Source organism: Scyliorhinus canicula, chromosome 3 (genome assembly GCF_902713615.1).
Source record: "Scyliorhinus canicula chromosome 3, sScyCan1.1, whole genome shotgun sequence".
Taxonomy (NCBI): Eukaryota; Metazoa; Chordata; class Chondrichthyes; order Carcharhiniformes; family Scyliorhinidae; genus Scyliorhinus; species Scyliorhinus canicula.
The window spans coordinates 9,875,111-9,943,391 of NC_052148.1; the positions used below are offsets into that span (position 1 = coordinate 9,875,111).

At 48.7% G+C, this 68,281-nt stretch overlaps 1 protein-coding gene across 1 annotated transcript; it reads right to left on the reverse strand.

Moving 5' to 3' along the window:
• Nucleotides 1-6,992: 6,992 nt before the first annotated feature.
• On the reverse strand, nt 6,993-58,233 carry LOC119963606 (heat shock 70 kDa protein 12B-like). The gene is made up of 11 exons (XM_038792939.1): nt 58,200-58,233; nt 54,601-54,701; nt 50,571-50,695; nt 39,327-39,513; nt 29,196-29,300; nt 25,437-25,553; nt 22,998-23,169; nt 17,446-17,532; nt 15,785-15,889; nt 10,155-10,413; nt 6,993-7,119 (listed from the first exon to the last, which is right to left on the reverse strand). The coding sequence occupies exons 1-11, from the start codon at nt 58,231-58,233 to the stop codon at nt 6,993-6,995; spliced, it is 1,419 nt and encodes a 472-aa protein (XP_038648867.1).
• Between the last annotated feature and the right edge of the window lie 10,048 nt (nt 58,234-68,281).

Genomic DNA, 68,281 nt, shown 5'->3' on the forward strand with positions numbered 1-68,281 from the left:
TGTCCCCTTGTTCAAGAAGGGGAGTAGAGACAACCCTGGTAATTATAGACCTGTGAGCCTTACTTCAGTTGTGGGTAAAGTGTTGGAAAAGGTTATAAGAGATAGGGTTTATAATCATCTTGAAAAGAACAAGTTGATTAGCGATACACAACACGGTTTTGTGAAGGGTAGGTCATGCCTCACAAACCTTATTGAGTTTTTTGAGAAGGTGACGAAACAGGTGGATGAGGGTAAAGCGGTTGATGTGGTGTATATGGATTTCAGTAAGGCGTTTGATAAGGTTCCCCACGGTAGGCTATTGCAGAAAATACGGAAGTATGGGATTGAAGGTGATTTAGCGGTTTGGATCAGTAACTGGCTAGCTGAAAGAAGACAGAGGGTGGTGGTTGATGCCAAATGTTCATCCTGGAGTTCAGTTACTAGTGGTGTACCGCAAAGATCTGTTTTGGGGCCACTGCTGTTTGTCATTTTTATAAATGACCTGGAAGAGGGTGAAGAAGGATGGGTTAGTAAATTTGCAGATGACACGAAGGTCGGTGGAGTTGTGGATAGTGCTGAAGGATGTTATAGGTTACAGAGGGACATAGATAAGCTGCAGAGCTGGGCTGAGAGGTGGCAGATGGAGTTTAATGCGGAAAAGTGTGAGGTGGTTCACTTTGGAAGGAGTAACAGGAATGAAGAGTACTGGGCTAATGGCAAGATTCTTGGTAGTGTAGATGAACAGAGAGATCTCGGCATCCAGGTACATAAATCCCTGAAAGTTGCCACCCAGGTTAATAGGGCTGTTAAGAAGGCATATGGTGTGCTAGCCTTTATAAGCAGGGGGATTGAGTTTCGGAACCACAAGGTCATGCTGCAGCTGTACATAACTCTGGTGCGGCCGCACCTGGAGTACTGCGTACAGTTCTGGTCACCACATTATAGGAAGGATGTGGAAGCTTTGGAAAGGGTTCAGAGGAGATTTACTAGGATGTTGCCCGGTATGGAGGGAAGATCTTACAAGGAAAGGCTCAGGGACTTGAGGTTGTTTTCGTTAGAGAGGAAAAGGCTGAGAGGTGACTTAATAGAGACATATAAGATAGTCAGAGGGTTAGATAGGGTGGACAGTGGGATTCTTTTTTCTCGGATGGTGATGACCAACACGAGGGGACATAGCCTTAAATTGAGGGGTGATAGATATAGGACAGATGTCAGAGGCAGTTTCTTTACTCAGAGAGTAGTAGGGGTGTGGAACGCCCTGCCTGCAACAGTAGTAGACTCGCCAACTTTAAGGGCATTTAAGTGGTCACTGGATAGACATATGGATGAAAATGGAATAGTGTAGGTCAGATAGGCTTCAGATGGTTTCACAAGTCGGCGCAACATCGAGGGCCGAAGGGCCCGTACTGCGCTGTAATGTTCTATGTTCTAAATTGTGTTCAGTTTTGGTCTCCTTACTTGAGAAAGGACGTACTGGCGCTGGAGGGTGTGCAGAGGAGATTCACTAGGTTAATCCCAGAGCTGAAGGGGTTGGATTATGAGGAGAGGTTGAGTAGACTGGGACTGTACTCGTTGGAATTTAGAAGGATGAGGGGGGATCTTATAGAAACATTTAAAATTATGAAGGGAATAGATAGGATAGATGCGGGCAGGTTGTTTCCACTGGCGGGTGACAGCAGAACTAGGGGACATAGCCTCAAAATAAGGGGAAGTAGATTTAGGACTGAGTTTAGGAGGAACTTCTTCACCCAAAGGGTTGTGAATCTATGGAATTCCTTGCCCAGTGAAGCAGTTGAGGCTCCTTCATTACATGTTTTTAAGGTAAAGATAGATAGTATTGTGAAGAATAAAGGGATTAAGGGTTATGGTGTTCGGGCCGGAAAGTGGAGCTGAGTCCACAAAAGATCAGCCATGATCTAATTGAATGGCGGAGCAGGCTCGAGGGGCCAGATGGCCTACTCCTGCTCCGAGTTCTTATGTTCTTATGTTCTTATAAATCAAACAGCAATGTCAAAACAAGGCGTTACTCTGAGTGAACACTTATGTGAATAGGGAGTGAGAGGGGTTATTCTATATAAACACTGATGTGAGGGACAGTGAGAGGGGTTACTCTATATCAGGAGTTCTCAACCTTTTTTAACCCATGGACCCCTTTTCCTCTTAATTTTTTTTTGTGGACCCCCATAGCCATTCCACAGAAAAAAAAGCTTTTTAAATGCGTGGTAAACTAATCCTTATATTTTGTCCGATGACTAAAGTCCATCTACCTTACCGCGAGGGTTGGAAATGGATTAGCGGTATTTTCGTACGTTGCCAAACTTATTCTAATATGAAAAGTTATGAAAAAAACTTTTTACTGACTAAATTGAATTAAATTACTCTAAAAATAACCAATTCATATCAAATATACACAGTTTCTAGTGATTAGTGTTATAAATCATTCACAAACCTCCGTTTGTTCTAGGTAACTTTAAATTTACGACACTGTCAAATGTAAAGTTTCTTTCTTCTACTTGATTGCCATAAAAAATTCATAGCTACATGAATATTTCTACTTTTAGTATTTTAATATGGCGTAGATTACTGTAAAAATTTAATTCTCAGTAATAACAATTGTTCTGAAGTAGAATTGCTCTATGAACCACTAACATAGCACCGTGGACCCCCAATTCGGTATTTTTTTTGTGTGGACCCCCAGTAATGTTACATGGACCCCCAGGGTCCATGTGGACCCCGGTTGCGAACCTCTGCTCCATATAAACACTAATGTGAGGGAGAGGGGTTACTCTATATAAACACTGATGTGAGGGACAGTGAGAGGGGTTACTCTATATAAACACTGATGTGAGGGAGAGTGAGAGGGGTTACTCTATATAAACACTGATGTGAGGGAGAGTGAGAGGGGTTACTCTATAAAGACACTGATGTGAGGGAGAGTGAGAGGGGTTACTCTATATAAACACTGATGTGAGGGAGAGTGAGAGGGGTTACTCTATATAAACATTGATGTGAGGGAGAGTGAGAGGGGTTACTCTATATAAACATTGATGTGAGGGAGAGTGAGAGAGGTTACTCTATATAAACACTGATGTGAGGGAGAGGGGTTACTCTATATAAACATTGATGTGAGGGAGAGTGAGAGGGGTTGCTCTATATAAACACTGATGTGAATAGGGAGTGAGAGGGGTTACTCTACATAAACACTGATGTGAGGGAGAATAAGAGGGGTTACTCTATATAAACACTGATGTGAGTGAGAGGGGTTACTCTATATAAACACTGATGTGAGGGAGAGTGAGAGGGGGTTACTCTATATAAACACTGATGTGAGTGTGAGTGAGAGGGGTTACTCTATATAAACAATGATGTGAGGGAGAGGGGTTACTCTATATAAACATTGATGTGAGGGAGAGTAAGAGGGGTTACTCTATATAAACACTGATGTGAGTGAGAGGGGTCACTCTATATAAACACTGATGTGAGGGAGAGTGAGAGGGGGTTACTCTATATAAACACTGATGTGAGTGTGAGTGAGAGGGGTTACTCTATATAAACACTGATGTGAGGGAGAGTGAGGGGTTACTCTATATAAACACTGATGTGAGGGAGAGTTAGAGAGGTTACTCTATATAAACACTGATGTGAGGGAGAGTGAGAGGGGTTACTCTATATAAACACTGATGTGAGGGAGAGTGAGAGGGGTTACTCTATATAAACACTGATGTGAGGGAGAGTGAGGGGGGTTACTCTATATAAACACTGATGTGAGGGAGAGTGAAAGGGGTTACTCTATATAAACAATGATGTGAGGGAGAGGGGTTACTCTATATAAACATTGATGTGAGGGAGAGTAAGAGAGGTTACTCTATATAAACACTGGTGTGAGGGAGAGGGGTTGCTCTATATAAACACTGATGTGAGGGAGAGTAAGAGGGGTTACTCTATATAAACACTGATGTGAGGGAGAGTGAGAGGGGGTTACTCTATATAAACACTGATGTGAGGGAGAGTGAGAGGGGGTTACTCTATATAAACACTGATGTGAGTGACACTGAGAGTGGTTACTCTATATAAACACTGATGTGAGGGAGAGGGGTTGCTCTATATAAACACTGATGTGAGGGAGAGTAAGAGGGGTTACTCTATATAAACACTGATGTGAGGGAGAGTGAGAGGGGGTTACTCTATATAAACACTGATGTGAGGGAGAGTGAGAGGGGGTTACTCTATATAAACACTGATGTGAGGGAGAGTGAGAGGGGTTACTCTATATAAACACTGATGTGAGGGAGAGTGAGGGTTACTCTATATAAACACTGATGTGAGTGAGAGTGAGAGAGGTTACTCTATATAAACACTGATGTGAGGGAGAGTGAGAGGGGGTTACTCTATATAAACACTGATGTGAGGGAGAGTGAGAGGGGTTACTCTATATAAACACTGATGTGAGTGAGAGGGGTTACTCTATATAAACACTGATGTGAGGGAGAGTGAGAGGGGGTTACTCTATATAAACACTGATGTGAGTGTGAGTGAGAGGGGTTACTCTATATAAACACTGATGTGAGGGAGAGTGAGAGGGGTTACTCTATATAAACACTGATGTGAGTGAGAGTGAGAGAGGTTACTCTATATAAACACTGATGTGAGGGAGAGTGAGAGGGGCTACTCTATATAAACACTGATGTGAGTGTGAGTGAGAGGGGTTACTCTATATAAACACTGATGTGAGGGAGAGGGGTTACTCTATATAAACACTGATGTGAGGGAGAGTGAGAGGGGCTACTCTATATAAACACTGATGTGAGGGAGAGTGAGAGGGGTTACTCTATATAAACACTGATGTTAGTGACAGTGAGAGGGGTTACTCTATATAAACATTGATGTGAGGGAGAGTAAGAGGGGTTACTCTATATAAACACTGATGTGAGGGAGAGGGGTTACTCTATATAAACATTGATGTGAGGGAGAATAAGAGGGGTTACTCTATATAAACATTGATGTGAGGGAGAGTGAGAGAGGTTACTCTATATAAACACTGATGTGAGGGAGAGGGGTTACTCTATATAAACATTGATGTGAGGGAGAGTGAGGCGGGTTGCTCTATATAAACTGATGTGAATAGGGAGTGAGAGGCGTTACTCTATATAAACACTGATGTGAGGGAGAATAAGAGGGGTTACTCTATATAAACACTGATGTGAGTGAGAGGGGTTACTCTATATAAACACTGATGTGAGGGAGAGTGAGAGGGGGTTACTCTATATAAACACTGATGTGAGTGTGAGTGAGAGGGGTTACTCTATATAAACACTGATGTGAGTGAGAGGGGTTACTCTATATAAACACTGATGTGAGGGACAGTGAGCGGGGTTGCTCTATATAAACACTGATGTGAGTGACAGTGAGAGGGGTTACTCTATATAAACACTGATGTGAGGGAGAGTGAGGGGGTTACTCTATATAAACACTGATGTGAGGGAGAGTTAGAGAGGTTACTCTATATAAACACTGATGTGAGGGAGAGTGAGAGGGGTTACTCTATATAAACACTGATGTGAGGGAGAGTGAGGGGGGTTACTCTATATAAACACTGATGTGAGGGAGAGGGGTTACTCTATATAAACATTGATGTGAGGGAGAGTGAGAGAGGTTACTCTATATAAACACTGATGTGAGGGAGAGTGAAAGGGGTTACTCTATATAAACACTGATGTGAGGGAGAGGGGTTACTCTATATAAACATTGATGTGAGGGAGAGTAAGAGGGGTTACTCTATATAAACACTGATGTGAGGGAGAGGGGTTGCTCTATATAAACACTGATGTGAGTGACAGTGAGAGGGGTTACTCTATAGAAACACTGATCTGAGTGACAGTGAGAGGGGTTACTCTATATAAACATTGATGTGAGGGAGAGTAAGAGGGGTTACTCTGTATAAACACTGATGTGAGGGAGAGGGGTTACTCTATATAAACACTGATGTGAGGGAGAGTGAGAGGGGTTACTCTATATAAACACTGATGTGAGGGAGAGGGGTTACTCTATATAAACACTGATGTGAGTGAGAGTGAGAGAGGTTACTCTATATAAACACTGATGTGAGGGAGAGGGGTTACTCTATATAAACACTGATGTGAGGGAGAGTGAGAGGGGCTACTCTATATAAACACTGATGTGAGGGAGAGGGGTTACTCTATATAAACACTGATGTGAGGGAGAGGGGTTACTCTATATAAACATTGATGTGAGGGAGAGTGAGAGAGGTTACTCTATATAAACACTGATGTTAGGGAGAGGGGTTACTCTATATAAACACTGATGTGAGGGAGAGTGAGAGAGGTTACTCTATATAAACACTGATGTGAGGGAGAGGGGTTACTCTATATAAACACTGATGTGAGGGAGAGTGAGAGAGGTTACTCTATATAAACACTGATGTGAGGGAGAGGGGTTACTCTATATAAACACTGATGTGAGGGAGAGTGAGAGAGGTTACTCTATATAAACACTGATGTGAGGGAGAGGGGTTACTCTATATAAACACTGATGTGAGGGAGAGTGAGAGAGGTTACTCTATATAAACACTGATGTGAGGGAGAGGGGTTACTCTATATAAACATTGATGTGAGGGAGAGTGAGAGAGGTTACTCTATATAAACACTGATGTGAGGGAGAGTGAGAGGGGTTACTCTATATAAACACTGATGTGAGGGAGAGTTAGAGAGGTGAGGGAGAGGTGTTACTCTCTATATAAACACTGATGTGAGGGAGAGGGGTTACTCTATATAAACATTGACGTGAGGGAGAGTAAGAGGGGTTACTCTATATAAACATTGATGTGAGGGAGAGTGAGGGGGGTTACTCGATATAAGCACTGATGAGAGTGAGAGAGGTTACTCTATATAAACATTGATGTGAGTGAGAGTGAGAGAGTTTACTCTATATAAACACTGATGTGAGGGAGAGTGAGCTATGACTCAGTGTAAACATTGATGTAGAATATGAGGCAGTTACATTGCCTCTCCGTACTCACCGATGTGTAGCACAACCTGTTTGACAGTTGGCTGAAAGAGATCAGTGATGGCGTCCGGAGTCAGTCGCAGCATTCCCTGGGAGGACCACTTCACCAACGTACTGCTGTGGAAATGAAGAGAGACACAGCTTCTCAGATTGGGGATTATGGCATTGGAAATACACATCGGAGTCCAACATGTGGGGGGTCTTGACGTTCCTGAAGAGTGGGTTCCGATCGCTGTGGTCCTGAGGCCAATGTCCTCTCCAGGCTGTGAGCAGGGCCAGGATTCCCCACAGAAAATGCCTGGCTCACAGCTCATTAAAATTGAAACACTCTGCTGAAGAAATGGTTCTTTCCTGCGTTGTCATTGTTCGCCTGAGCAGCCGCACCCTCTGTAAAGAGGCTTCTGACGAAGGGATAGATATAAAAATGGGGAATGGCTGTGACATCTATCTCCTCGTTCTACATTTAGACTGGCATAGGGAATTCCTCCAAGGAATGTACAAAGGGGACAAAATGTCTGCCCTTCCTGAGGAGCTGTCCGGCTGGGAATGGCCAATCGCAGCTCTGAGCAAAGATCGGTTAGGCTAGAATTGATTTCTTTGGAATAGAGGTATGTGGGGCTGCAGGTCGAGTGGCGAGGAGGGACCTATTTCCGTTGGCAAAGGAAATGTATAACCAGGGGGATTGGCAAAAGGGTTAGAGGGGAGTTGGTAACTTGTTTTCACCCTGTTCGGTGATTAAGATCGCACACTCTCGGGGGCAGCACGGTGGCGCAGTGGTTAGCACTGCTGCCTCATGGCACCGAGGTTCCAGATTCGATCTCGGCTCTGGGTCACTGTCCGTGTGGAGTTTGCAAATTCTCGCCGTGTCTGTGTGGGTCTCACCCCCACAACCCAAAGATGTGCAGGGTAGGCGGATTGGCCACGCTAAATTGCCCCTTAATTGGAAAAAAATCAATTGGACACTCTAAATTTATATTTAAAAATGATTGGACACCCTCTGCGGGATTCTCCGATGGCGGAATACTCCGCCTCGCCGGCCGTGGACCCATGCCCCCGGGTTTCCCGACGGCGTGGGGTGGCCACAATGGGAAACCTTATTGGCTGGCTGAGGGAATGGGGAATCCCGCTGCTGGAAGGGACGCCACGCTGGAAAATGGGGCTGCCGGGTCGGAGAATCCTGCTGCCGGTGGGGACACGCACGTTGGAAAATGGGGCTGCCGGGTCGGAGAATCCTGCTGCCGTGGGGGCACGGCACGCTGGAAAATGGGGCTGCCGGGTCGGAGAATCCTGCTGCCGGTGGGGACGCAGCACGCTGGAAAATGGGGCTGCCGGGTCGGAGAATCCCGTTGCCGGTGGGGACACGCACGTTGGAAAATGGGGCTGCCGGGTCGGAGAATCCCGTTGCCGGTGGCCAGGCCTGGCCAATCAGAGCTCATTCATCTGCTGGATGTTTACAGCATGGAAACAGACCCTTCGGCCCAGCTTGTCCATGCCTCCCAGTTTCTATCACTAAGCTAGTCCCACTTGCCTGCATTTGGCCCATATCCCTCTATACCCACCCTGCCCATGTAACTGTCTAGCTGCTTGTAGATGGTGGACAGGCTTTGAGGGGTCAGAAGGTGAGTTACTCGTTGTAGGATTCCTAACCTTTTACCTGTTCTGGTAGCCACAGTATTAATATGGCTAGTCCAGTTCAGTTACTGATCAGTGGCAACCGCCTGGTTGTGATTGTGGGGGATTCAGCGATGGTAATGCCATTGAATGTCAAGGGGGCGATGGTTAGATCCTCTCCTGTAGGAGATGGTTATTGCCTGGCACTTGTGTGGCGTGAATGTAACTTGTCACTTGTCAGCCTGAGCCTGGATATTGTCCAGGTCTTGCTGCATTTGGACATGGACTGCTTCATTATCTGAGGAGTCGTGAATGGTGCTGAACATTGTGCAGTCATCCGCAAACATCCCCTGACCTTACGATGGAAGGGAGGTCATTGATGAAGCAGCTGAAGGTGGCTGGGCCGAGGACACTACCCTGAGGAACTCCTGCAGTGATGTCCTGGAGCTGAGATGATTGACCTCCAACCACCACAACCATCTTCCTTTGTGCCGGGTATGACTCCAACCAGCGGAGAGTTTTCCCCCTGATTCCCATTGACTCCAGTTTAGCTCGGGCTCCTTGATGCCAAATTCGGTCAAATGCTGCCTTGATGTCAAAGGGCAGTCACTCTCACATCACCTCTGGCATTCAGCTCTTTTGTCCATGTTTGAACCAAGGCTGTAATGAGGTCAGGAGCTGAGTGACCCTGGCAGAACCCAAACTGAGTGTCCGTGAGCAGGTTATTGCTGAGTACGTGCCGCTTGACAGCACTGTTGATGACCCCTTCCATCACTTTGCTGATGATGGAGAGATATGGAGATAGGGCGGTAATTGGCTGGGTTGGATTTGTCCTGTTTCTTGTGTACAGGACACACCTGGGCAATTTCCCACATTGCCGGGTAGTGTGTTATGAAGTTTGTTTTTCAAGGAAGAAAAGGGATGTTGTTAATGGGATGTGAATTATGTTGTAAAGGGACACAAATGAAGGGCGTTGTTTAATTAAGAACCTAGAGCATTTATAAATAGAGACTGCACACTGTCTACCAGCATGCTTCAGGCCTTCCATGACTAGTGGGTGCCACAAGGCTTGGGGTGCATCATACTCCCGGTAATGACATTTTGGTTTAACTAGTTCAGTTTCATTGTGACATTTTGTTTTAGTTGCGGTTTCCCACAGGGGCTGGTACAGACAGAGATCAGGAGGAATTTCTTCTCTCAGAGGGGAGTGAATCTGTGGAGTTCTTTACCGCAGAGAGCTGTAGAGGCCGGGTCGTTAAGTATGTTCAAGGCCGAGATTTTTAATCAGTGAGGGAATCGAGGGTTGTGGGGATGAGGCGGGAAAGTGGAGTTGAGGATTATCACATCAAATCGGCCATGATCTCACTGAAAGATGTAGGAGACTCGAAGGGCCGAATGGACGATTTCTGCTCTTACCTCTTATCGTGTTATGGTCTCCCCCTCTCATTTTTGAATAAATCTATTATCAAGTAAAGTATTTGTGTCCAGCGTCACACCTCACCAACAGACTTGGGGATCAGTATAAATGTGATATTTGTTACCTGTTCTTTTTCAGTGCAGTCTCCACACTCTGGCCTTTACACTTCCTGTAGTAGTCGATGAAGGAGAACGGTAAGGAGATATTCAGAGGATTCACTCTCTTGGGGGAAGCAGTCCGTTTTCGTGCCTCAAAAGCTATCATCAGATCCACCCAGGCTGCTGGCCGCTTCACCTTGAAACGCTCAATGTAATCAGTGCCAAAGATCTGGCACAGCATCTTCTCAAAGGCAAGGTCCACTCCAACAGCTCCATATGGTCCTCCTGCAGGAAGGGACATTATAGTTTGAGGAAGTTTCACACCGGGAGGTGAGTAAAGACTATAAGGGCCCGAATCGAACGGAAAGGTTTATTAGTGGCGGGTTCTGCTGGGCGTTTCACCACAGCTCCGTCGTCGAGTCCCCCAGCGCTCTCTAATCACACTCAGAGCGCGGTTTAACTAAATGGGAACTACGTTGTATAGCCAGCGCGTTTAGCCGCGTAGCACCGTGAAACACAACAGCTATCTGACGTGCCTCTGCTCGATACGGGGCCTCAGCAGAGAGCTTCGGCCCATTTTTGCGAGTGGGGCTCCTCAATGCCGGGAGAGATCGGGAAGCCAGGTTTTGACCTCTCAAGCCCCCGACATGACCCCCGAGCCCCAAATCACTGTGAGGGGATCCCCGGACCCACCCCCCCCCCCCTCCCCCCCCCCCCCTCCCCCCCACCCCCAGATACTCGTAGGGCTCCCACTGCCATGCAAACAGCGCCGCTTGGCAGTGCCAGGCTGGCACCAGATGGCATTGCCAGGGTGATATGCGGAAGGTGCCAGCTGTGCCTGGGCACCACCCTGCCTAAGGGGCATGCCCGGGGGGGGGGGGGGGGGGGGCTTCCAGTCCCCTGGGAGACCCCCACCAGTGCTGTCAATCCGATCCCTGTTTGTGGGGACCGATGGTGAACGGAGCTCGCCCGAGGTCTCCGGGGCGAAGGAGATAGATCCCATCGCCTTGGTTACCTCCGGGAACAGCATATTGAAATGAGACAACTGTCTGCCTCTAATATGCTGATTTGCCACAAAGTGATTCTGCTCACAATGGGCGGGATTCACAACGTCTCACAAGGTCACGTTAGATCTGGCGAGGTGTGGTGAGCTGGGTAGATCCCAGGAGTAGGATCTCCCATCATTTACCAGCCACATTGGACCATGCCCGCTGCTCTTTGGGAGGAGAGTGGCCGGTAGATCGTGCCCATTGTCACTTCTTTTGGGCTTTGGAGAGTTTCTCCCTGGTCAAGCCCAGACTTGGAATTATTTTCATCTCTGGGGAGCTGAACCCGCTGGCCATACTGGCTCCTCAGAGATTGGGCCACCATTTCGAAAGGGTGCCCCGATCTCTAAGTGAGCATGCGGGTACCCCACCCATGGGCAATGTCACCCCCTCCCCCCCACCCAAATGGGCATTACCCAACAACCCCCCCAAGTGATGACACCCCACTGTGGATTCGCAGAGGGAACTCCCCTTTACAGGTCTCGGATCACCTACCGCCACCACCAGCCCCACTTGCCAGGACCACCACCCTTCACCTACACCAACCTTCGGAGGCCCCTCTCAGGCCCTGACCCTTGACCGTGCCACCCTGGCAGTGCTCTCGCTGGCTTTGCAGTACCAGCTGAGATTCATGGCAGCGCCTGTCCCTGACCACCCAGGGGTCTCTGATGGCCCAGGAGGGCCCCGGCTGCCGTGGGTGGACCAGTACTGCCCGGCACCCGGCTGTGGACGCCCTGGGGAGGCCGGTAGATGCCGGGATTTTACCAGGTCAGGTCAGCACACCCAAGTGGGTTTTAAACCTACTTAAGCGTGCGAGGGACTGAAGCCTGATCATGACGGCTCGTGAGACCTGGATAGATCTCGTGAGGCGTAAAAGCTGCCGGGAAGCCCGCAGGAGGCCTCTCCCAGTATCCATTGGCCATGTCGCGCTCCCGGTCGGGGCTGGTAGATCGCACCCGAGATGTCAGCTGTGGATCACTTTCTCCCCGTGGAATCAGAATGTCACAAGTTCATAGAATCAGAGAATTTACAGTGCAGAAGGAGGCAATTCGGCCCATCGAGTCTGCACCTGCCCTTGGAAAGAGCACCCTACCTAAGCCCACATCCCCAGTAACTCCACTTAACTTTCCTTGGACACTAAGCGTAATTTATCATGGCCAATTCACCTAATTGGACTGTGGGAGGAAACTGGAGCACCTGGAGGAAACCCACGCAGACACGGGGAGAACGTGCAGACTCCGCACAGACAGTCAACTGTGGCCGGAGTTGAACCCAGGACCCTGGAGCTGTGAAGCAGCAGTGATAACCACTGTGCTACCGTGCTGCCCGGGTTGTAAGTAGAGAATACAGGATGGTTTTCTGCACCATAAGACATAGGAGCAGAATTAGGCCACTCGGCCCATCGAGTCTGCTCCGCCATTCAATCATGGCTGATATTTACTCATCCCCATTCTCCTGCCTTCTCCCCATAACCCCTGATCCCCTTATTAATCAAGAACCTATCTATCTCGGTCTTAAAGACACTCAGTGAATTGGCCTCCACAGCCTTCTGCGGCAAAGAGTTCCACAGATTCACCACCCTCTGGCTGAAGAAATTCCTCCTCATCTCTGTTTTAAAGGATCGTCCCTTTAGTCTGAGATTGTGTCCTCTACTACTAGTTTTTCCTACAAGTGGAAACATCCTCTCCACGTCCACTCTACCCAGGCCTCGCAGTATCCTGTAAGTTTCAATAAGATCCCCCCTCATCCTTCTAAACTCCAACGAGTGCAGACCCAGAGTCCTCAACCATTCCTCATACGCCAAGCTCTTCATTCCAATACATTGAGAAACCAACTGGAGAACACTTCATACTGAACTGGGAACAGTGCAATGAGAAAGGAACAATTGGTAATGTAGTTGTACAAGGCCCTATGCCATTTGCCCCTGATTTCCATGGGCTCCCATCGCCTTTCAACGAGATTCCTGCATGTCTATACGAGGGGAGGCCATGATGCACTATCCATTACGACGAGACGAGAGTAGAGAGTAATCGAGGCTTTATTACGCAGAGATGTGGAGCCTCCCGCAGCTGCTGCTGAAATGGCTGCAGCTCGGAGAGCCCACACATTTATACTCCGCTTACTGGGCGGAGCCAGCAGGCAGGGATCTACCCCCGTACCTGTAGTACAGGGGCCTTACCGTAATACCCTCGTATGCAGTATACAATACAACAGTGATGACTACCGTAGGCCAGTGGGGATCTGACTGATTAAATTGCTCTTGCGAAGAGTTGGTTTGTGATTTCTTCGCTGTGATTCCGAGTTCAGGATTTCAGTGCCTCTGTAGGTTTATCAAACGGCCACCAGATGGTGCCAGAGCTTCCTGCTCCTCCAGCCCGACAGGAAGGAAGGCTCGGCCTTGTTTCCTGTCATTGGGCCTATGCCAGATCCCTGCAGCCTTGCAGCTAGATTAAGACAAAAAGAAAACACACCCGACAAGTATTTTTGTCTGTGTTTTCAAAGACAATTCTCTCTCTGATGCAAATGTCTTTCACATCCTTCCAGGAAGGGGCAGGGCATGTGGTACTGGCTGAGCAATGCAGAGGTCAAGAGTTCAAATCCCACAATGGCAATTCACTGCTTCATCCAGCACAAAAGGAGGCCATTTGGCCCGTTGCACCTCTGCTGACCCAGAGATACCGTGCCTCTGGCTCTCTGGCCAGTCGTGTGCAAATTAAATGAAGTGATTTGAGGACCAGCACCAGAATACATACTTTATTGTCGTGAAAACTCAACTGGTTCACCAATGCCCTTCAGATACATCCCTGCCTGGCCTGGCCGATAGGTGCCTGCAGACACTTTCTGATCTGGCTTAACAAGGCGCAGAGTTGCTGTAATATTTTCACAAGGGCCCAGTACATGCTCTGGGCAAGTAAAAATAGGCAGTGAATCTGCTGTTCATAGAATCCCTACAGTGCAGAAGGAGGTCATTTGGCCCATCGAGTCTGCACCGACCTTCTGAAGGAGCCCTCTACATCCCCGTCCACTCCCGTAACCTAACCTGCACATCCCTGGACACTAAGGGCAATTTAGCACGGCCAATCCACCTAACCTTCACATCCCTGGACTGTGGGAGGAAACCGGAGCGCCCGGAGGAAACCCACGCAGACACGGGGAGAACGTGCAGACTGCGCACAGACAGTGACCCAAGCCGGGAATCGAACCCGGGTGTTGTGAGGCAGCAGTGCAACCCACTGGGCTACCGTGCCGTCCTATGTTGTCCACGTTGTAAAGGAGGAGTTATAGCCCCTTGAGATTTTCCCGTGAGATAGGATGTCGACGAACCTTCAACATCGTGGGCCGGATTCTCCGCAAATGCGGAGAATCGTAAAGGCTGCCGATTCTCCCCCCCGGGCGGGGCTAGGAGCGCGGCCCCGTGCGTCACGGCGGCGCGGCCTTGACGACGGTCGTCAAGGCTGCACGTCAAGCGTCACGCCGGCTGACGCGGCCGATGACGTCGACCGCGCATGCGCAGGTTGGACAACGCCAACCCGCGCATGCGCAGTTGCCGTCTTTTCCCTCAGCTGCCCCGCAACACATAGCGGCTTGATCTTGCGGGGCGGCGGAGGGAAAAGAGTGCGTCCGTTACGGACGCACGGCCTGCGATCGGTGGGCACCGATCGCGGGCCTATGCCCCCCTTGGCACGGCCGTGGTACTGCCATGCCAATCAGGCCCCCAGATGCCCCAAACGGGGATCTGGCACCCGTTTCACGACGGCAGCGAGCAGGTGTGTTTGCTGTCGTGTTGAAAAGAGCATGAAGGCCCGGCCGCTCGGCCCATCGGCCTTGGAGAATCGCCGCTCGCCGGATTCGTGGTGTGGGCCGGGAGTGGGGGGGGGGGGAGAGAATAGCGGGAGGGCGTGTAAAATGTCGGGAGGCCCTCCCGCTATTCTCCCACCCGGCATGGGGGGCGGAGAATCGCGCCCCGTATTTTTGAAGAAGGAGTAGTCCTATAGCCAATAAACAGGTTAAATGCCCGTCCAAGAATCCTCCGAATTGGGCCAGCCTTGTTTGCCCACTGGGTAGGCCTCGCCCCTCGGAGTCACAAAGCCATAACTTTGGAGTTCCACTCCGGAGCCTTGAGTCTATAATCCAGGCTGATGCTTGCAGTGTCGTACTGAGGGAGCACTGCGCTCAGAGAGCTGCCCTGCCTCCCCAGTCACAGGGATGTGCAAGATCCCATTGGAACAGCTGAGGAATTGTCCCAAGCCAGAAATCGCTGAAACAGGTGATCTGCTTCTGACTGTGTTGCTGTTTGTGGGATCTTGCTGTGTGGAATTTTCCTACCATGTTATCCAGCCTCTCTCTCTCTGTAGCCCGCTTCCCCTCCTCTAACATATTACTGCAGTGACGACACCAAGTACTTCACTGACTGTGAGCAGGGCATCCTGAGGCTGTGAAAGGCGCTACAGAAATGCAACTACTTTCCCCCCCAGCCATTAATTCAGCATCAAAATCATTTCGAACTAAAAAGGTGAATACTCCAGGCAGTATGGAGCTGGCCCATTAGCTGCTGTCAGGGTCTCTCGGTTCACACGGCCTAGTCACCAGCCTGGTTTCAGAGCCTTCACCTGATGCTTTGTAGAGTTCCTTCAGGGTCCCCTGAGGCTGCTCGATCTGATGAACCGTGAGATCCACCGTGCCCCCTCCACAGTCAGCCACAACGTAACGGTCGCCTGGAAAAAGAGGCAGAGAGTCAGGGCAAAGGTCATGTGCATCAGTTAATGATCAAACAGGGAGGTGCTAGGGAGAGACAGAAAGAGAACGAGGCACAGAAAGAGATAGAAAGAGGGAGAACAGGTTACAGGATGAGAGAGAGATGGAGAGAAAGAGAGGGAACGGGGATAGGATGTCGCCCCCTCAGCTTATGAATCGTTACTCCTCCATGTTGAACACCACTTGGAGGAAGCACTCAGGGTGGGGAACTTCAATGTCCATCACCAAGAGTGGCTGGGTAGTACCACCACAGACCGGGCTGGCCGGGTCCTCAAGGATATAGCTGTTAGACTGGGACTGCAGCAGGTGGTGAGGGAACCAACAAGAGGGAAAAACATGCTTGACCTCACCCTCACCAACCTGCCGGCTGCAGATACATCTGTCCATGACAGTATTTTGACCCAGCGACAGTGAAGGAACGGCGATATATTTTCAAGTCAGGGTGGTGAGTGACTTGGAGGGGAACCTCCAGGTGGTGGGGTTCCCAGGTACCTGCTGCCCTTGTCCTTCTAGATGGTAGTGGTCGTGGGTTTAATACTGTGGCTACCAGAGCAAGTCAGAGGCGAGGAAATGTACAGCGAATAACTCATCTCCTGACCCCCCAAAGCCTGTCCACCATCTCCAAGACACACGTCATGTGTGTAATGGAATACTCTCCACTTGCCTGGGTGAGGGAAGCTCCAACAACACTCAAGGTGTTCGACACCATCCAGGACAAAGCAGTCCATTCATTGCTCCCCAATCCACAAACATTCAAACCCTTCACCACCAGCGAACAGTGGCAGCCGTGTGGACCATCTACAAGATGCATTGCAGTAACTCACCAAGGTTCCTTCGGCAGCACCTTCCAAACCCACGGCCACGACCATCTAGAAGGACAAGAGCAGCAGATACCTGGGAACCCCACCACCTGGAGGTTCCCCTCCAAGTCACTCACCACCCTGACTGGGAAATATATCGCTGTTCCTTCACTGTCACTAGGGCAACATCCTGGAACTCCCTCCCTAACAGCATAGTGGGTGTACCTACACCACATGGACTGTAGTGGTTTAAGAAGGCAGCTCACCACCACCTTCTGAAGGGCAACTAGGGATGGGCAATAAATGCATAAATGCTGGTATAGCCAGCGAGGCCCACACCACATAATTGAATTAAAAAAAGAGCGAATGGGATACAAGACTAGAGAGAGAGAGAGAATGGGTTACAGAATGAGAGAGAGAGGGGAGGGGGGAGGAAAATAGAGATGAAACAGCTCATTAACCTGTTACCCCTCCAGCGGGTATCAGCCTAGCATTGAGTGTCTCATTACCAGCCCCACAGCCCCCCTCTCTCACTCTGTGTGGGGCAAAGGGCCCCTCATTCTGGAGGCAGCATGACTCCAACACTGGCTTAGCCAATCAGCAAACCCTATTGGTGAGGACCCTGCAGTGATTCTCAGAGGGAGTGTCAGGGAGAGGGGTCAGTCGCAGGGTTCATCCTGGAGGACCGGAGAAAAGCGAGGGTCGTTGGTCAGTACCTGTCTTCATCTCGGCCCACAGATCACCAACTCCACTCTCCATCAGGAACGTTCGACTCACTCTCGATCGTCGGAGCTGCTCCCGAGCTGCAAAAGCCAGAGAAGCAGTCAAAACATTCCCAGAGACTGAAATACCGGGAATCGGGAGAGGCAGCATCTCAGAAACAGTACGGTAAATACCTCCCTCAACACTGTCCCTATCAAACACTCCCAGGACAGGTACAACACAGGGTTAGATACAGAGTACAGCTCCCTCAACACTGTCCCCATCAAACACTCCCAGGACAGGTACAGCACGGGGTTAGACACAGAGTAAAGCTCCCTCTACACTGTCCCCATCAAACACTCCCAGGGCAGGTACAGCACAGAGTTAGATACAGAGTAAAGCTCCCTCTACACTGTCCCCATCAAACACTCCCAGGACAGGTACAGCACGGGGTTAGATACAGAGTAAAGCTCCCTCTACACTGTCCCCATCAAACACTCCCAGGACAGGTACAGCACGGGGTTAGATACAGAGTAAAGCTCCCTCAACACTGTCCCTATCAAACACTCCCAGGACAGGTACAGCACGGGTTAGATACAGAGTAAAGCTCCCTCTACACTGTCCCCATCAAACACTCCCAGGACAGGTACAGCACAGGGTTAGATACAGAGTAAAGCTCCCTCTGCACTGTCCCTATCAAACACTCCCAGGACAGGTACAGCACGGGTTAGATACAGAGTAAAGCTCCCTCTACACTGTCCCCATCAAACACTCCCAGGACAGGTACAGCACGGGGTTAGATACAGAGTAAAGCTCCCTCTACACTGTCCCCATCAAACACTCCCAGGACAGGTACAGCACGGGGTTAGATACAGAGTAAAGCTCCCTCTACACTGTCCCCATCAAACACTCCCAGGACAGGTACAGCACGGGGTTAGATACAGAGTAAATCTCCCTCTCCACTGTCCCCATCAAACACTCCCAGGGCAGGTACAGCACGGGGTTAGATACAGAGTAAAGCTCCCTCTACACTGTCCCTATCAAACACTCCCAGGACAGGTACAGCACGGGGTTAGATACAGAGTAAAGCTCCCTCGACACCGTCCCCATCAAACATTCCCAGGACAGGTACAACACGGGGTTAGATACAGAGTAAAGCTCCCTCAACACTGTCCCTATCAAACACTCCCAGGACAGATACAACACGGGGTTAGATACAGAGTAAATCTCCCTCTACACTGTCCCCATCAAACACTCCCAGGGCAGGGACAGCATGGGGTTAGATACAGAGTAAAGCTCCCTCTACACTGTCCCCATCAAACACTCCCAGGACAGGTACAGCACGGGGTTAGATACAGAGTAAAGCTCCCTCTACACTGTCCCCAGGGGCAGCAGGGTAGCATGGTGGTTAGCATAAATGCTTCACAGCTCCAGGGTCCCAGGTTCGATTCCCGGCTGGGTCACTGTCTGTGTGGAGTCTGCACGTCCTCCCCCTGTGTGCGTGGGTTTCCTCCGGGTGCTCCGGTTTCCTCCCACAGTCCAAAGATGTGCGGGTTAGGTGGATTGGCCATGCTAAATTGCCCGTAGTGTCCTATAAAAGTAAGGTTGGGGGGGGGGGGGGTTGTTGGGTTACGGGTATAGTGTGGATACGTGGGTTTGAGTAGGGTGATCATGGCTCGGCACAACATTGAGGGCCGAAGGGCCTGTTCTGTGCTGTACTGTTCTATGTTCTATGTTCTATGTACTCTGTCCCCATCAAACACTCCCAGGGCAGGTACAGCACGGGGTTAGATACAGAGTAAAGCTCCCTCTATATTGTCCTCATCAAACACTCCCAGGACAGGTACAGCACGGGGTTAGATACAGAGTAAAGCCCCCTCTACACTGTATCCATCAAACACTCCCAGGACAGGTACAGCATGGGGTTAGGTACAGAGTAAAGCTCCCTCTATACTGTCCCCATCAAACACTCCCAGGACAGGTACAGCATGGGGTTAGGTACAGAGTAAAGCTCCCTCTACACTGTCCCCACCAAACACTCCCAGGACAGGTACAGCACGGGGTTAGGTACAGAGTAAAGCTCCCTCTATACTGTCCCCATCAAACACTCCCAAGACAGGTACAGCATGGGGTTAGATACAGAGTAAAGCTCCCTCTACCCTGTCCCATCAAACACTCCCGGGACAGGTACAGCACGGGGTTAGATACAGAGTAAAGCTCCCTCTACACTGTCCCCATCAAACACTCCCAGGACAGGTACAGCATGGGGTTAGATACAGAGTAAAGCTCCCTCTACACTGACCCCATCAAACACTCCCAGGGCAGGTACAGCACGGGGTGAGATACAGAGTAAAGCTCCCTCTACATTGTCCCCATCAAACACTCCCAGGGCAGGTACAGCACGTGTTAGATACAGAGTAAAGCTCCCTCTGCACTGTCCCCATCAAACACTCCCAGGACAGGTACAGCACGGGGTTAGATACAGAGTAAAGCTACCTCTACACTGTCCCCATCAAACACTCCCAGGACAGGTACAGCACGGGGTTAGGTACAGAGTAAAGCTCCCTCTATACTGTCCCCATCAAACACTCCCAGGACAGGTACAGCATGGGGTTAGGTACAGAGTAAAGCTCCCTCTATACTGTCCCCATCAAACACTCCCAGGGCAGGTACAGCACAGGGTGAGATACAGAGTAAAGCTCCCTCTACACTGTCCCCATCAAACACTCCCAGGGCAGGTACAGCATGGGGTGAGATACCTACACAGTCCCAGTTGAGGTGATGGCGAGAATGAGTGTTGGTCAGGAATGGAAACTGTCTGCAGGTGGTGGAGTTGGGAGACATTTAGGGATATGGGTCGATGAATTTATGACCTATTGTGTGGGCAGTTGCTCAATGAGTGTACAGTGAGGGTGAAGAGTAGGTTGTCTTTATGGAAGAGTGTGAGGTATTTATTCCAGAGGAAATAGTGTGGCGTCTTCTCCAGTTCTGTGATGAATGCGGGTTGTTTTGGGCGGTGATGTGTGTTGACGTGATGTGCCGGGGGAACAGGCTGCGTGGGAGAAAAATTTCATCAGCCCACCTCCTCGAATCAGGAAGTCCGTTATTTTAGTTTTCCTGACAACATATCCTGAGGGAAATAGCCAATCAGTTGACACTTCTAATTTTGGTCCACGTCTCTCAGGGCCACCCGTTAACCTCTGCCTGACTCTCACTGGCCCCAAACTGAATTTTTGTTCAATTCATTTTTAAGCAGATGGTGGATTTTGCAGGATAACCAGCTGTTATTGCTCCAGCCCCTGATTGCCCTTATCTTATTGACAGTTGGTGAAAATTGTCCCAAACAGGCAGAACCTTAATTGGTGGGGTCAATGAAACACCGGATTCCAGGGAACAACACAAAATAAAGGTGTGCTGAGATAGCTCTGTAGTCCTGAGGGAGTGCTGCACTGTCAGAGGGTCAGTACTGAGGGAGTGCTGCACTGTCAGAGGGTCAGTACTGAGGGAGTGCTGCACTGTCAGAGGGTCGGTACTGAGGGAGTGCTGCACTGTCAGAGGGTCAGTACTGAGGGAGTGCTGCACTGTCAGAGGGTCAGTACTGAGGGAGTGCTGCACTGTCAGAGGGACAGTACTGAGGGAGTGCTGCACTGTCAGAGCGTCAGTACTGAGGGAATGCTGCACTGTCAGAGGGTCAGTACTGAGGGAGTGCCGCACTGTCATAGCGTCAGTACTGAGGGAGCTCTGCATTGTTTGATCTGCCTTAACTTTCGATTATTTTCTTGAATCCATAATTTAGATCCTTCACTTAAAGATGGCTTTGATTCTCTTGCTCTTTGACTGTAAAATACAGAACAAAGACAGTTGTGTTCTGTAGGTCAATCATGATGTAATTGAGCACCCTGATGCTGTCCTGGGTGGTGTGGAGCTTCCTGAGTGTTGTTGGAGCTGCACTCACCCAGGCAAGTGGAGAATATTCCATTACACACCTGGCTTGTGCCTTGTAGATGGTGGACAGGCTTTGGGAGGTCAGGAGGTGCGTTACTCGCCGTAGGATTCCTAGTCTTTGACCTGCCCTGGTAGCCACAGTATTAATATGGCGAGCCCAGTTCAGTTTCTGATCAATGGTAACCCCCAGGATGTTAATAGTGGGTGATTCAGTGATGGTAATGCCATTGAATGTCAAGGGGCGATGGTTAGATCCTCTCTTGTAGGAGATGGCCATTGCCTGGCACTTGTGTGGTGTGAATGTAACTTGCCACTCGTCAGCCCCAAGCCTGGATATTGTCCAGGCCTTGCTGCATTTGGACATGGCCTGCTTCATTATCTGAGGAGTTGTGAATGGTGCTGAACATTGTGCAGTCATCCGCAAACATCCCAACTTCTGACCTTATGATGGAAGGGAGGTCATTGATGAAGCAGCTGAAGGTGGCTGGGCCTAGGACACGATCCTGAGACACTACTCCTGCAGTGATGTCCTGGAGCTGAGATGATTGACCTCCAACCACCACAACCATCTTCCTTTGTGCCGGGTATGACTCCAACCAGCGGAGAGTTTCCCCCTGATTCCCATTGACTCCAGTGTTGCTCGGGCTCCTTGATACCACACTCGGTCAAATGCTGCCTTAATGTCAAAGGGCAGTCACTCTCACTGCACCTTGCTCTCTCTCTCTCTCTGTTTCTCTCTCTCTCCCACTTTATCTCTCTGTCTTTCTCTCTTTTTCTCCGTCTTTTCCTGTCTTCCTGTGTAAGAGGCACAAAGAGATGAATGGCCTCACATCCTAGGAGTAACTGAAGCACTTGTCGTGGTGTGGACTATTTACCAATATTGTATTTAGTCCTAGCTAAGCTGGTCATGGAACCTAGTGGGATACAGATGATGCAATGAATAGGAGGAGCCAGGTCTGTATTTAGTTTTGCAGGCTGCTCAAATTTTTTTAGTTGGGCAGCAGTTTTCCATAGGATTGGCGTCTGACAAGACGGGTGTGTACTGGATCTGTCCTTGAAAGAATCTTTCTCTGAAAGCTTTGACAAAGAGACGTCCAGACTCCAAATGTCAGCTCCATTATTTCTCCACAGAAGCTGTCAGACCTGCTGACATTGTCCAGCATTTTCTGTTGGCTGTTCAGATTCCGGAATCTGCAGTTGTTTGCTTTTATCCCTGCCTGAAAGCATCTGCACAGATAAGAAAGTAAACCTGTTTTGTGAGCTTTATTCACAAGTGGCATTTGGACTGTATTGGGTTCTTTAATTGGAATGAGTGGCCGCTGCGCTTCCCGTTTTTCCTTTTATCCAAGAGCTGTTTAACTGGGAATTGTAAAGATATTTTTTTGTTGGTTAATTCTGTGTTTAGTTTAATTAATTAATTAATTAATTAATTAATGTAATGTAATTAATGTTTAGTTTAACATAAAGGATACGTATTGGTCAGAGTCATCACTCCTGGGGGATAAGTGTATTTTCTTCACCGTTTTACAAATTGACGATTTGTTTGGGGTTCCCGTCTGGGATCCTGACAAAAGTTGAGGTCGGGTCTGGGATCGTAACAGTTCACCAAACAGTTTCTGACCTTGCCGGAAGCTGGAAACGATGGGATTTTCTGGCCCATATCCATTGGTCACCTCGGTGCTGCTGAGCTCAATCAGTTGGTGGAGTCGGAGCTTCCTGCAGTAAATTGATGCAGCCTCCGGTTCCAGAGCAATAAGCAGTTGCTCTGGGTATTCACGAGAAGCCAACTCAGCCTGGGCACAGATAGATAGAGTGTGAGGGAGAGAGAGGAAGATAGGGGGAGAGAGAGGGACAGAGACAGTGGGAGAGAAGGAAAGACAGGGAGAGAAAGGAGAGGGCGATAGAGAAAGGAACAGATGAACAGGCAGAGATAGTAGGAGAGGGAGAAAGTGAGAGCAAGGCACACAGAGAGAGAGAGAGAGAAACAGATAAATAGCGACAGAGAGGGAGACAGGGTAGAGAAAGTCAGAGAGGGCACAGAGAGATAGAGAGTGGCAGCAAGAGAGGTTCAGGGAGAGAGAGAGAGAGAGAGCGATGGACAGAGCAGAGAGGCAGAAAGAGAAAAACAAGGACATAGGAAGGGCCAGAGCAAGAGAGAGAGACAGGGACAGTGGAAGAGAGCGAGAGACAGAAGAGAGAGAGACAGGTAGGAGGGAGAGAGAGACACAGATGGAGAGGGAGAGATGGTAGAAACAGAGACCGGGAGATAGACAGTGGGAGAAAGAAGGAGGGAGACAGAGAGAGAGGAACGCAGAGAAACAGAGACACAGAGAAAAAAGAGCATGAATCTGAGCACATTGCCAATTCAGTTACTGAGTAGGACAGATACATTATCCAGTAAATATCTAGAATATACCCTGTCAACTGGTTTTCCATGATAAATTCCCAGCTCCATATGATCAAATCTAACCTCTAACCAAATGGACACTACAGCACCACCTCAATGTTAAAGTATATCACTTTAACATAGGAACAGATTAGAGTTGGGGAATAAATGCTGGCATATCCAGCAACACCCATGGCCCATGAAAGAATGAAAAAAAACCTCTCTGTCTCTCTCTAGCTCCATGATTTTACTCTCTCTATTATAATTTTTACACTCTCTGGATTCTCCGCAGTGCCGCATTCCTGCCCCGACCTGCCGGTGGGATTCTCCGTTATACCGGCCGGTCAGTGGGGTTTCCCATTGTGGGGCAGCCCCCACGCTGTCGGGAAACCCCCAGGGCTGCCGGCAAAATGGAGAATCCCGCGGCGGAGAATCCCGCCCCTTGTCTCTGATCCTTTAATAACCTCTCTCTCTCTCTGACCTCTCTCTTTTTTATTTTTATAAATTTAGAGTACCCAATTCATTTTTTCCAATTAATGGGCAATTTACGTGGCCAATCCACTTACCCTGCACATCTTTGGGTTGTGGGGGCGAAACCCACACAAACACAGGGAGAATGTGCAAACTCCTCACGGACAGTGACCCAGAGCCGGGATCGAACCTGGGACCTCGGCGTCTCTGACCTCTCTCAATGGCCTTTCTCTAATATCACTCTTTGTAACTCTCTCTCAGATCACTTTCTCAAAGGTCTCCCTCTAATATCACTCTTTAGTCATTGTCTCTCTCAATGATCCCTCTCCAATTTCACTCTATGATAACTCTCTCTCTAATATAATAACAATCTTTATTGTCACAAGTTGGCTTACATTAACACTGGAATGAAGTTACTGTGAAAAGCCCCTTGTCGCCACATTCCGGCGCCTCTTCAGGCACACCGAGGGAGAATTCAGAATGTCCAATTCATCTAACAAGCACGTCTTTCGGGACTTGTGGGAGGAAACCGGAGCACCGGGAGGAAACCCACGCAGACACGGGGAGAACGTGCAGACTCCGCACAGACAGTGACCATAGCGGGAATCGAACCTGGGACCCTGGAGCTGTGAAACAACAGTGCTAACCACTGTGCTACCAGCACTCTTTGATAACTCTCTCCCTCTCTTACTCTCTCTCGATCCCTCTCTATTATCACTCTTTAGTAACTCTCTCTCTCTGATAACCTTCTCTGTTATCACTGTCTGATAATGCTCCCTCTCTCTGAACGCAGCCTCTCTGATCTCTCTCCGTGAATTAAACAATAGAACATAGAACATAGAACAGTACAGCACAGAACAGGCCCTTCGGCCCTCAATGTTGTGCCGAGCCATGATCACCCTACTCAAACCCACGTATCCACCCTATACCCGTAACCCAACAACCCCCCCTTAACCTTACTTTTATTAGGACACTACGGGCAATTTAGCATGGCCAATCCACCTAACCCGCACATCTTTGGACTGTGGGAGGAAACCGGAGCACCCGGAGGAAACCCACGCACACAGGGGGAGGACGTGCAGACTCCACACAGACAGTGACCCAGCCGGGAATCGAACCTGGGACCCTGGAGCTGTGAAGCATTTATGCTAACCACCATGCTACCCTGCTGCCCCTGACTACTGACTTGCTGTCACTCCTTACCTGATACGCAGCCTCCCTCATGAATTGTTTTGCTGGTTGTTTCCATATTGCTGGTACGGTGATTACCCAACGCACATCGTTAGTGTCCAGTGCGATCAAGAATTGATCATTCAGCTCCTGCCAACGTACAAACATAAAACTGCTCTAGAATAGGAAGAGAAAAGAAGCTCCACACAGCATAAAGAACCAACTTGTATTGGCCTGGATCAAACCCACACGTCCGCATATGTGAACTGGGAAAATCATGTGGGGAATGGATCCCAAGAAAGGGAATTTGTGGAATGTCTAATAGATGGTTTTTTGGAGCAGCTTGTGACAGAGCCTACTAGGGAACAGGCAATTCTGGATTTGGTGATGTGTAATGAGGCAGACTACATTAGGGAACTTAAGGTGAAGGAACCCTGAGGGACCAGTGACCACAATATGATAGAATTTACCCTGCAGTTTGAGAGGGAGAAGCTGGAGTCAGAGGTAACGGTATTACAATTAAATAAGGGTATCTACAAAGACACGAGGGAGGAGCTGGCCAGAGTTGATTGGAAAAGGAGCCGAGCAGGGAAGACAGTGGAACAGCAATGACAGGAGTTTTTGGGGGTTATTCGGGAGGCACAACAGAAATTCATCCCAAGGAGGAGGAAACATACTGAGGGGAGGACAAGGCATCCATGGCTGATGAGGGATGTCAAGGACAGGATAAAGGCTAAGGAAAAAGCATACAAAGTGGCGAGGATTAGTGGGAAGCCAGAGGATTGGGAATCATTTAAAAGCGAGCAGAGGATAACTAAAAAAGCAATAAGGGGGGAGAAGATGAAGTATGAGTGCAAGCTAGCTAGTAATATAAAGGAAGATAGGAAGAGTTTCTTTCAATATATAAAAGGTAAGAGAGAGGCAAAAATAGACATTGGATCACTGGAAAATGTGGCTGGAGAAGTAATAATAGGAAAGAAAGAAATGGCAGACGAACTGAATAGTTACTTTGCATCAGTCTTCACGGTGGAAGACACCAGTGGGATGCCAGAGCTCCAGGAGAATCAGGGAGCAGGGGTGAGTGCAGTGACCATTACTAAGGAGAAGGTTCTGGGGAAACTGAAAGGTCTGAAGGTGGATAAGTCACCTGGACCGGATGGACTACATCCCAGGGTCCTAAAAGAGATAGCTGAGGAGATTGTGGAGGCATTGGTGATGATCTTTCAGGAATCACTGGAGGCAGGAAGGGTCCCAGAGGACTGGAAAGTGGCTAATGTAACATCGCTGTTTAAAATGGGAGGGAGGCAGAAAACGAGAAATTATAGGCCGGTTAGCCTGACTTCGGTCATTGGTAAGATTTTACAGTCTGTTATTAACGATGAGATCGTGAAGCACTTGGAAGTGCATGGTAAAATAGGACTGTGTCAGCACGGCTTTGTCAAAGGGAGGTTGTGTCTGACAAATCTGTTAGAGTTCTTTGAGGAGGTAACAAGGAAGTTAGACAAAGGAGAACCAGTGGACGTGATTTATTTAGATTTCCAGAAGGCCTTTGACAAGGTGCCGTATAGGAGACTGTTCAATAAGCTAAGAGCCCATGGTGTTCAGGGTAAGATCCTGGCATGGATAGAGGATTGGCTGACTGGCAGAAGGCAGAGAGTGGGGATAAAGGGGTCGTTTTCAGGATGGCAGCCGGTGACTAGTGGTGTACCTCAGGGGTCTGTGCTGGGATCACAACTTTTCACAATATACATTAATGATCTGGAGGCACTGTTGCTAAGTTTGCAGATGATACAAATATATGTAGAGGGGCAGGTAGTATTGAGGAAGCAAGGTGGCTGCAGAAGGATTTGGACAGGCTAAGGGAGTGGGCAGTGAAGTGGCAGATGAAATACAATGTGGAAAAGTGTGAGGTTAGGCACTTTGGAAGGAGGAATTTAGGCATAGACTATTTTCTAAATGGGGAAATGCTGAGGAAATCAGAAGCACAAAGGGACTTAGGAGTCCTTGTTCACGATTCCCTTACGGTTAATCTGCAGGTTCAGTCGGCAGTTAGGAAGGCAAATGCAATGTTAGCATTCCTGTTGTAATGAAAATTGGAAGAATATGTCATTTGAAACATGAAAGTAACACTGAGAATGCCTGGGATTTTAAATGAAAGAGAAAAGTCCCACGAAGGGTTAACAGCAGGACAAGCAGTTTGAAATACCACAAGGCCAAGACAACTCCTTTCCAGATAAAGAAGCTTTAGTGAATTAGGTTTTGGTAACACATAAAGTGGTAGTTACAAGATAGTAAGGGAGTTTTAGTTACAATTATATACATATATAATTTAATTTACATTTTTTGTTTACACACATTTTTAGAAGTTAAACTTTTTAGCAGATAATCAACTTGGAAGGGTCAGGATTTGCGTCCCAATTTAGATAAGGTTAGAATACATGTGTGACAGACAGGTGCCAGTTGAATGCAGAAAAGCGAGCTGCTTCACTGAGCACAAGTTATGATAACACTAAGGCTTGATATCAGAACATTTCTCTGAAGAAGCAGCAACCAAATTTATGACCTGTCAAGCAGAACCCAATAGCTCAAAGACTCACAACTGGCCCCAACAAGAAAAGATCTTTTTACCTTTCTGTAAAAGTAGTTTTTATCTTTTTAACTTGAAAATAAAGTGAAATTGATAACCTGATTATTATTATTAAAAAGTTTACTTTACTCTACTTAGCAAGCCGGACCCGTGTGTAAGCTACTGAGTGGTAAGTAGGCGGAATCTCCGAGGAAGATATGGATTATACCTGGGGGATAACTTGAAATAATAGTTTAACCTGATTGCCATCCACCTAAGTCTGCCTAGGAGTCCGGGAAAGCAAGGGAATCCCTGGATCACCATTTAGAATTACAGCGCTCTATTGATTATAGGTGGAATTCTAAGAATAGTGGTGAGGTTTTTACTTTAATGTCGAGAGGGCTAGAATACAAGACCAGGGATGTACTTCTGAGGCTGGATAAGGCTCTGGTCCAACTCCATTTGGATTAGTGTGAGCAGTTTTGGGCCCCGTATCTATGGAAGGACGTGCTGGGGCCTTGGAATGGGTCTAGAGGAGGTTCACAAGAATGATCCCTGGAATGAAAAGCTTGTTGTATGGGGTCTGTATTCGTTGGAGTTTAGAAGGATAAGGGGGGGATCTTATTGAAACTTACAGGATACTGTGAGGCCTGGATAGAGTGGATGTGGAGAGGACGTTTCCACTTGTAGGAAAAACTAGAACCAGAGGACACCATCTCAGACTAAAGGGACAATCCTTTAAAACAGAGATGAGGAGGAATTTTTTCAGCCAAGGGTAGTGAATCTGTGGAAATCTTTGCCGCAGAAGGCTGTGGAGGCCAAAACACTGAGTGTCTTTAAGACAGAGATAGATAGGTTCTTGATTGATAAGGGGATCAGGGGTTATGGGGAGAAGGCAGGAGAATGGGGATGAGAAAAATATCAGCCATGATTGAATGGCGGAGCAGACTCGATGGGCTGAGTGGCCTGATTCTGATCCTATGTCTTATGGTCTTACGGTTTTATGTCAATTCCTGATCTGGTACAGCCTCCCTGACCATATCAACCCCCCCCCCCCCCTCCCACCCCCACACCCCCCTCCCTGCCTCAGCACTCAGAGCTGGTTTGATGGTGCCTGATAACCCAGATATCCAACAGTGGGAAAATATTCCCATCCTGAGCTGGCACTGACAACTAGGCCGGGGTGTGGAGGCCAGAGATCAGAAGATTGAAGTCTCCAAACTGACCTTTAGTGCATGCTTCCGGAAGTATCTCAGTGCGTGGGAGAAGACATCCAGGGCTTTCACACTCTTCCCGTTTACAGCCTTCAGCTCCGTTTCCATGGAGAGGTCCTGGAGAAATAAGACAATGGATGTAAAATGTCAGCATTTGTGGAGAGTTGCGGAACCAGCGAGGGAGGTAAGGGAATGCCTCCATGTGTGCCGGCCCTCCAGGCAGACCCAGGGTTGGACGGAACTCCAGCACACTCTGACCTCAGGGGCATTTCTGCTTACCAGAGAGCATTACCACAGAGGGCAGAGAAACAGACTGTTCCGTTCATGCTGGAGTTTACACTCCACTCAACCGCAGAACCAGAATTCCTACAATGCAGAAGGAGGCCATTCGGCCCATTGTGTTGGCACCGACCCTCTGAAAGACCACCCTATCGAGGCCCTACTCCCCCAACATATCCCTGTGATCCCACCTAACGTTCACATCCCTGGACACTAAGGGCAATTTATCACGATCAATCCACCTAACCTGCACATCTTTGGACTGTGGGAGGAACCCGGAGCACCCGGAGGAAACCCACGCAGACACGGGGAGAATGTGGAGACTCCGCACAGACAGTGGTCCAAGGCCAGAATTGAACCCAGGTCCCGGGCAGTGTGAGGCACCACTGTGCCACCGTGCCACCCTCCAACTCCTACCCACCTGTCAAATCTAAATCTACCACCGTAATCCCTGTTTTCTTCTGTCTCATGTGCTTAATGTGCTTCCCTCTACTACACTATTCACCACAACCACTCCTTGTGATCGTGAGCTCTACATTCCCACCACAGCACAGGAACAGGCCCTTCGGCCCTCCAACCCTGTACCGGTCATGATACCAACCTTTGCCAAAACCTTTAGCACTTCCTTGTGCCGTATCCCTCTATACCCATCCTATCCATGTATTTGTCAAGATGCCTTTTCAACGCCGTTAATGTATCTGATTCCACAACCTCCCCTGGCAGCGCGTTCCAGTCACTCACCTCCCTCTGTGTAAAAAACCTGCCTCGCACATCTCCTCTAACCTTTGCCCCACGGACCTTAAACTTATGCCCCCTGGGGAGCTAAGACTTTATGGTGGAACAGTTGAGGAACAGTGGAGAACCTTCCAAGCGATTTTTCACAGTGCTCAGCAAAGGTTTATACCAACAAAAAGGAAGGACGGAAGAAAGAGGGAAAATCGACCGTGGATATCTAAGGAAATAAGGGAGAGTATCAAATTGAAGGAAAAAGCATATAAAGTGGCAAAGATTGCTGGGAGATTAGAGGACTGGGAAATCTTTAGGGGGCAACAGAAAACTACTAAAAAAGCTATAAAGAAGAGTAAGATAGAGTATGAGAGTAAACTTGCTCAGAATATAAAAACAGACAGTAAAAGTTTTTACAAATATATAAGACAAAAAAGAGTGGCTAAGGTAAATATTGGTCCTTTAGAGGATGAGAAGGGAGTTTTAATAATGGGAAATGAGGAAATGGCTGAGGAACTGAACAGGTTTTTTGGGTCGGTCTTCACAGTGGAAGACACAAATAACATGCCAGCGACTGATAGAAATTAGGCTATGACAGGTGAGGACCTTGAGAGGATTGTTATCACTAAGGAGGGAGTGATGGGCAAGCTAATGGGGCTAAAGGTAGACAAGTCTCCTGGCCCTGATGGAATGCATCCCAGAGTGCTAAAAGAGATGGCTAGGGAAATTGCAGATGCACTAGTGATAATTTACCGAAATTCACTAGACTCTGGGGTGGTCCCGGTGGATTGGAAATTAGCAAACGTGACGCCACTGTTTAAAAAAGGAGGTAGGCAGAAAGCAGGAAATTATAGGCCAGTGAGCTTAACTTCGGTAATAGGGAAGATGCTGGAATCTATCATCAAGGAAGAAATAGCGAGGCATCTGGATAGAAATTGTCCCATTGGGCAGACGCAGCATGGGTTCGTAAAAGGCAGGTCATGCCTAACTAATTTAGTGGAATTTTTTGAGGACATTACCAGTGCAGTAGATAACGGGGAGCCGATGGATGTGGTATATCTGGATTTCCAGAAAGCCTTTGACAAGGTGCCACACAAAAGGTTGCTGCATAAGATAAAGATGCATGCCATTAAGGGTAAAGTAGTAGCATGGATAGAGGATTGGTTAATTAATAGAAAGCAAAGAGTTGGGATAAATGGGTGTTTCTCTGGTTGGCAATCAGTAGCTAGTGGTGTCCCTCAGGGATCCGTGTTGGGCCCACAATTGTTCACAATTTACATAGATGATTTGGAGTTGGGGACCAAGGGCAATGTGTCCAAGTTTGCAGATGACACTAAGATGAGTGGTAAAGCGAAAAGTGCAGAGGATACTGGAAGTCTGCAGAGGGATTTGGATAGGTTAAGTGAATGGGCTCGGGTCTGGCAGATGGAATACAATGTTGACAAATGTGAGGTTATCCATTTTGGTAGGAATAACAGCAAACGGGATTATTATTTAAACAATAAAATATTAAAGCATGCCGCTGTTCAGAGAGACTTGGGTGTGCTAGTGCATGAGTCACAGAAGGTTGGTTTACAAGTGCAACAGGTGATTAAGAAGGCAAATGGAATTTTGTCCTTCATTGCTAGAGGGATGGAGTTTAAGACTAGGGAGGTTATGTTACAATTATATAAGGTGTTAGTGCGGCCACACCTGGAGTATTGTGTTCAGTTTTGGTCTCCTTACTTGAGAAAGGACGTACTGGCGCTGGAGGGTGTGCAGAGGAGATTCACTAGGTTAATCCCAGAGCTGAAGGGATTGGATTATGAGGAGAGGTTGAGTAGACTGGGACTGTACTCGTTGGAATTTAGAAGGATGAGGGGGGATCTTATAGAAACATTTAAAATTATGAAGGGAATAGATAGGATAGATGCGGGCAGGTTGTTTCCACTGGCGGGTGACAGCAGAACTAGGGGACATAGCCTCAAAATAAGGGGAAGTAGATTTAGGACTGAGTTTAGGAGGAACTTCTTCATCCAAAGGGTTGTGAATCTATGGAATTCCTTGCCCAGTGAAGCAGTTAAGGCTCCTTCATTACATGTTTTTAAGGTAAAGATAGATAGTTTTTTGAAGAATAAAGGGATTAAGGGTTATGGTGTTCGGGCCGGAAAGTGGAGCTGAGTCCACAAAAGATCAGCCATGATCTAATTGAATGGCGGAGCAGGCTCGAGGGGCCAGATGGCCTACTCCTGCTCCTAGTTCTTATGTTCTTATGTTCTTATGGTGACTGACCCCTCCACCCTGGGAAAGAGTGCCTGCCCATCCACTCTATCTGTGCTCTTCATAATCTTGTAAACCTCTATCAGGTCACCCCCTCAACCTCCGTCTTTCTAATGAAAACAGTCTGAGTCTATTCAGCCTCTCCACATAGCTAACACCCTCCAGATCAGGCAACATCCTGGTAAACCTCCTCTGCACCCTCTCCAAAGCCTCCACATCCTTCTGGTAGTGTGGCGACCAAAATTGTGCACAATATTCCAAGTGCGGCCTTACCAAGGTTCTATACAACTGCAGCATAACTTACCAGTTTTTATCCTCGATGCCCCGTCCAATGAAGACAAGCATTTTGTCTGCTTTTCTTGATGACCTTGTCCACTTATGTTGCCACTTTCAAAGATCTGTGGACCTGCACGCCCAGATCTCTCTGACTTTCTATATGCCTGAGACTTTTGCCATTTACGGTATATTTCCCCTCTATGTTGGACCTACCAAAATGCATTTTCTCACATTTCTCCAGATAAAACTTCATTTGCCATTTCTCTGCCCAAGTCTCCAACATATCTATGTCCTGTTGTGTCATCTGCAAATCCTCAACACTATCTGCCACTCCGCCAACCTTAGTGTCATCCGCGAATTTACTAATCACCGTAATCCCCTATTCTCTTCTCTCTCATAGTCCCCTCCGCTATACTATTCACCTCAACCACTCCCTGCGGTCGTCAGTTCGACATTCCCACCACTCTTTGTGTGAAAAGGTTTCTCGGGAATTCTGATTTTGTGGTGACTGTCATATCGATGGCCACCAATTACTCCCTCCCCCACCAGAGGGAACATTCTGTATCCACCACAGCAAAACCTCGACCTACATTCTGCCACCCATTGGCCTGGTATTTTCAAAAGGAAGAATTCCAGCCCCTTCATCCTTTCCTGAGAGGTATAACCTTTGTAAATCTGATCTTTAATAATGCTATATCTTTTCTCTAATATGGCGGACAGAACTGCAAACTTACTCGAGATTCAATACAAGTTGAGCATAATTTCTCTAGTTTTCAACTCTAACCCAGTGGAACAACAATCCAGAGTATTTGCTTTGCTGTTTTAGTGTCTTGTACACAATTTATGTGTTTGTACTCCCACATTCCATTGATTCCTTTTAGATTCTTCATTTCAAATAAATACATGACTTCCTCATCTTTCTGAACAGAACATAATACATCACATTTATCTATGTTGAAATTATTTCCCAATTACGCGCCAACTCAAAATTTCCACTTCACATTGTCGATGTTTGTATCAAACACTCCCAGGACAGGTACAGCACAGGGTTAGATACAGAGCAAAACTCCCTCTGCACTCTCCCCATCAAACACTCCCAGGACAGGTACAGCACGGGGTTAGATACACAGTAAAGCTCTCTCTACACTGCCCCATCAAACACTCCCAGGAGAGGTACAGCACGGGGTTAGATACAGAGTAAAGCTCCCTCTACACTGTCCCCATCAAACACTCCCAGGACAGGTACAGCACGGGGTTAGGTACAGAGTAAAGCTCCCTCTACACTGTCCCCATCAAACACTCCCAGGACAGGTACAGCACGGGGATAGATACAGAGTAAAGATCCCTCTACACTGTCCCCATCAAACTCTCCCAGGACAGGCACAGCACGGGGTTAGATACAGAGTAAAGCTCCCTCTACACTGTCCCCATCTGCACAGGATTAGATACAGAGTAAAGCTCCCTCTGCACTGTCCCCATCAAATACTCCCAGGACAGGTACAGCACATGGTTAGATACAGAGGAGAGCTCCCTCTACACTGTCCCCATCAAACAGTCCCAGGACAGCTACAGCACGGGGTTAGATACAGAGTAAAGCTCCCTCTACACTGCCCCCATCAAACACTCCCATGACAGGTACAGCACAGAGTTAGATACAGAGTAAAGCTCCCTCTACACTGTCCCCTTTGTCAGGTGGATGTACGTTTAAGAAATGGGTGTTTATCAAATAGCTGCAGTGATGTTAGTGTGTGGGTGGAGATGGGCTATCTGTCTGTCTTTTACTATTGTTTTTGAGCTGGGAACTGCAGTGTGTTTAGTTTCATTTTCAGTGTTGGAGAGCTGCATTCACAGCAAGACGATGTTATGATCTCTCTCAGCAATATAAAGAATGTCTCCAAATCACTTGATGATTTCAAAGTAATAGCTGTTTCTGTAGAGAATTTAAACCTGCTGTCTTTATTTTAAAAGGGTTTAACTGATGGATGTTGTTTGGGACGTTATTAAGGGTTATCTATAGAGTACTGTATCTTTTCGGGGGTTGTCAGGGTTGGTAGTTGATAAACTGTTTACTGCGTATTTATAAAATGTAAACTGAATTCATAGAATGAGCATTATTTTTGTTTAAAAATACTTTTAGGTCTCTATTGCATCACACCTGTAAAGTGGGCGCTTGAGCGCCCCATATCCAAAATCTTTAAAAGGTTGTGGGTCAGGTGAACTCCATGATATACTTTGGGGTTCTCTAAATCCTGGCCTATAATACCACCAAACACTCCCAGGACAGGTACAGCACAGGCTTAGATAGAGTAACTCTCCCTCTACACTGTCCCCATCAAACACTCCCAGGACAGGTACAGCATGGGGTTCGATACAGAGTAAAGCTCCCTCTACACTGTCCCCATCAAACACTCCCAGGACAGGGACAGCACGGGGTTAGATACAGAGTAAAGCTCCCTCTATACTGTCCCCATCAAACACTCCCAGGACAGGTACAGCACGGGGTTAGATACAGAGTAAAGCTCCCTCTACACTGTCCCCATCAAACACTCCCAGGACAGGTACAGCACAGGGTTAGATACAGAGTAAAGCTCCCTCTACGCTGTCCCCATCAAACACTCCCAGGACAGGTACAGCACGGGGTTAGATACAGAGTAAAGCTCCCTCTACACTGTCCCCATCAAACACTCCCGGGACAGGTACAGCACGGGGTTAGGTACAGAGTAAAGCTCCCTCTACACTGTCCCCATCAAACACTCCCAGGACAGGTACAGCACAGAGTTAGATACAGAGTAAAGCTCCCTCTACACTGTCCCCATCAAACACTCCCAGGACAGGTACAGCACGGAGTTAGATACAGAGTAAAGCTGCCTCTACACTGTCCTCATCAACATGCCGCTGGGGGTGTGGTGATCTGTGGGGTCGCCACCAGTTTATTTCTGCTCTGCCTCTGCCACACTCTGTGCCCCTGCCACACCCTGTGCCCCTGCCACACGCTGTGCCCCTGCCACACGCTGTGCCCCTGCCACACTCTGTGCCCCTGCCACACTCTGTGCCCCTGCCACACGCTGTGCCCCTGCCACACGCTGTGCCCCTGCCACACTCTGTGCCCCCACACTCTGTGCCCCTGCCACACTCTGTGCCCCTGCCACACTCTGTGCCCCTGCCACACTCTGTGCCCCTGCCACACTCTGTGCCCCTGCCACACTCTGTGCCCCTGCCACACTCTGTGCCCCTGCCACACTCTGTGCCCCTGCCACACTCTGTGCCCCTGCCACACTCTGTGCCCCTGCCACACTCTGTGCCCCTGCCACACTCTGTGCTCCTGCCACACTGTGTGCCCCTGCCACACTCTGTGCCCCTGCCACACTCTGTGCCCCTGCCACACTCTGTGCCCCTGCCACACTCTGTGCCCCTGCCACACTCTGTGACCCTGCCACACTCTGTGCCCCTGCCACACTCTGTGCCCCTGCCACACTCTGTGCCCCTGCCACACTCTGTGCCCCTGCCACACTGTGTGCCCCTGCCACACTGTGTGCCCCTGCCACACTCTGTGCCCCTGCCACACTCTGTGCCCCTGCCACACTGTGTGCCCCTGCCACACTCTGTGCCCCTGCCACACTCTGTGCCCCTGCCACACTGTGTGACCCTGCCACACTCTGTGCCCCTGCCACACTCTGTGCCCCTGCCACACGCTGTGCCCCTGCCACACTCTGTGCCCCTGCCACACTGTGTGCCCCTGCCACACTGTGTGCCCCTGCCACACTGTGTGCCCCTGCCACACTGTGTGCCCCTGCCACACTGTGTGCCCCTGCCACACTGTGTGCCCCTGCCACACTGTGTGCCCCTGCCACACTCTGTGTACCCCTGCCACACTCTGTGCCCCTGCCACACTCTGTGCCCCTGCCACACTCTGTGCCCCTGCCACACCCTGTGCCCCTGCCACACTGTGTGCCTCTGCCACACTCTGTGCCCCTGCCACACTCTGTGCCCCTGCCACACTCTGTGCCCCTGCCACACTCTGTGCCCCTGCCACACTCTGTGCCCCTGCCACACTCTGTGACCCTGCCACACTCTGTGACCTTGCCACACTCTGTGCCCCTGCCACACTCTGTGACCTTGCCACACTCTGTGCCCCTGCCACACTGTGTGCCCCTGCCACACTCTGTGCCCCTGCCACACTGTGACCCCTGCCACACTCTGTGCCCCTGCCACACTGTGTGCCCCTGCCACACTCTGTGCCCCTGCCACACTCTGTGACCCTGCCACACTCTGTGCCCCTGCCACACTCTGTGCCCCTGCCACACTCTGTGCCCCTGCCACTCTGTGCCCCTGCCACACTCTGTGCCCCTGCCACACTGTGTGCCCCTGCCACACCCTGTGCCCCTGCCACACTGTGTGCCCCTGCCACACTCTGTGCCCCTGCCACACTCGGTGCCCCTGCCACACCCTGTGCCCCTGCCACACTCTGTGCCCCTGCCACACTCTGTGCCCCTGCCACATTCTGTGCCCCTGCCACACTGTGTGCCCCTGCCACACTCTGTGACCCTGCCACACTGTGTGCCCCTGCCACACTGTGTGCCCCTGCCACACTGTGTGCCCCTGCCACACTCTGTACCCCTGCCACACTCTGTGCCCCTGCCACACTGTGTACCCCTGCCACACTGTGTGCCCCTGCCACACTCTGTACCCCTGCCACACTCTGTGCCCCTGCCACACTGTGTGCCCCTGCCACACTCTGTGCCCCTGCCACACTGTGCCCCTGCCACACTCTGTGCCCCTGCCACACTCTGTGCCCCACCACACTGTGTGCCCCTGCCACACTCTGTGCCCCTGCCACACTCTGTGCCCCTGCCACACTCTGTGCCCCTGCCACACTCTGTGCCCCTGCCACACTCTGTGCCCCTGCCACACTCTGTGCCCCTGCCACACTCTGTGACCTTGCCACACTCTGTGCCCCGCCACACTGTGTGCCCCTGCCACACTCTGTGCCCCTGCCACACTCTGTGCCCCTGCCACACTGTGTGCCCCTGCCACACTCTGTGCCCCTGCCACACTCTGTGCCCCTGCCACACTGTGTGCCCCTGCCACACTCTGTGCCCCTGCCACACTCTGTGCCCCTGCCACACTCTGTGACCCTGCCACACTCTGTGCCCCTGCCACACTCTGTGCCCCTGCCACACTCTGTGCCCCTGCCACACTCTGTGCCCCTGCCACACTGTGTGCCCCTGCCACACTCTGTGCCCCTGCCACACTCTGTGACCCCTGCCACACTCTGTGACCCCTGCCACACTCTGTGCCCCTGCCACACTCTGTGACCCCTGCCACACTCTGTGCCCCACCACACTGTGTGCCCCTGCCACACTCTGTGCCCCTGCCACACTCTGTGCCCCTGCCACACTCTGTGCCCCTGCCACACTGTGTGCCCCTGCCACACTCTGTGCCCCTGCCACACTCTGTGACCCTGCCACACTCTGTGCCCCTGCCACACTCTGTGCCCCTGCCACACTCTGTGCCCCTGCCACACTCTGTGCCCCTGCCACACTCTGTGCCCCTGCCACACCGTGTGCCCCTGCCACACTGTGTGCCCCTGCCACACCCTGTGCCCCTGCCACACTGTGTGCCCCTGCCACACTCTGTGCCCCTGCCACACCCTGTGTCCCTGCCACACTGTGTGCCCCTGCCACACTCTGTGCCCCTGCCACACTCTGTGCCCCTGCCACACTCTGTGCCCCTGCCACACTCTGTGTCCCTGCCACACTGTGTGCCCCTGCCACACTCTGTGCCCCTGCCACACTCTGTGCCCCTGCCACACTCTGTGCCCCTGCCACACTCTGTGCCCCTGCCACACTCTGTGCTCCTGCCACACTCTGTGCCCCTGCCACACTCTGTGCCCCTGCCACACTCTGTGCCCCTGCCACACTCTGTGCTCCTGCCACACTCTGTGCCCCTGCCACACTCTGTGCCCCTGCCACACTCTGTGCTCCTGCCACACTCTGTGCCCCTGCCACACTCTGTGCCCCTGCCACACTCTGTGCCCCTGCCACACTCTGTGACCCCTGCCACACTCTGTGACCCTGCCACACTGTGTGCCCCTGCCACACTGTGTGCCCCTGCCACACTGTGTGCCCCTGCCACACTCTGTGCCCCTGCCACACTGTGTGCCCCTGCCACACTGTGTGCCCCTGCCACACTCTGTGACCCTGCCACACTGTGTGCCCCTGCCACACTCTGTGACCCTGCCACACTGTGTGCCCCTGCCACACTCTGTGCCCCTGCCACACTCTGTGCCCCTGCCACACTCTGTGCCCCTGCCACACTCTGTGCCCCTGCCACACTCTGTGCCCCTGCCACACGCTGTGCCCCTGCCACACTCTGTCCCCCTGCCACACTGTGTGCCCCTGCCACACTCTGTGCCCCTGCCACACTCTGTGCCCCTGCCACACTCTGTGCCCCTGCCACACTGTGTGCCCCTGCCACACTCTGTGACCCTGCCACACTGTGTGCCCCTGCCACACTGTGTGCCCCTGCCACACTGTGTGCCCCTGCCACACTGTGCCCCTGCCACACTCTGTGCCCCTGCCACACTGTGCGGTTTATACTCACGCTGGTACTGTGAATCTTCATCTTAAACTTTTCAAAGTACAGCCAATGCCGGGCTTCCTCTGGATCCAGGTCATGGTAATGATCTCGGGCAGTGAATCCCAGACTGTGGAAACTTCCTTCAGGAGTCAGGAGCAGGCTGGTCGGAGTTTTCTGATTGGCAACTCCGGGATCACCACCTTCCCATCGCCTTGAAACAAATGGACACAAAGCAGTGAGCTTTCCAGTTACTGGAATGTTGAATCGGAGCCTGATCTCGACCCACTGTTATACACGACAAATAACTCAAACCCAGAAGATTATTTTCTCTTTCACATGTGTTATGCCCCAGATTTGAGGAGTGTCTTTAGTTCCACTTCCCCACACGTCACAACATATATTTAACTCCATTTCCAAGCGAGGTAAATGGCCAAATGTGTGTTTTATCTTCAAACTCCATATGAGCACACAATGCTCAGGTTTCCACAATAACCCACAACATTATCAAACCACAATGTCAAGTAGGGCAAGCTGTTAACATACAGTATGGAATATGAAAGTATAATAATTCCCTTCCTAAATACCTAACACATATTTACACAAACACACACACATTCACATTTGCTGACACACACATTTGCTCACACACACATTTGCTCACACACACACCCATTTACTCACACACACACCCATCTACTCACACACACCCATTTACTCACACACACCCATTTACTCACACACACACCCATCTACTCACACACACCCATTTACTCACACACACACCCATTTACTCACACACACACCCATCTACTCACACACACCCATTTACTCACACACACCCATTTACTCACAATCACACACATCATTTACTCACACACAAACATCACATTTACTCACACAAACACATTTACTCACACACACGTTCACACACACACATTCACTCTCACACACACATTCACCTTTTCTCACACACACATTTACTCACATGCACACGTTTACTCACACTACATGAGCAAAAGTGAGATCTTCCCAGTACACCCGCAAGGAGGGGGGGGGGGGGGGGGGGGGGGGGGGGGGGGGGCAGCACTAACGGGGCTGCCGTTTAAACAAGCCCGACACAAATTCCGCTACCTGGGGATCCAAATAGCCCATGACTGGAAAGGGATCCACAAATGGAACCTCACCAGTCTGATGGAGGAAGTAAAAAAGGACCTTCAAAGATGGAACACACTCCCACTCTCCCTCGCGGGGAGAGTCCACACGATCGTACGTATGAACGTACTGCCCAGGTTCCTCTTCCTGTTTAGATCCATTCCAATCTACATCCCCAAGGCCTTTTTCAAAGAACGAGACAAACTAATCATGGCGTTCGTATGGGGTGGGTCGGGGGAGAAGAATGCAAGGATCCCAAAGAAGGTCCGGCAAAAAACAAAATTGGGGGGGGGGGCTTGCCCTCCTAAACCTACAACTCTACCATTGGGCGGCGATGGCCGAGTGAATAAGGGGATGGATCAGGGTGTCAGAGGCCGAGTGGGTGCATGCGGAAGAGGCCTCCTGCATGGCGACCACCCTCCGGGCCCTCGCCACGGCAGCACTCCCATCCCCACCCAAAAAACACTCCAGCAGCCCAGTGGTGACAGCCACCCTCCAATCCTGGAACCAACTGCGGCAGCAATTTGGCCTGACCAAAATGTCGGACAAGGCTCCCATCTGCAACAACCATAGGTTCACACCAGCACTGACTGACGCCACCTTCAAAAGGTGGAGACAGGACGGAGGGACACTGACAGTCAGGGACCTATACACGGACGGCAGGATCGCAACACTGGGTGCACTGCCAGAGAAATTTCAGCTAGCCAGGGGGAACGAGCTAAGGTATCTGAACCTTAACTCAAAAACTTTCTGCGAAAGGAGACAAGGACGTACCCACAACCGCCAAGACAGACACTACTGGAAGACCTACTGGACGCAAGCAGACTAGATAAAGGGAACTGTAGCGACTTGTATGACCGACTGATAGAAAGGGCCGACACCGTACTGGATGCAACAAGAAAGAAATGGGAGGAGGACCTGGGGATTGAGATAGGGTGGGGACTCTGGAGCGAAGCACTGCATAGGGTCAACTCCACCTCCACATGCGCAAGGCTCAGCCTGACGCAGCTAAAAGTGGTACATAGAGCCCACTTAACAAGAACCCGTATGAGCAGGTTCTTCCCGGAGGTGGAGGATAGATGTGAACTGTGCCAAGGAGGCCCGGCCAACCACGCCCACATGTTCTGGTCTTGCCCCAGACTTGTGGAGTACTGGACAGCCTTCTTCGAGGCTATGTCGAAAGTGGTGGTGGTGAGGGTGGAGCCATGCCCGAAAGTGGCGGTCTTCGGGGTTTCAGACCAGCCAGATCTATTCCTGGGGAGGAGGGCGGACGCCCTTGCCTTTGCCTCCCTGATCGCCCGCCGTAGAATCCTGTTTGGCTGGCGGTCAGCAGCACCACCCAGAGCTGCAGACTGGCTGTCCGACCTCTCGGAATCTCTCCAAATGGAGAAAATCAAATTCGCCATCCGAGGGTCCGACGACGGCTTCCACAGAACGTGGGAGCCATTCATGCAACTGTTCCGGGACCTGTTTGTGGCCAACGAACAAGAGGAAGAATAGCCAGGTAGCCAAGAATCAGGGGAAAGTAGCCGAGGAGGGGGAGGGAGGGGTAGACGGGGGGTGGGGGGGGGGGGGGGGGGGCTAGCAGCTAAACCTAAGAGAAAAGAAAGGCGAACCACAGAAGGGAAGGGGGGAGCATAGAAAAGCAATAGTAATAGGCGATTCAATGGTTAGGGGAATAGATAGGAGATTCTGTGGTCACGAGTGAGACTCCCAAAAGGTATGTTGCCTCCCGGGTGCCAGGGCCAGGGATGTCTCGGATCGTGTCTTCAGGATCCTGAAGGGGAAGGGTGAGCAGCCAGAAGTCGTGGTGCACATTGGTACCAACGATGTAGGTAGGAAAAAGGGTGTGGAGGTAATAAACAAGTTTAGGGAGTTAGGCTGGAAGTTAAAGGCCAGGACAGACAGAGTTGTCATCTCTGGTTTGTTGCCGGTGCCACGTGATAGCGAGGCTAGGAATAGGGAGAGAGTGCAGTTGAACACGTGGCTGCAGGAATGGTGTAGGAGGGAGGGCTTCAGGTATTTGGATAATTGGAGCGCATTCTGGGGAAGGTGGGACCTGTACAAGCAGGACGGGTTGCATCTGAACCAGAGGGGCACCAATATCCTGGGGGGGAGGTTTTCTAGTACTCTTCGGGAGGGTTTAAACTAATTTGGCAGGGGAATGGGAACCGGATCTGTAGTCCAGCAACTAAGGTAGACGATAGTCAGGACGCCAAAGCACGTAGTGATGCAGTGGGGAAGGTAATAATGACAAAGGAGAATACTTGCAGGCAAGGAGATGGGTTGAAGTGTGTATACTTTAATGCAAGAAGCATCAGGAATAAGGTGGGTGAACTTAAGGCATGGATCTGTACTTGGGACTACGATGTGGTGGCCATCACGGAAACTTGGATAGAAGAGGGGCAGAAATGGTTGTTGGAGGTCCCTGGTTATAGATGTTTCAACAAGATTAGGGAGGATGGTAAAAGAGGTGGGGGGGGTGGCATTGTTAATTAGAGATAGTATAACAGCTGCAGAAAGGCAGTTCGAGGGGGATCTGCCTACTGAGGTAATATGGGTTGAAGTTAGAAATAGGAAAGGAGCAGTCACCTTGTTGGGAGTTTTCTATAGGCCCCCCAATAGCAGCAGAGATGTGGAGGAACAGATTGGGAAACAGATTTTGGAAAGGTGCAGAAGTCACAGGGTAGTAGTCATGGGCGACTTCAACTTCCCAAACATTGAGTGGAAACTCTTTAGATCAAATAGTTTGGATGGGGTAGTGTTTGTGCAGTGTGTCCAGGAAGCTTTTCTAACACAGTATGTAGATTGTCCGACCAGAGGGGAGGCCATATTGGATTTAGTACTTGGTAATGAACCAGGGCAGGTGATAGATTTGTTAGTGGGGGAGCATTTTGGAGGTAGTGACCACAATTCTGTGACTTTCACTTTAGTAATGGAGAGGGATAGGTGCGAGCAACAGGGCAAGGTTTATAATTGGGGGAAGGGTAAATACAATGCTGTCAGACAAGAATTGAAGTGCAGAAGTTGGGAACCTAGGCTGTCAGGGAAGGACACAAGTGAAATGTGGAACTTGTTCAAGGAACAGGTACTGCGTGTCTTTGATATGTATGTCCCTGTCAGGCAGGGAAGAGATGGTCGAGTGAGGGAACCATGGTTGACAAGAGAGGTTGAATGTCTTGTTAAGAGGAAGAAGGAGACTTATGTAAGGCTGAAGAAACAAGGTTCAGACAGGGCGCTGGAGGGATACAAGATAGCCAGGAGGGAACTGAAGAAAGGGATTAGGAGAGCTAAGAGAGGGCATGAAAAATCTTTGGTGGGTAGGATCAAGGAAAACCCCAAGGCCTTTTACACATATGTGAGAAATATGAGAATGACTAGAGCGAGGGTAGGTTTGATTAAGGACAGTAGCGGGAGATTGTGTATTGAGTCTGAAGAGATAGGAGAGGTCTTGAACAAGTATTTTTCTTCAGACAAACGAGAGGGGCCATATTGTTGGAGAGGACAGCGTGAAGCAGACTGATAAGCTTGAGGAGATACTTGTCAGGAAAGAAGATGTGTTGCGCGTTTTGAAAAACTTGAGGATAGACAAATCCCCCGGGCCTGACGGGATATATCCAAGGATTCTATGGGAAGCAAGAAATGAAATTGCAGAGCCGTTGGCAATGATCTTTTTGTCCTCGCTGTCAACAGGGGTGGTACCAGGGGATTGGAGAGTGGCGAATGTCATGCCCCTGTTCATAAAAGGGAATAGGGATAACCCTGGGAATTACAGGCCAGTTAGTCTTACTTCGGTGGTAGGCAAAGTAATGGAAAGGGTACTGAGGGATAGTATTTCTGAGCATCTGGAAAGGCATTGCTTGATTAGGGATAGTCAGCACGGATTTGTGAAGGGTAGGTCTTGCCTTACAAGTCTTATTGAATTCTTTGAGGAGGTGACCAAGCATGTGGATGAAGGTAAAGCAGTGGATGTAGTGTACATGGATTTTAGTAAGGCATTTGATAAGGTTCCCCATGGTAGGCTTATGCAGAAAGTAAGGAGGCATGGGATAGTGGGAAATTTGGCCAGTTGGATAACAAACTGGCTAACCGATAGAAGACAGAGAGTGGTGGTGGATGGCAAATATTCAGCCTGGAGCCCAGTTATCAGTGGCGTACCGCAGGGATCAGTTCTGGGTCCTCTGCTGTTTGTGATTTTCATTAACGACTTGGATGAGGGAGTTGAAGGGTGGGTCAGTATATTTGCAGATGATACGAAGATTGGTGGAGTTGTGGATAGTGAGGAGGGCTGTTGTCGGCTTCAAAGAGACATAGATAGAATGCAGAGCTGGGCTGAGAAGTGGCAGATGGAGTTTAACCCTAACAAGTGTGAGGTTGTCCATTTTGGAAGGACAAATCTGAATGCGGAATACAGGGTTAATGGTAGGGTTCTTGGCAATGTGGAGGAGCAGAGAGATCTTGGGGTCTATGTTCATAGTTCTTTGAAAGTTGCCACTCAAGTGGATAGAGCTGTGAAGAAGGCCTATGGTGTGCTAGCGTTCATTAGCAGAGGGATTGAATTTAAGAGCCGTGAGATGATGATGCAGCTGTACAAAACCTTGGTAAGGCCACATTTGGAGTACTGTGTGCAGTTCTGGTCACCTCATTTTAGGAAGGATGTGGAAGCTTTGGAAAAGGTGCAAAGGAGATTTACCAGGATGTTGCCTGGAATGGAGAGTAGGTCATACGAGGAAAGGTTGAGGGTGCTAGGCCTTTTCTCATTAGAACGGAGAAGGATGAGGGGCAACTTGATAGAGGTTTATAAGATGATCAGGGGAATAGATAGAGTAGACAGTCAGAGACTTTTTCCCCGGGTGGAACACACCATTACAAGGGGACATAAATTTAAGATAAATGGTGGAAGATATAGAGGGGATGTCAGAGGTAGGTTCTTTACCCAGAGAGTCGTGGGGGCATGGAATGCACTGCCTGTGGTAGTAGTTGAGTCGGAAAAGTTAGGGACCTTCAAGCGGCTATTGGATAGGTACTTGGATTAGGGTAGAATAATGGAGTGTAGGTTAACTTCTTAAGGGCAGCACGGTAGCATTGTGGATAGCACAATTGCTTCACAGCTCCAGGGTCCCAAGTTCGATTTCGACTTGGGTCACTGTCTGTGTGGAGTCTGCACATCCTCCCCGTGACTGCGTGGGTGTCCTCCGGGTGCTCCGGTTTCCTCCCACAGTCCAAAGATGTGCAGGTTGGGTGTATGATTAACCTAGGACAAAAGTTCGGCGCAACATCGTGGGCCGAAGGGCCTGTTCTGTGCTGTATTTCTCTATCTCTATCTATCTATCACAGGAGAAGGGGGGAAGGGTGGAAGAGGGAGGAGACAGGCAACAATAGAGGAGAAACAGTCAGGTGGGGGGAGGCAGGGGAATGATAGTCGGAAGGAGGGCATGGGAAACAATAACAAACGGCATCTGCAGGAGCAGAGAACATGGAAAATCCGGGCGAAAGACGGGACGAACAGCTGAAACAGAGGTGATCGCGTGATGACAACGGCAGTGAAAACTGTCCGGGAGAAGCAAGCACCAGATCCATTCCCGTATTGCCCTCTGTAATTGTTCTGTAATTGTTTCCCCGGCACCCAAATGTATATGTACCCCCCCCCACAAACAGATGCCTACTTATGTGCTAAAAACAATATTGCCAATTGTACAGAGCTGCTGTTGTTGAGCTAGCACGTAATACCCTACCAGTTATTTTCTTCTAACTTTTTGTTGTTTGTTTTGTTTTTTGTGCGTGTTCCCTTCTCTTCTATATATATGTATATATGTATTCCATTTTGTGTACATGGTGATAAATATACCTTGTTCAAAAACCCAAGAAAAAAACATTTACTCACACACACAAACATTTACTCACACACACAAACAAACATTTACTCACACATACATTTATTCACACACACACACATTTACTCACACACACCCATTTACTCACACACACCCATTTACTCACACACACACACACACATTTACACACACACACGCACACACATTTACTCACACACACACATTTACTCACACACACACATTTACTCACACACACTCAGTTACACACACATTTACTCACAAACACTCAGTTACACACACATTTGCTCACACATTTACTCACACACACACATTTACTCACACACACATTTACTCAGATACACACATTTACTCACACATATTCACACACACACACATTCACTCAAACACACACACACATTTACTCACACACACACATTTACTCACACACACACAAATTTACTCACGCACACACCAATTTACTCACGCACACACCCATTTACTCACGCACACACCATTTACTCACGCACACGCCCATTTACTCACACACTCATTTACTCACACACATGGCCATTTACTCACACAGACATACACACACATTTACTCACACACACATTTACTCACACATACACACATTTACTCAGACGCACTCAGTTACACACACATTTGCTCACACACACACATTTACTCACACACACACACATTCACTCACACACATTTACTCACACACACATTTACGCAGATACACACATTTACTCACACACACATATTTACTCACACACACACATTTACTCACACACACATTTACTCACACTTACTCACACACACTTACACACACATTTACTTACACGCACATTTGCTCACACATATTTACTCACACACACACCCATTTACTCAAACAGACGCCCATTTACTCAAACAGACGCCCATTTACTCACACACACGCCCATTTACTCACACACAGATATATACACACACAAATTTACTCTCACACACACATTTACTCACACCAACACACATTTACTCACGCACACACACATTTACTCACGCACACACACATTTACTCACGCACACACACATTTACTCACGCACACACACATTTACTCACGCACACGCCCATTTACTCACACACTTATTTACTCACACACACACGCCCATTTACTCACACACAGACAAACACACACACATTTACTCACACACACATTTACTCACACACACATTTACTCACACACACATTTACTCACACACACACATTTACTCACACATACGCCCATTTACTCACATACTCATTTACTCACACACACACGCATACATTTACTCACATACACATTTGCTCACACACACATTTACTCACACACACACATTTACTCACACACACATTTACTGACACACACATTTACTCACACACACATTTATTGACACACGCCCATTTACTCACACGCACACACATTTACTCACACACGCCCATTTACTCACACAGATATACACACACAAATTTACTCTCACACACACATTTATTCACACCAACACACATTTACTCACGCACACTCACATTTACTCACGCACACTCACGTTTACTCACACACACGCCCATTTACTCACACACTTATTTACTCACACACACACACCCATTTACTCACACACAGACATACACACACACATTTACTCACACACACATTTACTCACACACACATTTACTCACACACACATTCACTCACACACACATTTACTCACACACACGTCCATTTACTCACACACACACATTTACTCACACACACAGATTTACTCACACACACACGTTTACTCACACACACACACATTTACTCACACACACACATTTACTCACACACACACATTTACTCACACGCACACATTTACTCACACACACACATTTACTCACACACACACATTTACTCACACACACACACATTTACTCACACACACACACATTTACCCACACACCCATTTACTCACACACACACACACATTTACCCACACACACATTTACTCACACACACACATTTACTCACACACACACATTTACTCACACATTTACTCACACACACATTTACTGACACACACATTTACTCACACACACACATTTACTCACACACACACATTTACTCACACACACACATTTACTCACACACATTTACTCACACACACATTTACTGACACACACATTTACTCACACACACACGTTTACTCACACACACGTTTACTCACACACACATTTACTGACACACATTACTCACACACACATTCACTCACACACACATTCACTCACACACACATTCACACACACATTCACACACACATTCACACACACATTCACTCACACACACATTCACTCACATACACATTCACACACACATTCACTCACACACACATTCACTCACACACACATTCACACACACATTCACTCACACACACATTCACACACACATTCACTCACACACACATTCACACACACATTCACTCACACACACATTCACTCACACACACATTCACTCACACACACATTCACACACACATTCACTCACACACACATTCACTCACAAACACATTCACTCACACATTCACTCACACACACATTCACACACACATTCACTCACACACACATTCACACACACATTCACTCACATACACATTCACACACACACACATTCACACACAGATTCACTCACCCACACATTCACACACACATTCACTCACACATTCACTCACACATACATTCACACACACATTCACTCACATACACATTCACACACACACACATTCACACACACACACACACATTCACTCACATACACATTCACACACACATTTACTCACACACACACATTTACACAGGTGCACACAAAGAACATAGAAGATTACAGCGCAGTACAGGCCCTTCGGCCCTCGATGTTGCCCTGACCTGTGAAACCACTCTAAAGCCCATCTACGCTATTCCCTTATCATCCATATGTCTATCCAATGACCATTTAAATGCCCTTAATGTTGGCGAGTCCATACTGTTGCAGGCAGGGCATTCAACGCCCTTACTACCTACCTCTGACATCACTCCTATATCTATCTCCCCTCCATTTAAAGCTATGTCCCCTCGTGCTGGACATCACCATCCGAGGAAGAAAAAGAAATGAGAAATAACATTTACTTGCACACACATTTACTCACACACGCATTTACTCACACACACACACGCACTTACTCTCACACATGCACTTACTCTCACACACACATTTACTCACACGCACAAATTTACTCTCACACACACATTTACTCACACACACACATTTACTCACACGCACACATTTACTCACACACGCATTTACTCACACACACACATTTACTCACACACACATTTACTCACACACACACATTTACTCACACACACATTTACTCACACACATATACTCACACGCATTTACATACACACAATTACTCACATGCACACACTCATTTATTCACACACACATGTTTACACACAGCCATTGACACACGCACAGACATACACACACATACAGGCATTTAGACACACAGACATTTACATACAGACATATTTACATATAAAACAAATGTACACACAGACATTTGCACACAGTCATTTACACATATGCACAGGTAGACATTTACACACACATCTTCACACACATTTACACACACAAACACACAGGCATTTACAAATATAAAATGCATTTACACACACACTCGCACAGATATTTACACACATGCACACAGAGACATTTTTACACACATACACAAAAGGTCAAAAGCGGTAGGTGATCTGCAGGATAGCTGTAAACTGCAGGAAGGTATCAATGGATTGGTCAGCGGGGCAGAAATGTGGCAAATTGAATTCCATTGAGAGAAGTGTGAGGTGATGTATTTGGGGTGATGTATTCACACAATAAATGGGAGGAGGCTGAGAGGTGTGGAGGAAGTGAGTGACCTTGGAGCGAATGTCCACAGGTCGATCAGCTGGTGAAGAAGGAGTATAGAATCCTTTCATTTATTAGCCTCCAGCACAGAGTTCAATGACGAGGGGAAATAGATTTAAAGCGATTGATAGAAGGATGTAGAGGGAAACGAGGAAAAATATTTTCACCCAGATGGATGTGGGGCTCTGGAATTCACCACTTGAAAGGGTAGTGGAGACAGAAACCCTCAACTCATTTGAATGATGCCTGGATGTGAACCTCAAGTCCTGTAACATTGGGACTTGATGGGCGGCCCATGCTGGCATCATCTAACAGGCAATAAACAAATATTGGCCAAGTACCTCATCATGTGTATTGTCTCGGGATCCTGGACCAGGCTGAACGCGTAGCCACTTGCGGTGGTCCCGAAGTCAATCGCGACCACAACACTGAAGGGCTGATATCGCGGTGTGCTCCCGAGCGACCTCTGCAAAAACAATTAGCAATGTGTCAGGAAACAGCCATGGAACATCCATTTACACAGCAGCTGGGAACAGCCCACAGTGTTTTGCAGCCAATTCAGCACCCTTTGACGTGTAGTCTCTGCGGTCATGTACAAAACGCAGCAGCCACTTTCCGCACAGCAGGATCCCACAACCATAAGACCAGGCGACATGTTTCTTTTTTTGGTGTTGGTTGGGGGTTGAATATTGGCCAGGACACGGAGGGGGAACTGCCCCGCTCTTCTTCGAAATAGTGCCATGGGGTTTTTAAAGACTTCTATCTGCGTGTGATTCCTGATCCAGAACACCACCTCTGACAGCGCAGCACTCCCTCGGGACTGTCCGCCTGGATTTGTGCTCAGGAGCGGGACATGGACCTAGACCCAAGGATCTAGAGGTGAGTGTGTGACCAACGGTCACCCCATCATGATCAGAAAATAAAACTTACATCATATCAAGTAAAGTTGTCATAGTCCCAGATGACCCTTTGAGGGGGGAGAGCTGACTGGCGGTGATTTAACCTGAAGGTCACCGCATGCTCAGGCGAGGGGCAGGGTTGAGAAGGCGGGGCCGGGACCTCAGCCGGTACGGGAATTGAACCCACGCTGCTGGCCTCGCTCTGCATCGCAAACCAGCCATCCAGCCAAGTGAGCTAAACCGGCCCCCTTCACCACATCATATTCAGCGATACTAAACTCACTGATAGTTCCTGCTCTTTTACACAGCGTCTGGAAGGGGAGGATTCACCCCCAGTCTGGTACTGCACAGTCTGTGTGCATTATTTAACATGGGAATTATATTTAGGGCATATAGGTGAATGCTGGCTCTAATTGGCGGCACGGTAGCACAGCGGTTAGCATTGTTGCTTTCACAGTGCCAGGGTCCCAGGTTCGATTCTCGACTTGGGTCACTGTCTATGCGGAGTCTGCACGTTCACCCCGTGTCTGCGTGGGTTTCCTCCGGGTGCTCCGGTTTCCTCCCACAAGTGCCGAAAGACGTGCAGGTTAGGTGAATCGGACATTCTGAATTCTCCCTCTGTGTACCCGAACAGGCGCCGGAGTGTGGCGACTAGGGGCTTTTCACAGTAAATTCATAGCAGTGATAATGTAAGCCTACTTGTGACAGTAAAGATTATTATTATTAGAAATCTTTTCCAGGGGAGGGATTCATCAAATGGGTGAGGCTGCTCTACGCGGCTCCGATGGCGAGTGTAGTCACAAATGGGAGGAGATCGGAGTACTTTAGGCTCTACCGTGGGACCAGGCAGGGGTGCCCCCTGTCCCCCTTGCTCTTTGCACTGGCGATTGAACCTTTGGCTATGGCGTTGAGGGAGTCAGGGAGATGGAGGGGTCTGGTGCAGTGTGGGGAGGAACATCGTGTATCGCTATATGTGGACGACCTGCTGTTGTATGTGGCGGACCCAGAAGGGGGAATGCCGGGGGTGATGGAGCTGTTAGTGGAATTTGGGGGCTTCTCGGGCTATAAGTTAAATTTAGGCAAGAGTGAGGTATTTGTAGTGCACCCGGGTGATCAGGAGGAGGGAATTGGGAGACTCCCATTTAAGAGGGCAGTGAAGAGTTTCAGATACCTGGGGGTGCAGGTGACCAGGAGTTGGGGGACTCTCCATAAGCTTAATTTTACCAGGCTGGTGGAGCAGATGGAGGAGGAATTTAAAAGGTGGGACATGGTGCCGCTATCGTTGGCGGGCAGAGTGCAATCCGTCAAAATGACAGTTCTCCCGAGGTTCTTGGTCCTTTTTCAGTGTTTGCCCATCTTTATCCCTAGGGCCTTTTTTAGAAGGGTGACTAGCAGCATCATGAGCTTTGTTTGGGTGCATGGGACCCCGAGGGTGAAGAGGGTCTTCTTGGAGCGGGGTAGAGATGGGGGGGGGGGGGGGGGGGGCTGGCGTTACCCAATCTCTCGGGGTATTATTGGGCGGCCAATGTGTCGATGGTGCGCAAGTGGGTAATGGAGGGGGAGGGGGCAGCATGGAAACGGATGGAGAGGGTGTCCTGTGGAGATACAGCCTGGGGGCCCTGGTAACGGCGCCTGTGGCCGCTCCCTCCCACGAGGTATACCACGAGTCCGGTGGTGGCGGCTACCCTCAAGATTTGTGGGCAGTGGAGGTGACATAGGGGGGAAGTGGGGGGCTCGATGAAGGCTCCGTTAAGGGGGAACCATAGGTTCGTCCCGGGGAACATTGATGGGGGATTTCAGGGTTGGCACAGAGCGGGCATCAGACAGCTGAGGGACCTGTTTATTGATGGGAGGTTTGTGAGCCTGGGGGAGTTGGAGGAGAAATTTGGGCTCCCCCCGGGAAACATGTTCAGGTATCTGCAGGTAAAGGCATTTGCTAGGCGGCAGGTGGAGGGATTCCCTTCGCTTCCCGCGAGGGGGGTGAGTGACAGGGTGCTTTCGGGGGTCTGGGTCGGAGAGGGGAAGATATCTGATATCTACAAGGTTATGCAGGAGGCGGAGGAGGCGTCAGTAGAGGAGCTGAAAGCTAAGTGGGAGGGGGAACTGGGGGAACAGATCGAAGACGGGACATGGGCTGATGCCCTGAAAGAGGGTTAATTCTTCCTCCTCGTGTGCGCGGCTTAGCCTCATCCAATTCAAGGTGCTGCACCGGGCCCACATGACTGGGACGAGGATGAGTAGGTTCTTTGGGGGTGAAGACAGGTGTGTCAGGTGCTCGGGGAGTCCAGCGAACCATGCCCATATGTTCTGGGCATGCCCTGGCACTGGAGGAGTTCTGGAAGGGGGCGGCGAGGACGGTGTCAAGGGCGGTGGGATCCAGGGTCAGGCCAGGATGGGGACTCACGATTTTTGGGGTTGGGGTGGAGCCGGGAGTGCAGGAGGCGAAAGAGGCCGGTGTGCTGGCCTTTGCGTCCCTAGTAGCCCGGCGAAGGATCTTGCTACAATGGAATGATGCAAGGCCCCCGAGCGTGGAGACCTGGATCAATGACATGGCGGATTTCATTAAGCTAGAGAAGGTCAAATTCGCCCTGAGAGGATCGGTGCAAGGGTTCTTTAAACGGTGGCAACCTTTCCTCGACTTTCTGGCTCAACGATAGGGTACGGGGACAGTAGCAGCAGCAGCAACCCGGGGGGGAGGGGGGGAAGGGGGAGGGAAAAGAGGGGGGGGGGGGCGGACAATGACTATGTTTGTTTATTTAATTTAAATTTATTTTTAAGTTCTTTTGTTGTTCATTGGGGTTGGGGGGGTGGGGGATGTGATACATGCGTTGATACGGTCTGGGGGTGTTACAGTTATTATGGGTTATTTTGTTGCATTTCATTGTTTGTCGTTGTGTTTTATATTTTCTGTAAAAAATTCCAATAAAAATTATATTAAAAAAAAATCTTTTCCAGGTTGTGTCTATAATTCCACTGATTGAACTGGAGAACATTTCCTCAGAATCCTCCTCAGTCAGACACAATCTACAATGATTTTGTAGACTTCAAAGACATCCTCCCCGTGTGTGCGTGGGTTTCCTCCGGGTGCTCCGGTTTCCTCCCACAGTCCAAAGATGTGCAGGTTAGGTGGATTGATCATGCTAAATTGCCCTTAGTGTCCAAAATTGCCCTTAGAGTTGGGTGGGGTTACTGGGTTATGGGGATAGGGTGGAGGTGTTGACCTTGGATAGGGTGCTCTTTCCAAGAGCCGGCGCAGACTCGATGGGCCGAATGGCCTCCTTCTGCACTGTAAATTATATGATATGATATTCTATGATATAAAACATTTCAGGCTGATTCCGAGTCTTATAGATTGCAATGTGTGTGCTCATGGTGTGTTACTGTGTCTGATTGTGTCTGGTACGGTCAGAGGTGAGGGATCTACCCACAGGATCACACACTGGCTTTACTGACACTGCTGGGAGTTACTTACCGGGGACACTGATGGGGTGAGGGGAGCAATGCTGTAACTCTCAGGGTTCTGCGGAGAGCTTGGAGCAGGAGGACGTCTCAATGGCTTTTCATCTCCAGCATCTAAGGATCAAAACAAAGTCAAGTGTGAGACACGGAAGTCGAGATTTATCTTTTCTGCAGGAACACAAGGAGTCCTTTCAGCCCCTCACGAGTCTGTTACACAGGAACAGGAGGAGCCCCATTCAGCCCCTCTCCAGTCTGTTACACAGGAACAGGAGGAGGCCAATCAGCCCCTCTCCAGTCTGTTACACAGAGTAACTGAGTGACTGATTCTGGAATAATTTCCCTGGCTGTGACCTGGAATTCTGTGCCTCTTCCCTGACGAGAATGTGTCTGACAGACCAGAAATAGAGTCACAGAACCATACAGCCCTCAGGGGGCCATCGAGCCCATTATGTACCAGCCTCCCCATATTCCGTATTCCATATTCCCGTACCAGCCTCCCCGAACAGGCGCCGGAATGTGGCGACTAGGGGCTTTTCACAGGAACTTCATTGAAGCCTACTCGTGACAATAAGCGATTTTCATTTTCATTTTCATTTCATCTCATGTTCATGCTGTCTATTGGAAGTGCCGCCCAGTGAGTCCCAGAACCCACCTTCCTCCTCCCGTAGCCCTCTGTGCGTTTGTGAGAATGTGCGTGTGTCAAAGTGATGTTTGAAGAGAATGTGTGTGCGTGAGAATCTATGTGAGACAGTTTGTGAAAGAGTGATGTTTACAAGATTTTATGAAATATGCGACAGTGTGAAAGAGTGATGGTTGTGAGAATGTGTGTGAGTGGGAATGTGTGTGTGTGTGTGAGAATGTGTGTGAGTGGGAATGTGTGTGTCTCTGTGTGTGAGAATGTGTGTGAGTGGGAATGTGTGTGTGTGAGAATGTGTGCTAAAGAGTGATGCTTGTGAGAATGTGTGAGTGTGAAAGTGTGTGAGTGTGTGTGAGAATGTGTGTGTGTGAAAGTGTGTGTGAGTATGTGTGAGAATGTGTGCTAAAGAGTGATGCTTGTGAGAATGTGTGTGAGTGTGAAAGTGCATGAGTGTGAAAGTGTGTGTGAGAATGTGTGTGAGTGTGAAAGTGTGCGTGAGTGTGTGTGAGAATGTGTGAGTGTGAAAGTGAGTGTGAGTGTGTGTGAGAATGTGTGTGGGTGTGAAAGTGTGTGTGAGTGTGTGTGAGAATGTGTGCTAAAGAGTGATGCTTGTGAGAATGTGTGTGTGACTGTGTGACAGTGTGAGAGTGTGTGTATGAGTGTGTGACAGTGTGAGAGTGTGTGTATGAGTGTGTGACAGTGTGAGAGTGTGTGTATGAGTGTGTGACAGTGTGAGAGTGTGTGTATGAGTGTGTGACAGTGTGAGAGTGTGTGTATGAGTGTGTGACAGTGTGAGAGTGTGTGTATGAGTGTGTGACAGTGTGAGAGTGTGTGTATGAGTGTGTGACAGTGTGAGAGTGTGTGTATGAGTGTGTGACAGTGTGAGTGTGTGTATGAGTGTGTGACAGTGTGAGTGTGTGTATGAGTGTGTGACAGTGTGAGAGTGTGCGTATGAGTGTGTGACAGTGTGAGAGTGTGTGTATGAGTGTGTGACAGTGTGAGAGTGTGTGTATGAGTGTGTGACAGTGTGAGAGTGTGTGTATGAGTGTGTGACAGTGTGAGAGTGTGTGTATGAGTGTGTGACAGTGTGAGAGAATGTGTATGAGTGTGTGACAGTGTGAGAGTGTGTGTATGAGTGTGTGACAGTGTGAGAGTGTGTGTATGAGTGTGTGAGAGTGTGAGAGTGTGTGTATGAGTGTGTGACAGTGTGAGAGTGTGTGTATGAGTGTGTGACTGTGTGAGAGTGTGTGTATGAGTGTGAGAGTGTGTGTATGAGTGTGTGACAGTGTGAGAGTGTGTGTATGAGTGCGTGACAGTGTGAGAGTGTGTTTATGAGTGTGTGACAGTGTGAGAGTGTGTGTATGAGTGTGTGACAGTGTGAGAGTGTGTGTATGAGTGTGTGACAGTGTGAGAGTGTGTGTATGAGTGTGTGACAGTGTGAGAGTGTGTGTATGAGTGTGTGACAGTGTGAGAGTGTGTGTATGAGTGTGTGTGACAGTGTGAGAGTGTGTGTATGAGTGTGTGACAGTGTGAGAGTGTGTGTATGAGTGTGTGACAGTGTGAGAGAGTGTGTATGAGTGTGTGACAGTGTGAGAGTGTGTGACAGTGTGAGAGTGTGTGTATGAGTGTGAGAGTGTGTGTATGAGTGTGTGACAGTGTGAGAGTGTGTGTATGAGTGTGTGACAGTGTGAGAGTGTGTGTATGAGTGTGTGACAGTGTGAGAGTGTGTGTATGAGTGTGTGACAGTGTGAGAGTGTGTGTATGAGTGTGTGACAGTGTGAGAGTGTGTGTATGAGTGTGTGACAGTGTGAGAGTGTGTGTATGAGTGTGTGACAGTGTGAGAGTGTGTGTATGAGTGTGTGACAGTGTGAGAGTGTGTGTATGAGTGTGTGACAGTGTGAGAGTGTGTGTATGAGTGTGTGACAGTGTGAGAGTGTGTGTATGAGTGTGTGACAGTGTGAGAGTGTGTGTATGAGTGTGTGACAGTGTGAGAGTGTGTGTATGAGTGTGTGACAGTGTGAGAGAGTGTGTATGAGTGTGTGACAGTGTGAGAGTGTGTGACAGTGTGAGAGTGTGTGTATGAGTGTGAGAGTGTGTGTATGAGTGTGTGACAGTGTGAGAGTGTGTGTATGAGTGTGTGACAGTGTGAGAGTGTGTGTATGAGTGTGTGACAGTGTGAGAGTGTGTGTATGAGTGTGTGACAGTGTGAGAGTGTGTGTATGAGTGTGTGACAGTGTGAGAGTGTGTGTATGAGTGTGTGACTGTGTGAGAGTGTGTGTATGAGTGTGTGACAGTGTGAGAGTGTGTGTATGAGTGTGTGACAGTGTGACAGTGTGAGAGTGTGTGTATGAGTGTGAGAGTGTGTGTATGAGTGTGTGACAGTGTGAGAGTGTGTGTATGAGTGTGTGACAGTGTGAGAGTGTGTGTATGAGTGTGCGACAGTGTGAGAGTGTGTGTATGAGTGTGTGAGAGTGTGAGAGTGTGTGTATGAGTGTGTGACAGTGTGAGAGTGTGTGTATGAGTGTGTGACAGTGTGAGAGTGTGTGTATGAGTGTGTGACAGTGTGAGAGTGTGTGTATGAGTGTGTGACAGTGTGAGAGTGTGTGTATGAGTGTGTGACAGTGTGAGAGTGTGTGTATGAGTGTGTGACTGTGTGAGAGTGTGTGTGTGAGTGTGTGAAGATGTGATTTAGCACTGTGACTGCTCCACTGACTGAACATCTGAAACAGGACAGGAAGTGTCGGTGGTTGGCAGAGTGTCAGGAGGCATTTGATCATCTGAAAACTGTGGTAACCAGCACACCAGTGTTGGCGACACATAAGTCTGCCAAGCAAAACAAGGTGGCAATTGATGCCAGTGATGTGGATGTTGGTGCTGTTTTTGGCTGCAGGAGCAGAGAGCCCTGCTGCCGACGGGCGTGTGCTGGAAAACGTGGCTGGAGGACCGGAGAATCCTGCCCCCTATCTATGTCTAACCTGTCACATCTGGTTCAATGAGATCACCTCTCATTCTTTGAACCTCGAGAGAATACAGGCCAGGTTTCCTCAACCTCCTGAGAAATCCATCCATCCCAGGGTTAGTCTGGTGAAGCTGCACTGCTCTCTCTCTCTCGCTGGCAGGTACATAGTTCCTGGGGTAAGGAGACCAAAACTGAACATGATGCCCCAGGTGAGGTCTCACCAAGGCTGTGTACGACTGCAGCAAGAAATCTTTACTGCTGTACGCAAATCCTCTGACCATGAAGGCCAACATATCATTTTCCTTCCTAATTGTTTGCTGCACCTGTATGCCAGCTTTTAGTAACCTTTATAACAAGGACACAGGTCCCTTTGGACATTAACACTGACCGATCTCTCACCATGTATGAAACATTCTGCCTTTCTGTTGGTCTACCAAAGTGGAGATTTTATAAATCCATGATGACTCTGCCTAATCTGACCATTGTTTTCCAAATGTTCAGTTATCACATCCTTTTATAATAGATTCCAGCACGTTCCCGACTACTGATGTCAGTTTCACAGGTCTGTCGTTCCCAGTTTTCTCTCTCCCTCCTTTCTTAAACTGTGGGATTACATTTGCTGCCTTCCAATCTGCAGCAACTGTTCTAGAAAATATAGAATTGTGGAAGATTTTTCTAAAAACTAATTTTAGGGTACCCAATTCATTTTTTCCAATTAAGGGGCAATTGAGCGTGGCCAATGCATACCCTGCACATCCTTTTGGGTTGAACATAGAACATACAGTGCAGAAGGAGGCCATTCAGCCCATCGAGTCTGCGCCTACCCTCTTAAGCCCTCACTTCCACCCTATCCCCTAATCCAATAACCCCTCCTGACATTTCTGGTCACTAAGGGGCAGTTTAACATGGCCAATCCACCTAACCTGCACGTCTTTGGACTGTGGGAGGAAACCGGAGCACCCGGAGGAAACCCACGCAGACACGGGGAGAACATGCAGACTCCACACAGACAGTAACCCAGCAGGGAATCGAACCTGGGACCCTGGCGCTGTGAAGCAACTGTGCTAACCACTTGTTCTACAGTGCTGCTCCCATTGTGGGGGCGAAACCCACGCAGACACGGGGAGAATGTGCAAACTCCACACGGACAGTGACCCAGAGCCGGGATCGAACCTGGGACCTCGGCGCCATAAGGCAGCAGTGCTAACCACTGCAGAATTGTGGAAGATGATCACCAATTAATCCACTATCTCTCTATAGCCACCTCTTTCAACACTCTGGGATGTAGATTATCAGGCCGTGGGAATTTATCAACTTTCAGTCCCATTAATTTCTCCTGTGCTGTTGTTTTACTCATATTAATTTCTTTCACTTCCCCATTCTCGTGTCCTATTGGTTCTCTCGTATTTGTGGGTGGTTTGTTGTTCCTCCTCTGTGAAGACAGACACAGAGATGGGTATTTTACAGCCCCGCCCACTGCCCTGACCATCCAATCCCATCAAATCCCAGTGAACTGCATATCCCAATGGTGGGATTGCATAAGACTGCCTAAAGTGTACGTTTAGTTTCTCTCATGTTCCCTTATTCCCCATTCCCCTTATTCTCCTCTCTGCCTGAGCCAGTGTGTGTGTGTAAGAGAGAGTGTATGTGTAAGGGAGTGTGTATGTGTAAGAGAGTGTGTATGTGTAAGAGAGTGTGTATGTGTAAGGGAGTGTGTATGTTTAAGAGAGTGTGTATGTGTAAGAGAGAGGGTGTATATGTAAGAGAGTGTGTATGTGTAAGGGAGTGTGTATGTTTAAGAGAGTGTGTATGTGTAAGAGAGGGTGTATGTGTAAGAGAGTGTGTATGTGTAAGAGAGTGTGTATGTGTAAGGGAGTGTGTATGTGTAAGAGAGTGTGTATGTGTAAGAGAGAGTGTATGTGTAAGGGAGTGTGTATGTGTAAGAGAGTGTGTATGTGTAAGGGAGTGTGTATGTGTAAGAGAGTGTGTATGTGTAAGGGAGTGTGTAAGTGTAAGGGAGTGTGTATGTGTAAGAGAGAATGTATGTGTAAGAGAGTGTGTTTGTGTAAGAGAGTGTGTATGTGTAAGAGAGTGTGTATGTGTAAGAGAGAGTGTGTATGTGTAAGAGAGAGTGTGTATGTGTAAGAGAGTGTGTATGTGTAAGGGAGTGTGTATGTGTAAGAGAGCGTGTATGTGTAAGAGAGTGTGTATGTGTAAGAGAGTGTGTATGTGTAAGAGTGTGTAAGTGTAAGGGAGTGTGTATGTGTAAGATAGTGTGTATGTGTAAGGGAGTGTGTATGTGTAAGAGAGAGTGTATGTGTAAGAGAGAGTGTATGTGTAAGAGAGAGTGTATGTGTAAGAGAGTGTGTATGTGTAAGAGAGAGTGTATGTGTAAGAGAGTGTGTATGTGTAAGAGAGTGTGTATGTGTAAGAGAGTGTGTATGTGTAAGAGGGTGTGTAAGTGTAAGGGAGTGTGTATGTGTAAGAGAGTGTGTAAGTGTAAGGGAGTGTGTATGTGTAAGAGAGTGTGTATGTGTAAGAGAGTGTGTATGTGTAAGAGAGTGTGTAAGTGTAAGGGAGTGTGTATGTGTAAGGGAGTGTGTAAGTGTAAGGGAGTGTGTATGTGTAAGAGAGTGTGTATGTGTAAGAGAGAATGTATGTGTAAGAGAGTGTGTATGTGTAAGAGAGTGTGTATGTGTAAGAGAGTGTGTATGTGTAAGAGAGTGTGTATGTGTAAGAGAGTGTGTATGTGTAAGGGAGTGTGTATGTGTAAGGGAGTGTGTATGTGTAAGGGAGTGTGTATGTGTAAGGGAGTGTGTATGTGTAAGAGAGTGTGTATGTGTAAGAGAGAGGGTGTATGTGTAAGAGAGTGTGTATGTGTAAGGGAGTGTGTATGTGTAAGAGAGTGTGAATGTGTAAGGGAGTGTGTATGTGTAAGGGAGTGTGTATGTGTAAGAGAGAGGGTGTATGTGTAAGAGAGTGTGTATGTGTAAGGGAGTGTGTTTGTGTAAGAGAGTGTGTATGTGTAAGAGAGAGTGTATGTGTAAGAGAGTGTGTATGTGTGAGCCAGTGTGTATGTGTAAGAGAGTGTGTATGTGTAAGGGAGTGTGTATGTGTAAGAGAGAGTGTATATGTGTAAGGGAGTGTGTATGTGTAAGAGAGTGTGTATGTGTAACAGAGTGTGTATGTGTAAGAGAGTATGTGTAAGGGAGTGTGTAAGTGTAAGGGAGTGTGTATGTGTAAGAGAGTGTGTATGTGTAAGAGATAGTGTATGTGTAAGAGAGTGTGTATGTGTAAGAGAGTGTGTATGTGTAAGAGATAGTGTATGTGTAAGGGAGTGTGTATGTGTAAGAGAGTGTGTATGTGTAAGAGAGAGTGTATGTGTAAGGGAGTGTGTATGTGTAAGAGAGTGTGTATGTGTAAGGGAGTGTGTATGTGTAAGAGAGTGTGTATGTGTAAGGGAGTGTGTAAGTGTAAGGGAGTGTGTATGTGTAAGAGAGAATGTATGTGTAAGAGAGTGTGTTTGTGTAAGAGAGTGTGTATGTGTAAGAGAGTGTGTATGTGTAAGAGAGAGTGTGTATGTATAAGAGAGAGTGTGTATGTGTAAGAGAGTGTGTATGTGTAAGGGAGTGTGTATGTGTAAGAGAGCGTGTATGTGTAAGAGAGTGTGTATGTGTAAGAGAGTGTGTATGTGTAAGAGTGTGTAAGTGTAAGGGAGTGTGTATGTGTAAGATAGTGTGTATGTGTAAGGGAGTGTGTATGTGTAAGAGAGAGTGTATGTGTAAGAGAGAGTGTATGTGTAAGAGAGAGTGTATGTGTAAGAGAGTGTGTATGTGTAAGAGAGAGTGTATGTGTAAGAGAGTGTGTATGTGTAAGAGAGTGTGTATGTGTAAGAGAGTGTGTATGTGTAAGAGGGTGTGTAAGTGTAAGGGAGTGTGTATGTGTAAGAGAGTGTGTAAGTGTAAGGGAGTGTGTATGTGTAAGAGAGTGTGTATGTGTAAGAGAGTGTGTATGTGTAAGAGAGTGTGTAAGTGTAAGGGAGTGTGTATGTGTAAGGGAGTGTGTAAGTGTAAGGGAGTGTGTATGTGTAAGAGAGTGTGTATGTGTAAGAGAGAATGTATGTGTAAGAGAGTGTGTATGTGTAAGAGAGTGTGTATGTGTAAGAGAGTGTGTATGTGTAAGAGAGTGTGTATGTGTAAGAGAGTGTGTATGTGTAAGGGAGTGTGTATGTGTAAGGGAGTGTGTATGTGTAAGGGAGTGTGTATGTGTAAGGGAGTGTGTATGTGTAAGAGAGTGTGTATGTGTAAGAGAGAGGGTGTATGTGTAAGAGAGTGTGTATGTGTAAGGGAGTGTGTATGTGTAAGAGAGTGTGAATGTGTAAGGGAGTGTGTATGTGTAAGGGAGTGTGTATGTGTAAGAGAGAGGGTGTATGTGTAAGAGAGTGTGTATGTGTAAGGGAGTGTGTTTGTGTAAGAGAGTGTGTATGTGTAAGAGAGAGTGTATGTGTAAGAGAGTGTGTATGTGTGAGCCAGTGTGTATGTGTAAGAGAGTGTGTATGTGTAAGGGAGTGTGTATGTGTAAGAGAGAGGGTGTATGTGTAAGGGAGTGTGTATGTGTAAGAGAGAGTGTATATGTGTAAGGGAGTGTGTATGTGTAAGAGAGTGTGTATGTGTAACAGAGTGTGTATGTGTAAGAGAGTATGTGTAAGGGAGTGTGTAAGTGTAAGGGAGTGTGTATGTGTAAGAGAGTGTGTATGTGTAAGAGATAGTGTATGTGTAAGAGAGTGTGTATGTGTAAGAGAGTGTGTATGTGTAAGAGATAGTGTATGTGTAAGAGAGCGTGTATGTGTAAGAGAGTGTGTATGTGTAAGAGAGTGTGTATGTGTAAGAGAGCGTGTATGTGTAAGAGAGTGTGTATGTGTAAGAGAGTATGTGTAAGGGAGTGTGTAAGTGTAAGGGAGTGTGTATGTGTAAGAGAGTGTGTATGTGTAAGAGATAGTGTATGTGTAAGAGGGAGTGTATGTGTAAGGGAGTGTGTAAGTGTAAGGGAGTGTGTATGTGTAAGAGAGTGTGTATGTGTAAGAGAGAGTGTATGTGTAAGAGAGAGTGTATGTGTAAGGGAGTGTGTAAGTGTAAGGGAGTGTGTATGTGTAAGAGAGAGTGTATGTGTAAGAGAGTGTGTATGTGTAAGGGAGTGTGTAAGTGTAAGGGAGTGTGTGCGTGTAAGGGAGTGTGTATGTGTAAGAGAGAGTGTATGTGTAAGAGAGTGTGTATGTGTAAGGGAGTGTGTAAGTGTAAGGGAGTGTGTATGTGTAAGAGAGTGTGTATGTGTAAGAGAGAGTGTATGTGTAAGAGAGAGTGTATGTGTAAGAGAGTGTGTATGTGTAAGAGAGTGTGTATGTGTAAGAGAGAGTGTATGTGTAAGAGAGTGTGTATGTGTAAGAGAGTGTGTATGTGTAAGGGAGTGTGTAAGTGTAAGAGAGTGTGTATGTGTAAGAGAGTGTGTATGTGTAAGAGAGTGTGTATGTGTAAGAGGGTGTGTATGTGTAAGGGAGTGTGTATGTGTAAGGGAGTGTGTATGTGTAAGAGAGTGTGTATGTGTAAGAGAGTGTGTATGTGTAAGGGAGTGTGTATGTGTAAGGGAGTGTGTATGTGTAAGAGAGTGTGTATGTGTAAGAGAGTGTGTATTGGGGAGATGGTGGCTCAGTGGAATAGTTAACCAGAGACCCAAGTTAATGCTGTGGGGACCCAGGTTCGATTCTCACCAGGGCTGATGGTGAAATATGAATTTAATAGAAATCTGGAATTAAAAGTCTAACGATGACCATGAAACCATTGAAGTTTTCATAAAAACCCACCTGGGTCACTAATGTCCTTTAGGGAAGGAAATCTGCCACCCTGACCTGGTCTGGCCTACATGTGACTCCAGACCCACAGTAATGTGCCTGACTCTGAACTGCCCCCCTCAAGGCCAGTTAGGGATGGGTGATAAATGCTGGCACAGCCAGAGACGCCTACATCCCATGAAGAAATTTTCAAAATGTAAAAGAGTGTATTAGAGAATGGGCTGGGGTCTCCGCGGCCCTGCATCAAAGAGTGTATTAGAGAATGGGCTGGGGTCTCCGCGGCCCTGCACCAAAGAGTGTATTAGAGAATGGGCTGGGGTCTCCGTGGCCCTGCACCAAAGAGTGTATTAGAGAATGGGCTGGGGTCTCCGTGGCCCTGCACCAAAATCACGTACAGCGCGGGGGCGGAGGAGCCACTTTCACGCTGAAATCTGGCTGCGGGACCTGAGAATTGGCGTGATGGTGGAGTACTCCGCGGGGCTGGGGGCCCATTGACAGGGGCCTGCCCAGCGATCCTCCGCTCCCGATCGGCTGACTTCCCGACGGCGTGGAACTAACCCCCTGTTGCCAGTCGTGATGCTGGCGGGGTGGCTGCGGACTCCATCCTCGGCTGCCCTGGTGGGGGGGGCAGGGGGATTGGACACCGGGGGGGCCGTATAGGCGGCCGGGGAGTGCTTGTGCACGGTGAGATGCTCGGGTGCGCGGACAATCGGGGGTGGGGTGGGGGGGGGGGGGGTAATTTTTGCGTCTGGCTCCGCAGTCCGCTGGAGGCCGCCACCGTGTGCATGAGCGGACTCCAAACCGAGCTAAAGCTGCGAGATTCACTCTGGCTCCCTGCAAGCTCTCCGCAGGGCAGTGAATTAGTTCATTGTTTTTACAGGAATCGCTAGAGTGAAACTCCAGCGTTTCTATGCCAGCATGGGGACATATTCCCAATTCGGGAGAATTAATGTGTCTGTGTGAGAGAGAGTGTATTTTGGGGAGCACGGTAGCACAGTGGTTAGCACTGTGGATTCACAGCTCCATGGTCCCAGGTTCAATTCCCGGCTGGGTCACTGTGCGCAGTCTGCATGTTCTCCCAGTGTCCACGTGGGTTTCCTCCGGGGGCTCCGGTTTCCTCCCATAGTCCAAAGACGTGCAGGTTATGTGGATTGGCCATGATAAATTGCCCTTAGTGTGAGTGTATGTATGTGTGAGTGTATGTATGTATGTATGTATGTATGCGTGAGTGTATGTATGTATGTATGTATGTATGTGTGAGTGTATGTATGTGTGAGTGTATGTATGTATGTGTGAGTGTATGTATGTATGTATGTGTGAGTGTATGTATGTGTGAGTGTATGTATGTATGTATGTGTGAGTGTATGTATGTGTGAGTGTATGTATGTATGTGTGAGTGTATGTATGTATGTATGTGTGAATGTATGTATGTATGTATGTATGTGTGAGTGTATGTATGTATGTATGTGTGAGTGTATGTATGTGTGAGTGTATGTATGTATGTGTGAGTGTATGTACGTATGTGTGAGTGTATGTATGTATGTATGTGTGCGTGTATGTATGTATGTATGTGTGAGTGTATGTATGAGTGTATGTGAGTGTATGTGAGTGTATGTATGTGTGAGTGTATGTATGTATGTGTGAGTGTATGTATGTATGTGTGAGTGTATGTGTGAGTGTATGTGTGTATGTATGTATGTATGTGTGAGTGTATGTATGTGTGAGTGTATGTATGTGTGAGTGTATGTATGTATGTGTGAGTGTATGTATGCATGTGTGAGTGTATGTATGTATGTGTGTATGTATGTGTGAGTGTATGTATGTGTGAGTGTATGTGTGTATGTATATTTATGTGTGAGTGTATGTGTGAGTGTATGTATGTATGTGTGAGTGTATGTATGTATGTGTGAGTGTATGTATGTATGTGTGAGTGTATGTGTGTATGTGTGAGTGTATGTGTGTATGTATATTTATGTGTGAGTGTATGTATGTATGTGTGAGTGTATGTGTGTATGTGTGAGTGTATGTGTGTATGTATATTTATGTGTGAGTGTATGTGTGTATGTGTGAGTGTATGTATGTATGTGTGTATGTGTGAGTGTATGTGTGTATGTATATTTATGTGTGAGTGTTTGTGTGTGTGAGTGTATGTGTGAGTGTATGTGTGAGTGTGTGAAGGGAGAGGTTAACCACAGTCCTCGATATTCCCAGATGTGTCGCTGATCACTGCCCGTGGTCAGCAGTCTGAGACTCTGGTCTGGCTGCAGCTTTCTGCCTGTCTCCGAGTTTGGCGACGGACTGGGGAGTTAAGGGAGGGATCTGACTGGCCGCAGTAGCTCTGACAAAGCTTCAAGCATGAGTAATATTGTTTTAAGCTGTTGAGGTTTGGGAGTTCCGTCACCAACTACAATTACTGTAACCAACTCCGTAGAACCAAATTATACTTATCCCCTTTCCCTGTCTTCCTCTCTCTCTCTCTCTGTCTCTCTCTCTCTCCACCATATCATTGTCACCCTCCCCCCTCTCTGCTAAGGTATCTCTGCCTGTCTCCCTCTCTCTCTCCCCATTTCACTCCCCTCTATCTCTCTGAGTCTTCACTTCTCTCTCCCTGTGCGCGTCTCCGTTTCTCCCTCTGCCTCTCTCTCTTTCTCCCTATCTCACTCTATTTATCCTTGTTTCCTCACATTCTCTCTCGGCATTTTGGGGATAGTAACTGTATTCCTCCACAAATCATACCAATTAGGAGCAGGCCATTCTGCCCCTCAAACCCGCTCCGGCACCGTGGCAAAATCCTCATTTGAAAGCCAACTAAGATTTGGGGGCTGGTCAGGGGGGGCAATTATACAATAGTAAAAGGTTTGGGCTAATGGAATGTTCATAGAATCCTTACAGTGCAGAAGGAGGCCATTCGGCCCACCCTGTCTGCACCGGCCCTTGGAAAGAGCACCCTACCCAAGCCCAGACCCCCACCCTATCCCCATAACCCAGTAACCCCACTTGATCTTTTTGGACACTAAGGGCAATTTATCACGGCCAATCCACCTAACCTGCACATCTTTGGACTGTGGGAGGAAACCGGAGCACCCGGAGGAAACCCACGCACACACGGGGAGGATGTGCAGACTCCGCACAGACAGTGACCCAAGCCGGAATCGAACCTGGGACTCTGGAGCTGTGAAGCAACTGTGCTAACCACTGTGGTACCATGCTGCCCAATGTTGTTTGGATGAAAGGGATTCCCTGTGGAGTTAATTAGATATCAGCTTGGTGAGGTGATGTAATTACTGGGAGGAGCCAAGTTATCAGGCAGTTTGCAGAAACGCAGTTGAGCAGGGTGTTAGTTGAAGATGTGAGCAAAAGTCTGCTGAAACAGGGACTGTGTCTTGCCAGGGAAAGTGTGAGTACGGGCTGTGAAACAAAGACTGTGATTCTCAAGCTTATTATGGAGGAACCCTGGCCGGGATTCTCCCCTATCCGGTGGGGCGGGGGGTCCCAGCGTAGCGGAGTGGCGCCAACCACTCCGGCGTTGGGCCTCCCCATAGGTGCGGAATTCTCCGCATCTTTAGGGGCTAGGCCCGCGCCGGAGTTGTTTCCGCTCTGCCGGCCGGCGCCCAAACTGGCGCCAACGGCCTTTGGCGCGACGCCGCCCGCTGTCGGGGCTGGCTGAAAGGCCTTCACCGGTCCGCGCATGCGCCAGTGCGTCAGCGGCCGCTGACGTCACCACCGGCGCATGCGCGGTAGGGGGGGTCTCTTCCGCCTCCGCCATGGTGGAGGCCGAGACGGCGGCGGAAGAAAAAGAGGCACCCCCCGGGGTCCGATCACCACGCGCCCCCCCTGGGACCACGGGGGCCCGCTCGCACCACCAATCCCGCCGGCACAGAGGTGCTTTAAACCACGTCGGCGGGATTGGCCTGTCAGCGGCGGGACTTCGGCCCATGGCGGGCCGGAGAATCGTCGTGGGGGGCACACCGATCGGCAGGGCGGGATTCCCGCTCCACCACCTGGAGGTTCCCCTCCAAGTCATTCACCACCCTGACTTGGAAATATATCGGTCGTTCCTTCACTGTCGCTGGGGCAACATCCTGGAACTCCCTCCCTAACAGCACAGTAGGTGCACCTACACCACAGGGACTGCAGCGGTTCAAGGCCAATTAGGAATGGACAATGCCAATGTGGGCAACATCAACTTCCTCCACCCTGCGAAGGAATAAATCAGCAAAAGTACCTCACCCTCAAACCCCCACCCCCCCACA

What these genes read in the sequence shown, in the direction of transcription:
- LOC119963606 (XM_038792939.1), bottom strand. Translation starts at nt 58,233, where the DNA reads ATGAGAGGTGATCTCATTGAACCAGATGTGACAG. An exon ending in GAGACAATACACATGATGAG is followed by an intron (nt 39,514 to 50,570) that starts GTACTTGGCCAA and finishes ATTTGTTTCAAG; the next exon opens with GCGATGGGAAGGTGGTGATC. An exon ending in CGTTTCCAGCTTCCGGCAAG is followed by an intron (nt 17,533 to 22,997) that starts GTCAGAAACTGT and finishes TGGCTTTTGCAG; the next exon opens with CTCGGGAGCAGCTCCGACGA.